This window comes from Hemitrygon akajei, chromosome 3 (assembly GCF_048418815.1).
Source record: "Hemitrygon akajei chromosome 3, sHemAka1.3, whole genome shotgun sequence".
Lineage (NCBI taxonomy): Eukaryota > Metazoa > Chordata > Chondrichthyes > Myliobatiformes > Dasyatidae > Hemitrygon > Hemitrygon akajei.
Window position 1 is genome coordinate 96,235,321 of NC_133126.1, and position 67,279 is coordinate 96,302,599.

Consider the following 67,279-nt stretch of genomic DNA (forward strand, 5'->3'; position numbering starts at 1 on the left):
AGCATTCACAGGTACATCCCCCATTGATAGTATTCACAGGTACACCCCCCTCCATTGATAGTATTCACAGGTACACCCCCCCTCCATTGATAGTATCAACAGGTACACCCCCCTCCATTGATAGTATTCACAGGTACACACCCCCTCCATTGATAGTATCAACAGGTACACCCCCCATTGATAGTATTCACAGGTACAACCCCCCCTCCATTGATAGTATCAACAGGTACACCCCCCCATTGATAGTATTCACAGGTACAAACCCCCTCCATTGATAGAATCCACAGTTACACCCCCCATTGATAGTATTCACAAGTTCTCCCCCCCTCCATTGATAGTATTCCACAGGTACACCCCCCCCTCCACTGATAGAATCCACAGGTACACCCCCCCTCCATTGATAGTATTCACAGGTACACCCCCCATTGATAGTATTCACAGGTACACCCCCCCCCTCCATTGATAGTATTCACAGGTACACCCCCCCATTGATAGTATTCACAGGTACACCCCCCTCCATTGATAGTATTCACAGGTACACCCCCCATTGATAGTATTCACAAGTACACCCCCCTCCACTGATAGAATCCACAGGTACAACCCCCTCCATTGATAGTATTCACAGGTACACCCCCTCCATTGATAGTATTCACAGGTACACCCCCCTCCATTGATAGTATTCACAAGTACACCCCCCTCCACTGATAGAATCCACAGGTACAACCCCCCTCCATTGATAGTATTCACAGGTACACCCCCCATTGATAGTATTCACAAGTACACCCCCCTCCACTGATAGAATCCACAGGTACAACCCCCTCTATTGATAGTATTCACAGGTACACCCCCCATTGATAGTATTCACAAGTACAACCCCCCTCCACTGATAGAATCCACAGGTACAACCCCCCTCCATTGATAGTATTCACAGGTACACCCCCCTCCATTGATAGTATTCACAGGTACACCCCCCATTGATAGTATTCACAGGTACACCCCCCTCCATTGATAGTATTCACAGGTACAACCCCCCATTGATAGTATTCACAAGTACACACCCCCCTCCACTGATAGAATCCACAGGTACAAACCCCCTCCATTGATAGTATTCACAGGTACAACCCCCCCTCCATTGATAGTATTCACAGGTACACCCCCCTCCATTGATAGTATTCACAAGTACACCCCCCTCCACTGATAGAATCCACAGGTACAACCCCCCTCCATTGATAGTATTCACAGGTACACCCCCCATTGATAGTATTCACAAGTACACCCCCCTCCACTGATAGAATCCACAGGTACAACCCCCCTCCATTGATTGTATTCACAGGTACACCCCCCATTGATAGTATTCACAGGTACACCCCCCCCCCTCCATTGATTGTATTCACAGGTACACCCCCCTCCATTGATAGTATTCACAGGTACACCCCCCTCCATTGATAGTATTCACAGGTAGATCCCCCATTGATAGTATTCACACTACACACCCCCCTCCACTGATAGAATCCACAGGTACAACCCCCCTCCATTGATTGTATTCAACAGGTACATCCCCCCATTGATAGTATTCACAGGTACACCCCCCCCTCCATTGATTGTATTCACAGGTACACCCCCCTCCATTGATAGTATTCACAGGTACACCCCCCCCTCCATTGATAGTATTCACAGGTAGATCCCCCATTGATAGTATTCACAGGTACACCCCCCCCTCCATTGATAGTATTCACAGGTACACCCCCCCATTGATAGTATTCACAGGTACACCCCCCTCCACTGATAGTATTCACAGGTACAACCCCCCCTCCATTGATAGTATTCACAGGTACACCCCCCATTGATAGTATTCACAGGTACACCCCCCCCCCCCTCCATTGATTGTATTCACAGGTACACCCCCCTCTATTGATAGTATTCACAGGTACACCCCCACCCATTGATAGTATTCACAGGTACACCCCCCCATTGATAGTATTCACAGGTACACACCCCCTCCATTGATAGTATCAACAGGTACAACCCCCCTCCACTGATTGTATTCACAGGTACACCCCCCCCATTGATAGTATTCACAGGTACACACCCCCCTCCATTGATAGTATCAACAGGTACACCCCCCTCCACTGATAGAATCCACAGGTACACCCCCCCCCCTCCATTGATAGTATTCACAAGTACACCCCCCATTGATAGTATTCACAGGTTCTCCCCCCCCCCCTCCATTGATAGTATCCACAGGTACACCCCCCATTGATAGTATTCACAGGTACACCACCCCTCCATTGATAGTATTCACAGGTACACCCCCCTCTATTGATAGTATTCACAGGTACACCCCCCCTCCACTGATAGAATCCACAGGTACACCCCCCCCTCCATTGATTGTATTCACAGGTACACCCCCCTCTATTGATAGTATCAACAGGTACACCCCCCTCCACTGATAGAATCCACAGGTACACACCCCCCCCCCCTCCATTGATAGTATTCACAGGTACACCCCCATTGATAGTATTCACAGGTACACCCCCCCCTCCATTGATAGTATCCACAGGTACACCCCCCATTGATAGTATTCACAGCTTCTCCCCCCCCTCCATTGATAGTATCCACAGGTACACCCCCCCTCCATTAATAGTATTCACAGGTACACCCCCCCTCCATTGATTGTATTCACAGGTACAACCCCCCCTCCACTGATAGAATCCACAGGTACACACCCCCCTCCACTGATAGAATCAACAGGTACACCCCCCATTGATAGTATTCACAGGTTATCCCCCCCTCCATTGATAGTATTCACAGGTTATACCCCCCTCCATTGATAGTATTCACAGGTACACCCCCCCTCCACTGATAGAATCCACAGGTACACCCCCCCTCCATTAATAGTATTCACAGGTACACCCCCCATTGATAGTATTCACAGGTACACCCCCCTCCACTGATAGAATCAACAGGTACACCCCCCATTCATAGTATTCACAGGTTATCCCCCCCCTCCATTGATAGTATTCACAGGTTATCCCCCCCTCCATTGATAGTATTCACAGGTTATCCCCCCCTCCATTGATAGTATCAACAGGTACACCCCCCATTGATAGTATCCACAGGTACACCCCCCCCCCCTCCATTGATAGTATTCACAGGTGCACCCCCCCCCTCCATTGATAGTATTCACAAGTACACCCCCCATTGATAGTATTCACAGGTTCTCCCCCCCCCATTGATAGTATCCACAGGTACACCCCCCATTGATAGTATTCACAGGTACACCCCCCTCCATTGATAGTATTCACAGGTACACCCCCCCCTCCATTGATAGTGTTCACAGGTACACCCCCCCTCCATTGATAGAATCCACAGGTACACCCCCCCATCCATTGATAGTATTCACAGGTTCACCCCCCCTCCATTGATAGTATTCACAGGTACACCCTCCATTGATAGTATTCACAGGTACACCCCCCCCATTAATAGTATCAACAGGTACACCCCCCATTGATAGTATTCACAGGTACACCCACCACCGTTGATAGAATCCACAGAAAGGCCCCCCATTGATATAATCCACATGCCCCCATTGATAGAATCCAGAGATACCCCCCCATTGATAGTGTCCACAGGTAAACCCCCCCCCCCCACCATTGATAGAATCCACAAGTATACCCCCCATTGATAGTATTCACAGGTTCTCCCCCCCCCCTCCATTGATAGCATTCACAGGTACATCCCCCATTGATAGTATTCACAGGTACACCCCCCTCCATTGATAGTATTCACAGGTACACCCCCCCTCCATTGATAGTATCAACAGGTACACCCCCCTCCATTGATAGTATTCACAGGTACACACCCCCTCCATTGATAGTATCAACAGGTACACCCCCCATTGATAGTATTCACAGGTACAACCCCCCCTCCATTGATAGTATCAACAGGTACACCCCCCATTGATAGTATTCACAGGTACAAACCCCCTCCATTGATAGAATCCACAGTTACACCCCCCATTGATAGTATTCACAAGTTCTCCCCCCCTCCATTGATAGTATCCACAGGTACACCCCCCCCCTCCACTGATAGAATCCACAGGTACACCCCCCCCTCCATTGATAGTATTCACAGGTACACCCCCATTGATAGTATTCACAGGTACACCCCCCCCCCTCCATTGATAGTATTCACAGGTACACCCCCCATTGATAGTATTCACAGGTACACCCCCCTCCATTGATAGTATTCACAGGTACACCCCCCATTGATAGTATTCACAAGTACACCCCCCTCCACTGATAGAATCCACAGGTACAACCCCCTCCATTGATAGTATTCACAGGTACAACCCCCCTCCATTGATAGTATTCACAGGTACACCCCCCTCCATTGATAGTATTCACAAGTACACCCCCCTCCACTGATAGAATCCACAGGTACAACCCCCTCCATTGATAGTATTCACAGGTACACCCCCCATTGATAGTATTCACAAGTACACCCCCTCCACTGATAGAATCCACAGGTACAACCCCCCTCTATTGATAGTATTCACAGGTACACCCCCCATTGATAGTATTCACAAGTACACCCCCCTCCACTGATAGAATCCACAGGTACAACCCCCCTCCATTGATAGTATTCACAGGTACACCCCCCTCCATTGATAGTATTCACAGGTACACCCCCCATTGATAGTATTCACAAGTACACCCCCCTCCACTGATAGAATCCACAGGTACAACCCCCTCCATTGATTGTATTCACAGGTACACCCCCCATTGATAGTATTCACAGGTACACCCCCCCCCTCCATTGATTGTATTCACAGGTACACCCCCCTCCATTGATAGTATTCACAGGTACACCCCCCTCCATTGATAGTATTCACAGGTAGATCCCCCATTGATAGTATTCACAGTACACCCCCCTCCACTGATAGAATCCACAGGTACAACCCCCCTCCATTGATTGTATTCACAGGTACACCCCCCATTGATAGTATTCACAGGTACACCCCCCCCCTCCATTGATTGTATTCACAGGTACACCCCCCTCCATTGATAGTATTCACAGGTACACCCCCCCCCTCCATTGATAGTATTCACAGGTAGATCCCCCATTGATAGTATTCACAGGTACACCCCCCCCTCCATTGATAGTATTCACAGGTACACCCCCCCATTGATAGTATTCACAGGTACACCCCCCCCTCCATTGATAGTATTCACAGGTACACCCCCCATTGATAGTATTCACAGGTACACCCCCCCTCCACTGATAGTATTCACAGGTACACCCTCCCCTCCATTGATAGTATTCACAGGTACACCCCCCATTGATAGTATTCACAGGTACACCCCCCCCCCCTCCATTGATTGTATTCACAGGTACACCCCCCTCTATTGATAGTATTCACAGGTACACCCCCACCCATTGATAGTATTCACAGGTACACCCCCCCATTGATAGTATTCACAGGTACACACCCCCTCCATTGATAGTATCAACAGGTACACCCCCCTCCACTGATTGTATTCACAGGTACACCCACCCATTGATAGTATTCACAGGTACACCCCCCCATTGATAGTATTCACAGGTACACCCCCCCCTCCATTGATAGTATTCACAGGTAGATCCCCCATGATAGTATTCACAGGTACACCCCCCCCTCCATTGATAGTATTCACAGGTACACCCCCCCATTGATAGTATTCACAGGTACACCCCCCTCCACTGATAGTATTCACAGGTACACCCCCCCTCCATTGATAGTATTCACAGGTACACCCCCCATTGATAGTATTCACAGGTACACCCCCCCCCCCTCCATTGATTGTATTCACAGGTACACCCCCCTCTATTGATAGTATTCACAGGTACACCCCCACCCATTGATAGTATTCACAGGTACACCCCCCCATTGATAGTATTCACAGGTACACACCCCCTCCATTGATAGTATCAACAGGTACAACCCCCCTCCACTGATTGTATTCACAGGTACACCCCCCCATTGATAGTATTCACAGGTACACACCCCCCTCCATTGATAGTATCAACAGGTACACCCCCCCTCCACTGATAGAATCCACAGGTACACCCCCCCCCTCCATTGATAGTATTCACAAGTACACCCCCCATTGATAGTATTCACAGGTTCTCCCCCCCCCCCTCCATTGATAGTATCCACAGGTACACCCCCCATTGATAGTATTCACAGGTACACCACCCCTCCATTGATAGTATTCACAGGTACACCCCCCTCTATTGATAGTATTCACAGGTACACCCCCCCTCCACTGATAGAATCCACAGGTACACCCCCCCCCTCCATTGATTGTATTCACAGGTACACCCCCCTCTATTGATAGTATCAACAGGTACACCCCCCTCCACTGATAGAATCCACAGGTACACCCCCCCCCCTCCATTGATAGTATTCACAGGTACACCCCCATTGATAGTATTCACAGGTACACCCCCCCCCTCCATTGATAGTATCCACAGGTACACCCCCCCATTGATAGTATTCACAGCTTCTCCCCCCCCTCCATTGATAGTATCCACAGGTACACCCCCCCTCCATTAATAGTATTCACAGGTACACCCCCCCTCCATTGATTGTATTCACAGGTACACCCCCCCTCCACTGATAGAATCCACAGGTACACCCCCCTCCACTGATAGAATCAACAGGTACACCCCCCATTGATAGTATTCACAGGTTATCCCCCCCTCCATTGATAGTATTCACAGGTTATACCCCCCTCCATTGATAGTATTCACAGGTACACCCCCCCTCCACTGATAGAATCCACAGGTACAACACCCCCCTCCATTAATAGTATTCACAGGTACACCCCCCATTGATAGTATTCACAGGTACACCCCCCTCCACTGATAGAATCAACAGGTACACCCCCCATTCATAGTATTCACAGGTTATCCCCCCCCTCCATTGATAGTATTCACAGGTTATCCCCCCCTCCATTGATAGTATTCACAGGTTATCCCCCCCTCCATTGATAGTATCAACAGGTACACCCCCCATTGATAGTATCCACAGGTACACCCCCCCCCCTCCATTGATAGTATTCACAGGTACACCCCCCCCCTCCATTGATAGTATTCACAAGTACACCCCCCATTGATAGTATTCACAGGTTCTCCCCCCCCCATTGATAGTATCCACAGGTACACCCCCCATTGATAGTATTCACAGGTACACCCCCCTCCATTGATAGTATTCACAGGTACACCCCCCCCTCCATTGATAGTGTTCACAGGTACACCCCCCCCTCCATTGATAGAATCCACAGGTACACCCCCCCCATCCATTGATAGTATTCACAGGTTCACCCCCCCTCCATTGATAGTATTCACAGGTACACCCTCCATTGATAGTATTCACAGGTACACCCCCCCCATTAATAGTATCAACAGGTACACCCCCCCATTGATAGTATTCACAGGTACACCCACCACCGTTGATAGAATCCACAGAAAGGCCCCCCATTGATATAATCCACATGCCCCCATTGATAGAATCCAGAGATACCCCCCCATTGATAGTGTCCACAGGTAAACCCCCCCCCCACCATTGATAGAATCCACAAGTATACCCCCCATTGATAGTATTCACAGGTTCTCCCCCCCCCCTCCATTGATAGCATTCACAGGTACATCCCCCATTGATAGTATTCACAGGTACACCCCCCTCCATTGATAGTATTCACAGGTACACCCCCCCTCCATTGATAGTATCAACAGGTACACCCCCCTCCATTGATAGTATTCACAGGTACACACCCCCTCCATTGATAGTATCAACAGGTACACCCCCCATTGATAGTATTCACAGGTACAACCCCCCCTCCATTGATAGTATCAACAGGTACACCCCCCATTGATAGTATTCACAGGTACAAACCCCCTCCATTGATAGAATCCACAGTTACACCCCCCATTGATAGTATTCACAAGTTCTCCCCCCCTCCATTGATAGTATCCACAGGTACACCCCCCCCCCCTCCACTGATAGAATCCACAGGTACACCCCCCCCTCCATTGATAGTATTCACAGGTACACCCCCATTGATAGTATTCACAGGTACACCCCCCCCCCCCTCCATTGATAGTATTCACAGGTACACCCCCCATTGATAGTATTCACAGGTACACCCCCCTCCATTGATAGTATTCACAGGTACACCCCCCATTGATAGTATTCACAAGTACACCCCCCTCCACTGATAGAATCCACAGGTACAACCCCCTCCATTGATAGTATTCACAGGTACACCCCCCTCCATTGATAGTATTCACAGGTACACCCCCCTCCATTGATAGTATTCACAAGTACACCCCCCTCCACTGATAGAATCCACAGGTACAACCCCCCTCCATTGATAGTATTCACAGGTACACCCCCCATTGATAGTATTCACAAGTACACCCCCCTCCACTGATAGAATCCACAGGTACAACCCCCCTCTATTGATAGTATTCACAGGTACACCCCCCATTGATAGTATTCACAAGTACACCCCCCCTCCACTGATAGAATCCACAGGTACACCCCCCTCCATTGATAGTATTCACAGGTACACCCCCCCTCCATTGATAGTATTCACAGGTACACCCCCCATTGATAGTATTCACAAGTACACCCCCCTCCACTGATAGAATCCACAGGTACAACCCCCCTCCATTGATTGTATTCACAGGTACACCCCCCATTGATAGTATTCACAGGTACACCCCCCCCCCTCCATTGATTGTATTCACAGGTACACCCCCCTCCATTGATAGTATTCACAGGTACACCCCCCTCCATTGATAGTATTCACAGGTAGATCCCCCATTGATAGTATTCACAGTACACCCCCCTCCACTGATAGAATCCACAGGTACAACCCCCCTCCATTGATTGTATTCACAGGTACACCCCCCATTGATAGTATTCACAGGTACACCCCCCCCTCCATTGATTGTATTCACAGGTACACCCCCCTCCATTGATAGTATTCACAGGTACACCCCCCCCCTCCATTGATAGTATTCACAGGTAGATCCCCCATTGATAGTATTCACAGGTACACCCCCCCCTCCATTGATAGTATTCACAGGTACACCCCCCCATTGATAGTATTCACAGGTACACCCCCCCCTCCATTGATAGTATTCACAGGTACACCCCCCATTGATAGTATTCACAGGTACACCCCCCTCCACTGATAGTATTCACAGGTACACCCCCCCTCCATTGATAGTATTCACAGGTACAACCCCCCATTGATAGTATTCACAGGTACACCCCCCCCCCCCCCTCCATTGATTGTATTCACAGGTACACCCCCCTCTATTGATAGTATTCACAGGTACACCCCCACCCATTGATAGTATTCACAGGTACACCCCCCCATTGATAGTATTCACAGGTACACACCCCCTCCATTGATAGTATCAACAGGTACACCCCCCTCCACTGATTGTATTCACAGGTACACCCACCCATTGATAGTATTCACAGGTACACCCCCCCATTGATAGTATTCACAGGTACACACCCCCCTCCATTGATAGTATCAACAGGTACACCCCCCCTCCACTGATAGAATCCACAGGTACACCCCCCCCCCTCCATTGATAGTATTCACAAGTACACCCCCCATTGATAGTATTCACAGGTTCTCCCCCCCCCCTCCATTGATAGTATCCACAGGTACACCCCCCATTGATAGTATTCACAGGTACACCACCCCTCCATTGATAGTATTCACAGGTACACCCCCCCTCTATTGATAGTATTCACAGGTACACCCCCCCTCCACTGATAGAATCCACAGGTACACCCCCCCCTCCATTGATTGTATTCACAGGTACAACCCCCCTCTATTGATAGTATCAACAGGTACACACCCCCCTCCACTGATAGAATCCACAGGTACACCCCCCCCCCTCCATTGATAGTATTCACAGGTACACCCCCATTGATAGTATTCACAGGTACACCCCCCCCCTCCATTGATAGTATCCACAGGTACACCCCCCATTGATAGTATTCACAGCTTCTCCCCCCCCTCCATTGATAGTATCCACAGGTACACCCCCCCTCCATTAATAGTATTCACAGGTACAGCCCCCCCTCCATTGATTGTATTCACAGGTACACCCCCCTCCACTGATAGAATCAACAGGTACACCCCCCATTGATAGTATTCACAGGTTATCCCCCCCTCCATTGATAGTATTCACAGGTTATACCCCCCTCCATTGATAGTATTCACAGGTACACCCCCCCTCCACTGATAGAATCCACAGGTACACCCCCCCTCCATTAATAGTATTCACAGGTACACCCCCCATTGATAGTATTCACAGGTACACCCCCCTCCACTGATAGAATCAACAGGTACACCCCCCCATTCATAGTATTCACAGGTTATCCCCCCCTCCATTGATAGTATTCACAGGTTATCCCCCCCTCCATTGATAGTATCAACAGGTACACCCCCCATTGATAGTATCCACAGGTACACCCCCCCCCCCTCCATTGATAGTATTCACAGGTACACCCCCCTCCATTGATAGTATTCACAGGTACACACCCCATTGATAGTATTCACAGGTACACCCCCCCTCCATTGATAGTATTCACAGGTACACCCCCCATTGATAGTATTCACAGGTTATCCCCCCCTCCATTGATAGTATTCACAGGTACACCCCCCATTGATAGTATTCACAGGTTATCCCCCCCTCCATTGATAGTATCAACAGGTACACCCCCCATTGATAGTATTCACAGGTACAAACCCCCTCCATTGATAGTATTCACAGGTACATCCCCCATTGATAGTATTCACAGGTACACCCCCCCCCCCTCCATTGATAGTATTCACAGGTACATCCCCCATTGATAGTATTCACAGGTACACCCCCCATTGATAGAATCCACAGGGACACCCCCATCCACTGATAGAATCCACAGGTACACCCCCCATTGATAGTATTCACAGGTACACCCCCCCCTCCATTGATAGAATCCACAGGGACACCCCATCCACTGATAGAATCCACAGATACACCCCCCATTGATAGTATTCACAGGTACTCCCCCCATCCATTGATTGTATTCACAGGTACACCCCCCACCGTTGATAGAATCCACAGAAAGGCCCCCCATTGATATAATGCACATGCCCCCATTGATAGAATCCAGAGATACCCCCCCATTGATAGTGTCCACAGGTAAACCCCCCCCACCATTGATAGAATCCACAAGTATACCCCCCATTGATAGTATTCACAGGTACTCCCCCCATCCATTGATTGTATTCACAGGTACACCCCCCACCGTTGATAGAATCCACAGAAAGGCCCCCCATTTATATAATGCACATGCCCCCATTGATAGAATCCAGAGATACCCCCCATTGATAGTATTCACAGGTGCAACTCCCCATTGACAGAATCCACAGGTAAACCCCCCCCCCACCATTGATAGAATCCACAAGTATACCCCCCATTGATAGTATTCACAGGTACACCCCCCCCTCCATTGATTGTATTCACAGATACACCCCTCAACCATTGATAGAATCCAAAGGTACACCCCCCTCAATTGATATTATTCACAAGTACACACTCCCCCATTGATAGAATCCACAGGAGGTGCTGCCTCACAAAAGAAAAAGGCCTAGCCCTTTGGCCCATCCCTTCAATGCCAACTATTATTCCGTCCAGTCCCATTAGCGTGCACCCAGACCATAGCCTTCCATACCCCTCTCATCCACGAACCTACCCAAATTTTTCTTAAATGTGGAAGCAGAATCTGCAACCACCACTTCCACTGGCAGCTCCTTCCACACACATCACCCTCTGACACACACATCACCCTCCGACACACACATCACCCTCCAACACACATCACCCTCCGACACACACCACCCTCCGACACACACATCACCCTCCGACACACACATCACCCTCCAACACACATCACCCTCCGACACACACCACCCTCCGACACACACATCACCCTCCGACACACACATCACCCTCCAACACACACCACCCTCCGACACACACATCACCCTCCGACACACACCACCCACTGACACACACATCACCCTCCGACACACACATCACCCTCCGACACACACCACCCTCCGACACACATCACCCTCTGACACACACACCACCCTCCGACACACACATCACCCTCCGACACACATCACCCTCCGACACACATCACCCTCTGACACACACACCACCCTCCGACACACACATCACCCTCCGACACACACATCACCCTCCGACACACATCACCCTCTGACACACACATCACCCTCTGACACACATCACCCTCCGACACACACATCACCCTCCGACACACACCACCCACTGACACACACATCACCCTCCGACACACACATCACCCTCCGACACACATCACCCTCTGACACACACATCACCCTCTGACACACATCACCCTCCGACACACACATCACCCTCCGACACACACCACCCACTGACACACACATCACCCTCCGACACACACATCACCCTCCGACACACATCACCCTCCGACACACACATCACCCTCCGACACACACCACCCACTGACACACACATCACCCTCCGACACACACATCACCCTCCGACACACATCACCCTCTGACACACACATCACCCTCCGACACACATCACCCTCTGACACACACATCACCCTCCGACACACACCACCCACTGACACACACATCACCCTCCGACACACACCACCCACTGACACACACATCACCCTCCGACACACACCACCCACTGACACACACATCACCCTCCGACACACACATCACCCTCCGACACACACATCACCCTCCGACACACACCACCCTCCGACACACATCACCCTCCGACACACATCACCCTCTGACACACACATCACCCTCCGACACACACCACCCACTGACACACACATCACCCTCCGACACACATCACCCTCCGACACACATCACCCTCTGACACACACATCACCCTCCGACACACACACCACCTTTGACACACATCACCCTCCGACACACACATCACCCTCCGACACACATCACCCTCCGACACACACACCACCTTTGACACACATCACCCTTAAATATTTCACCTTTCACCCTTAACCTATGACTTCTAGTTGCAGTCTCACCCAACCATATATGGAAAATATCTGTTTGCATTTACCCTCTAATCACTCTTCATAATTGTGTACACCTCTATCAAATCTTCCCTCATTCTCCTTCACTCTAGGGAATAAAGTCCTAACCTATTCAACCTTTCCCTCTACCTCAGGTCAAGTCCCAGCGAGCTTCTTGCAGGTTCAAGATCAGCTACTTCCCTGCAACTATTTGGTTCTTGACTCAAGGGGCAAAACCCTAATGACTAGAATATAGCAACAACATAACCACTTTGCACTAAAATCCTGCTCTAAACTAGTGCCTTTTTGTTTTTGTTTTATTTTCATGATTGCACTTTATCCCATTGTGGAGCACTTTGAACCACATCGTGTATAAACTGTATAAATGAGTTACTATTATTAAAATTGACTTAGTTCTGCTTGTCTGTTTATAAAAATTGTGTATAATTATATTTTTCTTGTGAATGCTTCTGATACGGCGCGAGGGGCCTGTTATGTTAGGGATTTTTGTTGACTTGCACATTTACCTTGGACTCCCCGCACTGACCGGGGTGAGCCCGGTCACCTCCATACACCACACTGGCCACTGGCTTGTATCAGGGAGAGCGGCAGCGGCTTCTCCTGGAACTCAAGGAGGTGAAAAGGAGGCCAGCTCAAATTAATCTTTAAAAATGAACCCGTCCCTTCCCCAGCCAGAAAAGGAAGCGCCGGCGGCAACACGACGAGGATGGGATTCGAACCCACGCGTGCAGAGCACAATGGATTAGCAGTCCATCGCCTTAACCACTCGGCCACCTCGTCACCGGATGCAAGGCTGCCGAGCGCGCGCCCCATAAGGATTCGCGCCTCATTGGTCGCGCGGCTGACGATGGCGTCGCCCGCCGCTCGAGCCGCTGAGAGAGCAGGATCGTGTGTCATGACATCTGTTGTTTCGCCGCAGTAGAGTGATAATAAAACGCTGTGAACTACGGAAAGGAAACCCGTCACCCTCAGTGTGAAAATTTCCCCTCACACTTTAAACTGTTGAATTCTAGTTTTAGGCTCCCCAACCTTGTAAAAGACGATGACCATCATCTATCTTATCTATGACTCTTAGATTATATATAACTCTGTAATACCACCCCTCATCCAACCATAGGCCACGAAAGCATCTACAGTCATTTTCACTTTCTGCTACAGACAATAATAAATACTTCATTGATCCCGATGGGGAATTCTTTCGTTACAGCAGTAACATTTAAAAAGACACTTAGCAGTGTGCAGACTTAACCAATAATAAAATATAAAATAATAATAATAATCGTAGTGGCCACTTTTTATGGGGTTGTAACTCATGAAAGAAAAACACAGGACCCGGAACACTTGTCTACTTCATTCTTTTCCTTGTTTTTAGCCAGGCTCTCACATATAAACTGGTGATATACGTACTTCTTATACAATTCATTATAGAATGCATCTCAACTCAAATATGTAACGTATTGCTATCTAGTTATCATGTGTGTGTGTGTGTGTATACAGTATACTATATAATACAAGTCCTATATAGACATCCACAGCATAGCAAATTTTGAATTATTCCATCTCATTCAGGCCTAAAGATTTATTTTCTGTGGAGGATTTCTTACTCTGGTTGAATAATGTCTTTCCTGACTAGCGGGTATCACTCTGCTTGGCAGGTGAGATTTATGGCTGTGAAACAATCTCAGGTTCTGGGGTCTCATCCATGGTGGTTATAGCATTGACTCTGGGACTGTAGGAAGTGGTTCTGACAGCTCTGGACATCTTTCTTCTCTAACAATTGACTCTGCTGTCCTCAACTGATCAATGTGTCACCTCCCGATATCAGACACATTCTCCACTGTATAGGAGAGTGGTCCAGTTCCGTCCTTAATCTTTCCAAGTACCTACTTTTGATCACCTCTGTAATCCCTTGCCAGGACTGCTTGTCCAGGAGTGAAACATCGAACCTCCTTGTTTGAGGGCCCATCGATTTGTCTCAGTTGTTTGTCCTGTATCCTCCTCCTGAGACTGGGTTTGAGGAGATCCAAGCATGAGTGCAAGGGACAACCCAGGAACAACACAGCAGGTGAGTTGGTGGTTGTGGAGTGTGCTGCATTGTGATATCCATAGAGGAAATTGGTGAGCTTCTGATTCAGTGTAATGTAACTCTGCTGACATTGGTCACAGTGCGTTCATTAGACTCTTGACAAACCTTTCCAACAAGACATTTGTACCTGGGTGGTACAGTGCAGATGTAAAATGTCTTATTCCATTCATTTTCAGGAATGACTGAAACTGCTCCACAACAAACTGTGGTCCATTGTCACTGACCAGGTGTTCTGGAACACCAGTCTATTGAGATGAGGCTTCTCAATACATCGACAGTTTGGAGGCCAATGGGAACCACTTTGTAGCTGCTTCCACTACTATCAGGAAATTTATGCCTTCAATGGTCCAAAAACATCCTCTGTCAGGGCAATGCAGGCCAATCCCCGGTCACCAGACAAAGCTTCAAATCAACACTTTCACTGTGACCACACCTAGATGACCGGCATGTACTTTCTCCAACATTTCAGCTCTCAGCTTGAACAGTACAACAATTCTCAGTCCCCACATAAGGCAACCCCTACCAAGGGCAGGTTCATCCCAGTGCTGGTAAAAATGGGGGTCAGGAATTTCTGCTGCACATTCCAGATATCTTTGTTTGCTATGTAAAGCTGAGACATTGTGGGGGTCCTGCCTGGTTTCCCTTTCCCTGACATAGTAGGGAGACTTCTGATTGCTTTAGAGAATATATGTCCAGAGGAGCATCCTCTTTTGTATATTTTTCAGGTATTTCCTTTTCCAAGTGCAAACATGATAATCCATCAGCATTTCTATGCTTAGTTGTCCTTTTGAATTTGATCTTGTAATTACTGTATGTCCGCCAAGAAACAGAGCCCATCTCTTCACTTGTGCTGCTGCTGTTAGTGGAACACACTGCTGTGGATTGAAAATGGACACTAGTGGTTGATGATCAGTAATGAGGGTAAACTCTCTCCCAAACAACTACTGGATGAAACATTTTACACCTTAAACCAGACATGGTCTCTCTGTCAATTGTGCATAATTTCCCTCCGTAGCGATAAGGGAACATGATGCAAAGGCAACAGGGCATTCACTTCCACCAGTCATAACATGACATCGCCACACCTATACCATAAGGCATCACAGGCAAGCTTCACTGGGTGGCATGGACCATGAGTACCATGTCTGGTGTCACTATTTCCTTTGCTTCTTAGAAAGCCACCTCACACTGTTTTGTCCATTGCCATTTCTTCCTGATATGTAGTAAGAGTTCAAGGAGTGGAGCACAGTAGCCAAGTTTGGCAGGAACCTGCTATAGTAATTGACAAATCCTAAAAAGGACTGCAACTGTGACATACCTTTTGGCTTTGGGGCATCCACCACTGCTTGACTTTTCTCAGCACACTTGTGTAAAGCTTGTGTGTCAATGAGTGATGCAGTAACTGATGCTTCATTTAAACAATTCACACTTGCTGCAACGTGCTCTGAGCCCATAATCTTCTAATCTTTTTAACGCTGTCTTGAGATTTTGGAGATGTTCCTTGTCAACCTCACTGGTAACAATGATGTCATCCAGGTACCACTGAGTGCATGGGCACCGGGTCCATAACTTTCTGACAGACTGCAGGTGCAGATGCTACTCCAGAAATAAGCCTATTACAGCGATAAAGCTCTTTGTGAGTGTTTATGGTGTGAAACCCTTTGGGCTCTTCTTCCATCACCATCTGTAGATTGGCTTCAACTAAATCCACTTTGCTAAAGTGTTTCCCTCCAGACAGGTTTTCAAAGTTATCCTCGTTCCTGGGCAGATGATATTAATCTACTTTCAGTACTGAGTTGATGGTGACCTTAAAATTACCCCAGATCCTCACAGACCCTCCCTCTTGGCTACTGGGACTGTTGGTATTGCTCATGGGCTCCACTCAACCTTGGAAAGATTTCCTTCAGCCTCCATATGATCTGGCTCACTTTCTACTTTATCAGACGGTCTAAGGAATTGTAAAACTAGGGTGTGACATTTTCATTTAACACTATTTTACCCTTGATATGTTTGAGTTTACCAATTGTTGAGCACTGCTGTGGCATTATCCAGTATCTTACTTAATTCACTTTCAGTTTACTCTGTTGTAGGGGATGTGGCATGCAAATGGTGGATGGATCTCCAATCAAGTTATAGTTGTCTCAGCCAATCACAGCCCCAATTATGGCACTCCTGTGTTTACCACATACAAACCCAAACTGGCTTGTTAGCAGTTCTATTTCACTCTTTTTGAAACTGCAATTTGACTTTTTATCTTTTTCACTTCCCTATGTAGATGATGTATTTTTGTCTGTCTGACATGCTCTTTATATGTGTCCTATTTTGTTGCATTTTCTGCAAGTTTTGCCTTTAAACCTGCATTGACCTGGTTCATGTAAGCCCCTGTGTCAATAGCAATATAATTTGTTCAGCCAGGCGGGTTTCTGTTTAGATGTTGCAATTTTGTTCACACTCATTTTCATTCCTGACTATAACTCAAATGCATTTCTGTCTGCTGATTACATTGATACAGTGATTTCAACTGCTTCTTTAAATGTGTGTTGTGCTTCTGTTAAGAGCCACTTTTGAATGCACTTTAAGATTTCACAAACTAACTCATCTCTCAGTGCTTCATTAAAACCATCACTAAACTGACAACGCTCGGACAATTGCTTCAATTCAGCCACATAAAGTGAAATAGACTCCCCTTCCTTTTGATTCCACCTATAAAACCTGAAGTGTTCTGCAATCAACAATTGTTTTTGTTCTGAATGTTCCTGCATTACCTTCACGAGATTAGCAAAACTCATTTTGACTAGCTTTGTTGGAGTGGTTAAACTCCTAAACATACTGTATGCTTTTCCATCTATTGCACTCAGGAACACTGGCACTCATTTTTCATTGGTTATTTCATTTGCTTCAAAATACTGCTCAATTTGTTCTGTATATATCATCCAGTTATCTATTGTGCAATCCACAGCATCCATCTTTCCCAAAGAGCAAGCTATTTCTGCTTTATTATCACTATTATGTTTGTTAATTTTGTCTGTTTTCTGCCCTTTTTAAAAAAACTTTAATGTCTCTCAACTCTTCTCCACCACACCAACCCTGCCATCCCCCCACCTTCCAAAGTTAAACATGCTGCACTTCAACAGGTTGGTCATCTTGGGTTCATTTTAAAACTTCCTTGTCACCACCATTATGTTTTGTAACTCCAGAAACTAAAAGAAAGAAAAACACAGGACTCTAGTCTATTTAGTTTTGTTTTCCTTTTTTTTTAAAGTGAGGTGTAAGTACTTCTTACATATAACCCATAATGAATTATATAAACAAAAACTGCATAATCAAACAATATGCACAATATTACTCAAAGATTACTGAAATATTAAATGCACTTTTGGGTAGATGGAGCTCGTCAGCCTGGGAAGGCAGTCCATCTAAGAGAGGGACAACTCTGATTTCAAACCTCCGCTGCCTTGCGGCCACAACCACTCATGGGAAAGGCTTCAGGAGTAAACCCTGAGGACAAATCCGGAGCTGGAGTCCCTAAGGCAGTCCGACGTTGCCTTCAACCTCGTTCTGGCAACTCCTGCGACGTCACTGGCACCAAGCTGTATCAGCCCTTGCCCTTCCACTGGTGGCGTGGAGAGTGGAGACTTGCTGCATGGGCAACAGCCAGTCTTCCATACAACCTTGCCTGGGCCCGTGCCCTGGAGAGGACTTTCCAGGCGCAGATCCATGGTCTCGCGAGACTAACGGATGCCATACATTAAATGCACTATAGGGTGTAAGGGGTTAAAATCTGAGCACCATAAGCTGATCCAACAATTATTGCCCATGAGGTAATGATAAGCTGCTTTCTCGAAGTGCAGTCTTTCTGCTGAAGGTGACCACACAACATAATTCCAAGATTTACACCTGGTAATGATGAAGCAAGGGTGATATATTTAAAGAGAGAAAGAACAAAACAATTAGGCTGGCATCAGCAGTAGACAAAATGCTGGAATCTAAAAGATTAACAGAATTAGACAGAGTTAAAGTGGACTTATGGAAGTAAAATAGCACTTATTTAATCAAGTGGAAAAAAGAAGGAACCAGTCACTGTGGTGCATTTGAATTTACAGAAGGCTTTTGATGAGGACCCTTGGTTTGCAAATGAGGTTAGAGCACATGGAACTGTAATAATACAGACAGTGAGTGAAAGTTATATTTTGGACAAAAAGCAAACATCCAGGAATAAACATCACGGTCTTTCTCTGTTGAATCTGGCTTTGGGGAACCAATTGCCACATTACCAGGTTCCTGGATGTCACAAATCTAGGTGGGATTGTGAATAGGGAGAATGGCATAAAAAAAAGGCCACCAGACTATAAATTATGGGAGCAAAATTAAGCCATGTGGCCCATTGAGTCTCCACCATCATTCGATCATGGCTGATTTATTAAACCTCTCAACCCCATACTCCTGCCTTCTCCCCTAACCTTTGATGCCCTTACTAATCATGAACCTGTCAACCTCGGCTTTAAATATACCCAATAACTTGGCATCCACAGCCATCTGTGGCAATGAATTCCAAAGATTCACCACTCTCTGGCTAGAGAAATTCTTACTCATCTCTGTTCTAAAGGGAAGCCCATCTATTCTAGTCCAAGATTTCCCCACTTTTGGAAACATCCACTCTACATCCCCCCCTCAACTCCAGCAAGTATGAGTGCAGAGCCATCAAACACTCATGTGTTAACCCTTTCATTCCCAGGATCATTCTGAAATTGGGAAGGGTCCTCCTCTGGACCCTTTCCAGTTTCAGCACAACCTTTCTTAGATAAGGGGCCCAAGATTTCTCATCATACTCCAAGTGTGACCCCACTAATACCTTATAAAGCCTCAGCATTATATCTTTGCTTTTATATTCTAGTCCTCTTGAAATGATTGTTATAATTGATTTGCTTTCCTTGTCGCTGACTCAACATGTAAGTTGACCTTTAGGGAATCCTGCATGAGGATTCCCAAGTCCCTGTGCAGCTCCGATTTCAGAATGTTCTCCCTATTTAGAAAATAGTCTACACCATTATTTCTTCTACTAAAGTACATAACCATACATTGCCCTACACCACATTCTATTTACCACTTCTTTGCCCATTCTCCTAATCTGTCTAAGTCCTTCTGCAGACTCCCTGCTTCCTTAACACCACCTGCGCCTCATCTATATTTGTATAGTCCACAAACTTGGCCACAAAGCCATCAATTTTGTCATCCAAATCATTGACATATGACGTGAAAAGAAGCAGTCCCAACACCAAACTCTGTGGGACATCAATAGTCATGGGCAGCCAACCAGCTTCACAGGATTGTACTCAAACCAAATTCAGATGAATTATAATATGAAAGTTGAAAGTCAAGTTTCAAGTCAGATGCAATGAAAACTGTACTTGCAGTAGTATCAAAACCATAGCATCATACTAGTAACATTCACATGAAAACCAAATTAATCATGTTATATGCGTTTTACAAAAAACACAATTAAATATTTCATTTTAATGCCAGGTGGATAATGTGGTCACAGTGTTACTAAACTCCACACACAAAATGCTGGTGGAACACAGCAGGTCAGGCAGCATCTATAAGGAGAAGCACTGTCGACGTTTCAGGCCGAGACCCTTCATCAGGACGAAAGGTCTCGGCCCGAAACGTCGACAGTGCTTCTCCTTATAGATGCTGCCTGGCCTGCTGTGTTCCACCAGCATTTTGTGTGTGTTGTTGTTTGAATTTCCAGCATCTGCAGATTTCCTCGTGGTTACTAAACTGCAGTCATTTTGTTCGAGAACAAAATAGTTGAAGGGAAGTTGTTGTTCTTGAACCTGGTGCTGTGGATTTCACGTTCCTGTACCTCCTGCCCAATGGTAGCCACCAAAAGAAATAATCCACTGTGGTGTACAAGCAAAAAAGCAGAGTAATTTTTAAATTGTTAGAGTTTAGGTAAAGTTCAAATGGTTTGTAGGTGTCACTGAAAACCAAAATGCAAGTGCAGCAAATATTGATTTTTAGAACAAGAGGATTTGAGTAGTATTAATGTCTGATTGTGATTATATAGGGCTTTGTTAAGAACATGCCTGAAAAATTTGCACAATTTTGGTCTCCTTACCTTAAAAAGTTATAGGTGCCACTGAAGGAGTATAAGAACTCACTCGGCATGTCTATATTCTCTAGAGTTTAGAAGAATGAGAGTCCTACAAACGACAATATTCTTGTAGGGCTCAACAGGCTAGATACAGAGAGGCTGTCTCATTCAGCTGAGGAGTCCAGGATCAGAATCAAATCTCCGAGGAAGAGAGGGAGGAACTTAGGACTAAGATGAGAAGAAATTTCTCCATACAGAAGCTGATGAATCTTTGAAATTCTCCATCTCAACAGCTCAGTTACAGGACCAAAGGGTGTAGAAGTAAAGCAGGAATGCAGTTTTAAGGGGGCAGTTCAGCATTCTCTTGATAAATGAAGCAGCAGGCTTGAAAAAAATCAAACTTGACTCTCGTTCTTAACGCAGGTCAGCAACTTGAGATGAACCTGAAGTTGGCAGTGTTCCCTTTCGCCTGCTGTTCGTGTCCATCTGCTCGTGCAAGTACAGTAAGTGCAGTGTATTTGCAGATAGTGCACGTTGATGCCAATGATGGAAAAGTGGTCGATGAAGCTCTGACCTATCTGTTAAGCCCCTTATGCATCGTACTTCTGAGATATCCTCTTTTTTTCACAACTCCAGCTTTCCCTCCACAAGAGATGACGTTGCTCTTAATTGTATGTTCTTTTACCTACACTTCTGTCACTGAAAGTAAAGGTTGGGGGTGTTATTGAGAAAAGTGTGGTAAAGTAATCCACTTGACACTTCATTTTTTTCCCCCAGATTACCAACAGAAAGCATCTTTTCTGGATGTGACAAAGCTTGATGGCAACTGCACCGCACAAGACCACTTGAAGTTTCAGAGTTGTGAATGCAGCCCCAGTCCATCACAAAACCCAGCCTCCCCTCCATTCACTATCACTCAATAGTTCCCACTACCTCAAGATAACAACCAGCATAGTCAAGGACCCCTCTCATCCAGCTCAATCTCTCTTCTCCATCTATCAAGCAGAAGGTACATTAGTTTGAAATCATGTACCACCAGATTCAAGAGCTTCTAACCACTGCTTTAAAACGCTCAAATGGATTTCTTATATAATAAAGATAGAACATAAAACAATACAACAGATTACAGGCCCTTCGGCCCACAATGTTGTACTGACCCTTAAACCCTCCACCTTAAATTCCTCCATATACCTGTCTAGTAGTCTCTTAAATATCATTAGTGTATCTGCCTCCACCATTGACTCAGGCAGTGCATTCCACACACCAACCACTCTCTGAGTAAAAAATCTTCCTCTAATATCTCCCTTGAACTTTCCTCCCCTTACCTTAAAGCCATGTCCTCTTGTACTGAGCAGTGGTGCCCTGGGGAAGAAGCGCTGGCTGTCCACTCTGTCTATTCCTCTTAATACCTTGTATACCTCTATCATGTCTCCTCTCATCCTCCTTCTCTCCAAAGAGTAAAATCCTAGCTCCCTTAATCTCTGATCATAATCCATACTCTCTAAACCAGGCAGCATCCTGGTAATTCTCCTCTGTACTCTTTCCAATGCTTCCACATCCTTCTGCGACCAGAACTGGACACAGTACTCCAAGTGTGGCCTAACCAGAGTTTTATAGAGCTGCATCATTACCCTGCAACTCTTAACTCTATTCCTCGACTTATGAAAGCTAACACTCCATAAGCTTTCTTAACTACCCTATCTACCTGTGAGGCAACTTTCAGGGATCTGTGGACATGTACCCCCAGATCCCTCTGCTCCTCCGAACTACCAAGTATCCTGCCACTTACTTTGTACACTGCCTTGGAGTTTGTCCTTCCAAAGTGTACCACCTCACACTTCTCTGGGTTGAACTCCATCTGCCACTTCTCAGCCCACTTCTGCATCCTATCAATGTCTCTCTGCAATCTTTGACAATCCTCAACACTATCCACAACACCACCAACCTTTGTGTCATCTGCAAACTTGCCAACCCACCCTTCTACCCCCACATCCAGGTCGTTAATAAAAATCATGAAAAGTAGAGGTCCCAGAACCGATCCTTGTGGGACACCATTAGTCACAACCCTCCAATCCAAATGTACTCCCTCCACCACGACCCTCTGCTTTCTGCAGGCAAGCCAATTCTGAATCCACCTGGCCAAACTTCCCTGGATCCCATGCCTTCTGACTTTCTGAATAAGCCTACCATGTGGTACCTTGTTAAATGCCTTACTAAAATCCATGTAGATCACATCCACTGCACTATCCTCATCTATATGCCTGGTCACTTCCTCAAAGAACTCTATCATGCTTGTTAGACATGATCTGCCCTTCACAAAGCCATGCTGACTGTCCCTGATCAGACCATGATTCTCTAAATGCCCATCGATTCTATCTCTAAGAATCTTTTCCAACAGCTTTCCCACCACAGACGCAAGGCTCACTGGTCTATAATTACCCAGACTATCCCTACTACCTTTTTTGAACAAGGGGACAACATTCGCCTCCCTCCAATTCTCCGGTACCATTCCCATGGACAATGAGGACATAAAGATCCTAGCCAGAGGCTCAGCAATCTCTTCCCTTGTCTCATGGAGCAGCCTGGAGAATATTCCGTCAGGCCCCGGGGACTTATCTGTCCTAGTGTATTTTAACAACTCCAACACCTCTTCTCCCTTAATATCAACATGCTCCAGAACATCAACCTCACTCATATTTTCCTCACCGTCAAGTTCCCTCTCAGTGGTGAATACCGAAGAGAAGTATTCATTGAGGACCTTGCTCACTTCCACAGCCTCCAGGCACATCTTCCCACCTTTATCTCTAATCAGTCCTATCTTCACTCCTGTCAACCTTTTGTTCTTCACATAATTTAAGGAATACCTTGGGGTTTTCCTTTACCCTACTCGCCAAGGCCTTCTCATGCCCCTTTCTTGCTCTTGCTCTCCTTAGTCCCTTCTTAAGCTCCTTTCTTGCTACCCTACATTCCTCAATAGACCCATCTGATCCTTGCTTCCTAAACCTCATGTATGCTGCCTTCTTCCATCTGACTAGATTCTCCACCTCACTTGTCACCCATGGTTCCTTCACCCTACCATTCTTTATCTTCCTCACCGGGACAAATTTATCCTTAACATCCTGCAAGAGATCCCTAAACATCGACGACATGTCCATAGTACATTTACCTGCAAAAACATCATCCCAATTCACACCCGCAAGTTCTAGCCTTATATCCTCATAACTTGCCCTTCCCCAATTAAAAATTTTCCTGTCCTCTCTGATTCTATCCTTTTCCATGATCATGCTAAAGGCCAGGGACCGATGGTCACTGTCCCCAAGATGCTCACTCACTGAGAGATCTGTGACCTGACCTGGTTCATTACCTAATACTAGATCTAGTATGGCATTTCCCCTGTCAGCCTGTCAACATACTGTGACAGGAATCTGTCCTGGATGCACTTAACAAACTCTGCCCCGTCTAAACCATTGGAACTAATCAGGTGCCAATCAATATCAGGGAAGTTAAAGTCACCCATGATAACAACCCTGTTACTTTTGCACCTTTCCAAAATATGCCTCCCAATCTGCTCCTCAGTATCTCTGCTGCTACCAGGGAACCTATAGAATACTCCCAATAGAGTAACTGCTCCCTTCCTGTTCCTGACTTCTATCCATACTGACTCAAAAGAGGATCCTGCTACATTACCCACCCTTTCTGTAGCTGTAATAGTATCCCTGAACAGTAATGCCACCTCTCCTCCCCTTCACACCACCCCCCCCCCCCATCCCTTTTAAAGCACTGAAATCCAGCAATATTGAGAATCCATTCCTACCCTGGTGCCAGCCAAATCTCTGTAATGGCCACTACACCATAATTCCATGTATGTATCCAAGCTGTCAGTTCATCACCTTTGTTCCTGATGCTTCTTGCATTGAAGTACACACACTTTAGCCCTTCTACCTTACTACCTTTACACCCTTTATTCTGTTTCTCTTTCCTCAATGCCTCTTTATATGTCAGATCTGGCTTTACTCCATGCACTATACATACAGTTAACGCATGACCTTTATCCTCCTCCACCTCACTATCTGCTTTAACACTCTGGTTCCCCTCCCCCTGCAAATCTAGTTCAACCCCCCCCTCCCCACCAGAGCAGCACTAGCAAACCTTCCCACAAGGATGTTAGTCCCCCTCCAGTTCAGGTGCAACCCGTCCCATCGGAACAGGTCCCACCTTCCCTGGAACAAGGCCCAATTGTCCAGAAACATGAAGCCCTCCCTCCTGCACCAACTCCTTAGCCTCGTATTTAGCTGCATTATCTTCCTATTTCTGGCCTCACTAGCACGTGGCACAGGTAGCAATCCTGAGATTGCAACCCTGGAGGTCCTGTCCTTCAACTTTGCACTTGACTCCCTAAATTCTCTTCACAGGACCTCCTCCTTCTTCCTATCCACGTCATTGGTCTCTACATAGACCAGGACATCTGGCTGCTCACCTTCCGTCCTGAGAATACTGAGAACTTGATCCGAGATATCGCAGACCCTGGCACCAGGGAGGCAACAGACCATCCGGGATTCTCAATCTCTTCTACAGAACCTCCTATCTGTCCCCCTAATTATTGAATCCCCTATCACTACTGCTCTCTTTTCCCTCCTTCCCTTCTGAGCTGAGGGTCCAATCTCGGTGTCAGAGATGCAACCACTGCAACTTATCCCTGGTAGGTCGTCCCCACCAACAGTATCCAAAACGGTATACTTATTATTGATGGAATGGCCACAGGGGTGTTCTGCTCAGTCTGTCTATTCCTCTTCCCTCTCCTGACAGTCATCCAGCTACCTGCCTCCTGACTTTTAGGGGTGAACATCTTCCTGTAACTCCTGTCTATTTCTGCCTCTACCACACGAATGATCCGAAGTTCATCCAAGTCCAGCTCCAGTTCCCTAACTCGGTTTGTCAGGAGCTGCAGCTGGATGCACCTTTTACAGGTGCAGTCATCAGGAACAATTGTGCTCGCCCTGACTTCCCACATACTGCAAATGAAGCACTTGACTGTCCTAACTGCTGCCTCCATTACTTACTCCTAAGTTAATTTGTTATTAAAGGAGCTTATCCGGCCTTACCTCACTGGGAGCAAGCCCGTCCTCAGCCTCTGCTCGCCGAAGCCTCTCGAGCCAAAGCCTTCCTACTCTGTCTCCCACTACTCCGTCGCCCGCTCCGTTAGTCTGCTCGCTTTTTAAACTCTCCCGCTGCCTCACTTTCATGCGCTTGTCCTGTTCAAACTGCCGAAGAAAACTCCTGATCTCTCAACCTACTCACCATCACTTTCTCTGTAACACTATTTTCTGCACTTTTAATCCTTTTGCATTACCTTGCTGTTCTTATGTAGGGAAAGATGTGTCTGGATTTCATGCAGACAAAAGCTATCCACTGTATATGGTACATGTAAATCAATAAACCAATTTCCACTGGATTTTTGCTATCTTCAGTGAGGTCACCACCAGAATCATCTTCCTTTCCCCTGCCTTTGAGGTATTCGGAAAGGAAAATTCCCTCTGCAATTCTGCAAGTGAGAGGGACCTTGAACTTTATCAGGACAGTGTAAAATAGGCAGAAATACTGGAATATGCTTCCGTAAAGAGGATGTGCTACAAGCTTCTGGAAAGCAATAGGATAAGTCCCTGGAGCTGGATGTGGTACACCTCGGATTACCATGGTAAGTGGAGGGGGGGGGTAGATAAGTCCCTGGAGCTGGATGTGATACACCTCGGGTTACCATAGTAAATGGGGGGGGGGGGGGGGTAGATAAGTCCCTGGAGCTGGATGTGATACACCTCGGGTTACCATAGTAAATGGGGGGGGGGGGGGGTAGAGAGATTGCTATGTTTTTTGTGATGTTCTATGCTTCCTCACTGGCCACAGTAGTACCAGGATATTGAAGGGCGGCAAATGTTATTCCTTACTCAATAAAGAGAGTAAGAATAACCTTGGGAATTATAGACCAGTAAGTGTTGCTTTAGTGTGGGCAAATTATTGGAGAAGATTCTTAGAGACAGGTTTATGAGTATTTGGAGCATTTTTCTCATTTAGCAATACAGCACAGAGCAGGCCTTTAAGCTATGCTGCCCCAGCAACCCTGATTAATCCTAATCACAATTTACAATGACCAATTAACCTACCCAGTATATCTTTGGACTGTGCAAGGAACCCAGAGGACCTGGGGAAAATCCACACATTTCAGTCTCCTTGCAGAACACTGTCGAAATTGAACTCTAAACTCCTGAATGCCCCGAGCTGTAATCGTTACGCTACCATGGCAACAATTATCCTACCATGTTAATCTAATGGAGTAGTCAGCATGGCATTGTGAGGGGCAGGTCATGCCTCACAAGCCTGATTGAATTCTTTGAGGATGTGACAAAGCACATTGATGAAGGTAGAGCAGTGGATGTAGTGTGTATGGATTTTAGTAAGGCATTTGCCAAAGTTCCCCATAATAGACTCATTCAGAAATTCTGCTGGCATGGAGTCTCGTGAAACACGGCTATGTGGATTCAGAATTGGCTTACTCATTGAAAACAGATGAAGAATATTCTGCCTGGAAGTCAGTGACCAGTGGTGTTCCTCAGGGAAGTGTTCTGGGACCTCTGCTCTTTGTGATTTTTATATATTGGATGAGAAAGTGAAAGGGTGGGTTAGTAAATTAGCAGATGATACAAAGCTTAGTGGCATATAGAATGTTGTAGGTAGTGTAAATAATGTAAATAATTCTCCATTATGCATCATTCTGAATGTTAAAACGTTTTGTAATAGCAAGCAAATTTCTTACCTTATCGAGACAGAATTAAAATGTGGCAAACTTCCGGCTATTACTCCACGCAGATGCCCCCATTCAAAACATCGTTAATAAATGGATTATCAATAGACTTTGATGTTAGTAATCTAATTACTCAGTTCCAATACTTTAGCAGTTTATTTCAAATTTCCAAATGTAAATGAAAATATTTCAATTTGGGTTGGACTGTATTCTTCAGTTTGACTGTGTCAGTTATTTTGTAACTAAATTATCCTGCCAAAAATATAGATTTCTTCTCAAAATAAATACAGAACACAGTTATTTAATAACAGAAATTGCTGTAAATAGTGGAAATAATAAATGCTGAAAATAGTCAGGCCAGGTAACATCTATACAGAGCAAGGAACAATTAACCTTGCTCACAAGTCATTGATCTGAAACATCTGCAGAGTAAGGAATAGATACACTGAGACTTCTGTGTTCTCCATTTATTTTCTGATCTTACGTGGTGATTGATAAGACATTTACCATTAGGAAATGACAGAAACTCGATAGCAGCAGTCAGGTAATAGAGTATAAACAATTGTACGGACTACTTGGGACCAACTGCTCTTCTGCTTTGACCTTCGTCTGTGCATAAATTACTTTTCAGTGAACCTTTCCCCTTAGTAACCAGTTCCATTGTAATTTTGATGTTCCACAGACATGAAACTACATCTAACATCTAGTGTCCATGGGTATCCTTGCTCCTGTAGGTCTGCTGGGCAAACTTCCCCTCCACTACCATGATCAATGAACATTACTAATTATTTTACTTGTACATGATTTACGTCTTTGCACAGTACTGCTCTAGCAAAACAACAAAATTCACATCATTTAAGATAGTGATAGTAAACCTGATTCTGAAAAATTCTGCACAACTTAGTCAAAGGCTGGGGCACCCCTTGGCACAATGGACATGAAGGAAAATTCAAATATTGGACCTGTCAAGTTTTAACCTTCATGAAACTCCTCACACTGAAGAAAAATTGGAGGCGACACTTGAAGAACATACAGATCAGTTGCTGTTACCCAAGGACAAACCAACAATTCTGTTTCCCAGTTAAACTAAGCCTTCAGATTTTTGTCATGGAATAAATATTCATCAAGAAGTGGCTGAGCTCTGTTAAATTCATGTTTAATATCAGATAATCAATATAATTAATATCAGAAAAAGACTCGTGACCTGGGCTCATGAGTAAAGTAGTAAAAGAATAAGAGACATTTAGTTTATTACAAATTCTGTTATGGAACCAAACAGGGCATACAGTTATTCCAAAAAACATTAAATATACCAAGGACAAAACAGAAAAAATACAAGAGCATAGAATTGTTCAAATCATTCATTGCACAGCTTGTTTACTGTAATATATTGTAATTCAAGCTAGTACATTTTTAAAGCAGTTTGCTTGCTAAATTGAACAGTGTTAAACAAAGCAAAAACCTTCGCAATTGGAACATAATCTGAGTTATTAGAATTTTGTTTAGGCACCAGTTCAGGCACAATCTAATCCAAATGCAACAAGATTTGGATTATATCATAACGTGGGGGGTGGGGGAAGGTGCTCACACGATTAAAAGGTAGTATTGCTTTCTTCACTAGTTGGGTTTTGATTCACAAGGCCAGAATTCCTTCGAGAAGGTGAAATTTCCTTTCTAATACCATCAAGAGCTCCAGTCAAGTGTGATTTAATTTACAGTGGTACTACCTCTCACAGTCCAAACTGGAACAGAACCCTAAACCCAATAGTTCATCTCTGGTTTATACTCATGTTTGAACGCAAAAGTGTTAGACCTAAGCCCACACTCCTCTTCAACCAACTCATCCAGCGTCGTCATTGCAGCCATCAGACGATAGTATGTCTCAACGATCTGCGTTTTCAACTAAAAGTTAGAGAGAAATAAGTCAGAATGGAGTGCAATTCACAGAAAGAAACCAGCACAGTCTTTTTGTCACAGGCTGGTGTAGGCAAGGGCTAAATAGTAATCCAATTCATAGGCAATCCTAGCTCCACCCGCCAGTTTTTCTTCCTTCAGATTTAGGATAGAGGTCATTGAAATGAACATTACCTCTCCTATGTACGGGGTTAAGCTCTGTGGTTCAAGTTTCAGGGCTGAGGCTTCAATGAAAGAATCGCTCTGTAACATGTAGCTGGAAGTTAACACAGTTACAGTGAATTTGCAGACTTGTTTCTAAGAATAAACATACTTCAATTGACTTCCAAGATATGAAAAATCACTCCAACCATCATTCTTTTTGCAACATGAGGGTTGTTAGATGGGTAGTCAAAACAAGCAAAGAAAATTCTTACAAAGAGCAAATGATTCAGTTTGTATGCTCTGTCATGATGATGGTTGGAAAAGGAACATTATAACTCTTTTCATTTAATTGCTATAAGATTTCTACAAATGGCCAAGAATGCAGTTAGGCTTTTACTTCTGCACTGAATTTAATGTTAACCCAAAGAATGACGCTCCAGGTAGTGTAGTTCCCTCAATATTGTACTGAAAGATTAGATAGTGTTCAAGCCTCATTTTATTGTTGGAACACACTAACTACGATAAAAGCAATGTTAATATCAATTCTCAATCCTTAAAGTTGGTCACAAACATTTTTAAAAAAAGCTTGAGGCACAAGTCTGATTTACACCAGCTGTAACAGTACCACATCAACAGAAAAAAAAGTGGTACCACATCTTCATCCCCACCACCAACAAAGAATTAAAAATTCAACTAAAAATGAAGAATCAATCACATGGGAAGAGAAAATTCAAAGACAAATACTTAGAAGCACTGTATACAAATGAAAGCTCCTTGACATGGTAAATAGTTCCCCCACCACACCTCTTGCATGCATCAATAAGTATTTCAACTGATAGGTAATTACGAACAATAAGTGGTAGAAAAAAGACTGCATAGGCATAAGGAAAGACAAAATATGAGGTATCAAGATCTGAAGGAAATTACTAGATGCAATTTAGACTCTCCAACCCTTGATAAGAAACTAACTACCCTATTTAATCCCCTCAACTTTATAAATGTCTATAAGGTCACCCTTCAGCCTCCAGCACTCCAATAAGAATAATTCCAACCTAAACAATCTTTCCTTGTAAGCCCCCAATTCCTGATGATTTTCTTCTGCACTCTCTCCACACCCTTTCTGATCATTTGGTGATCACAACTGCAGTCAATATTCAAGTGTGGCCTAACCATTGCCTTTTATACAGTAGCAACAGAATGTTCCATTTATACTCATGTTACGTACCCCTGGGTATCTTGTGACTGTCACATGACCATGATGTAATTGAGGCTCTGCTGGTCTTGTGATGGTGGAGTGATGTAATTTTCCCACCAGTGAGAGGTCATGTGGTAGCCTCTTTCAACAGGGTATAAAAGGAGAACCCCTCCCTGTGACATAGGTCAGTTCGTGGCTTAAGTCGACAGTGACTCCGTTCTGCTGCATATTTGATTTTATGACGCAGTTTCATTTAAAAGTGTTGTTTTAATTTCTACTGTAAGAATCGTTGTGCCAGCAGTTCTGAACATTGCTGCCAGTAAAGTCCAGTTGGAGTGAAGAATTTATTGAAGTACGGAAACCCGACGGATCGAGAAAAGTTGGTGTTGCTGGCGGTAAAACAGGTTCGACCTTATTTGATCCTCATTCGGAAGGAATTAGTAACCTGAATCCAAGATAGTCCAGAAAGAGCAGAAAGGACTGGAGCAAGGTGTCACCAAGGAAAGGTCAGTGTCTTTGAGCTGTTTTATTTCCTTCATCGTAAATCCTTCGAGCAAGGCATACTTTGGCTGGGATCAGCAGTAACTTCACGTAACAGAATTTATTACTTCAAGGAAAGTCTCTCCTAACTGACTGTGTAAATCATTTGGACTTTTGCATCTACTACTTTAAAGAACTGAGTTTGCATTTCTCGTTTTAAGATCCGTTTAAGCTGCCGTATAGCAGCCGACTTCCGGTTAAGTTAGTCGTTTGTTTACTTTTGGGGTTTTTTTTAAAAACGGTGTTTAATAAATGTTTTATTTGTTATAAAAAAACCAGTCTCGATTCTATATTCATTGTTGCTGAATCGTAACACTCAATACTGCTACCTATGAAGTCAAGCAAGCTAAACACCTTCATTACCCTATGCACCAAGTATCAACCTCGATACTTGTCTTTTTGCAGACAGTCACTTAGAAACACAATGGGAACTATTTGAATAAAAAACACACACAAGACCACCAAACACCCAATATGTGAAAAAAGAACAAATGCAAACAATAAAAAGCAAACAAATAACAAACAAATGAAGTGAGGCCACAGCTGTGGAACCAGTCCAGCGCAGTGTCAACAGTTGTAGGTCACAGCTGCAGAGTCAGTTCAGCGCTGAAGCACCTCATTCAAGTCACACAAATAGCAAAAAATAAGCAGTAAAAACAAAAGTACATGGGACATGAACTGCAATGTCCCCAAAAGTGAGTCCATAAGCTGTGGACCATAGACATTTGCATTTGACAGGATGAAGAGGTCAATACTCCCCAATGCCATTAGGCTTTACAATTCTACCGCCAGGATTTAAGAACTTTTTAAAAGCTATTATTAATGCTTTTTGAGATAGTGATTTAGATGCATATCATATTTTTTTTACTGAGTTAAGTATTGTATGTAATTAGTTTTGCTACAACAAGTGTATGGGACATTGGAAAAAAAGTTGAATTTCCCCATGGGGATGAATAAAGTATCTATCTATCTATCTATCTATCAAATAAAATAACAATGAAAGGTTCAGCACCAATCCCTGTGGTACACCACTGGGTACAGACAACCCTCCAGCACCACTCTATTTCCTATATCAAAGCCAATTTTGGATCTGTTGAATGCAGAAATAGAGAAGGAATGTTTGTGATTGAATGTAGACAAAGGTTATCCTCACAGATGGTATGGACAAGAAAGTACATCAGCATCTCTACTTCCTTGCAAGGCCAACGAAACATGGCATGTCCCCATTCAGCCTCACCAATTTTTGTAGATGCATCAAAGAAAGCATCATATCCAGAGGCATCATACTTTGGAATGGCAACTGCTCTGCCCAAGTTCACAAGAAACTGCAGGGAATTATAGACGTTGTGAAAACCCGCCTTGTCTCTATGAGCTTCACTTTTCGCTGCCTTGGTAAAGCAGACAACTTAATCAACGATCCTGTCCAGCCCAGACATTCTCTCTTCTCCCTCCTTCCATCAGACAAATCATACAAAAGCTTGAAAACTCATATCACCAGGCTCAAGGCAGCTGTTCTGAGACAGAACAGTACAATAGGATGAGTCTACCTGTTCATGGCCCCTACACCTTATTGTCTACCTACACTGCACTTTCTTTGGAACTGTAACAGCTTTATTCTACATTCTGTTATACTACCTTACTGCTGTGTCGCAATGACCTACAAGGATGGCGTACAAAACAAAATTTTTCACTGCATCTTGGCACATGTGACAATAACAAACCAATTAAATATTAGGTAACATAATTGTTTTCCATGCCAGCAGTTACAGATAGAAAAAGGACAAAATAACATGTGGGGATTGTGTGATGCAGAACTTAGTATTTGCTAGAAATCAGAGACAAAAGCGGAATGTGTACTGTTCAAACGTATGCATGGACATCAGGCAATCCTGCTGTTTTCTACTCACCAGTGCAACATTTTCTTGTCCAAACAGTACAGTCCACGCAGGTGAACGTACAGATCTGTTGTAGAGACAGGTACAAAACCCACATTGACTCTACAGAAGCTGCAGTACAGGGACCTGTAAAGACTACAAGCAAAAAAAAACACATAGGAATGTAAAGAAACCCCTTTAGCAATACATTGCTGATTAATAGACATGCAGTAGTTAAGTCCCATTTTCTATGTTTCTATGATTGAAGGCATTCTGAAAGTTAATGTGTAATAGCCTTACCATTCTGTCAGAGGCCCTTCATACCCTACAAAAGTAGTAGGATCCAGATGCACATTCTCTGTCACCGCTGAAAGCAAGACAGCAGAAATTATCTTTGGTTATTTTAATACCTCTTAATTAAAAAGTACCACAGTATTTAAGAAATAATCCCCTGTAAAGAAGCAGAATGTTATTATTTGGGATAAACAAAGACCAACTGTCCAGCCAAAGCTTAAGCTAATAGAGACAATGGATTAGAGACCAACGTATGGAGGAGTTACTAGAAAGGGTGGTTATGTTTAAAGTAAAATTTTATCTAGAAAGGTTGAGGTAAACCTGGTTGTGAGGGAAGTGATACTGGACATTACAGGTGGCATTTTGTGATACTCCAATTCTCTCTAGACACAGAAAGATGTCTAAGATTGGGAAATAGAAAATCTTCAACAAAAGGAAGTCATGGCAGCAAATACAGGCCAGTCAATTTACTCAGTTGTGGTAATCCTTTAGAATCGGCAAGGAAACTTAAATAATTTGGGAAGTTTGAATTAATCAAAAGAGGGTCAACATGGGTTAGTTAAAAGAAACTCCCATTTGATTTGCCTGACTGAACCTTTTGATTCTGTAACAAAAATGGATGAAGAATGAAATGCTGCTAATTTAGATTTTTATAAGGCATTAAAAAGGGCTAATAGCAAGAAATAAAACAGGAAACTGGCTTAAAGGTAGTGTTACATGGTGTTTATGTGTTTAAGTATTTAAGATAATTATGTTTTCCTGGGAAATAAGCAGACACCACTGTATTTTCTTAAAGAAATATAGTAATGACATAAACGTGTGTGAAGGGAAGCATTTCCAAATTTGAAGGTTGATATCGAGCTTATAAGCATTATAAAATGATCTTGCAGATGAAAATGCAGAAAAAAGCAGAGAGATAATTTAATGCAAAAGAAATTGGAGAACCAATGCATAGCTCTAAACTACATGGCAAAACAGAGGAATCTGGATAGCCAGAAAACCTTGAAAGCGGCAGCACATAAGAGACATAGGATTCAAAATGAAGACAGACTACAAAGGTATGGAATATAATGTAGGTTCTGTATAAATGCTGCTCATCTCCAAACATTCAATGATGATTGCTATATACCAAAGTAGGTACACTGGGTTTATTCTTTGAGAACAAAGAAAGTTGAGGAGCTATCAAAGACATACCAGATCACTTCAGGTTTATATAGGTATTTGCATTAGCAGATTACTCAAGGACCAGTTGTTCCATTTGGCTAACTTCCAGTTGGCTTCATAGCAGTACAACTCATAAAATACAAGAAATTAAAAATTGGCTCATTCTGCTCCCTGTACTTGCACAGCCATTTATCAAGTTGTATATATATATATATGAATAAAATCAGGCTTGAATAGCCAGCCTTTTATTTTGAGACACTGACCTTTAGTTCCAGACTCCTAACTAGGGGACGCATCATCCTTCGCCTAACATATCTACCCCTGTAAAAACTTCACATGTTTCAATGAAATCACCTCATTTATCTAAAACTAAAGAGTATTGTCCATATCTACTTAATCTCTCCTCATGCAACAAACCAAAACTTTACAGACCCACAAACATTCAATGACGATAAAGAGCACCTACACACAGAGAATATACATAGGGAAGGACCATGAAGAAGCAAATAGACATCAAAGTGGAACAAATATACTTCTCAAAGGATTTCTGCATCAGTGCTCGTGCACCACCCCAGATCCTTAATTCTCCCAGAAAGAAGTTGGTTACTACCCAATTTAAGTATCATGAAATCGCGGAAATACGTGGAAATTGAAGTGAAGCATCAATATTTGATAGCCAGAATCACTCAGGCCCAACAGCCATTCAACATCCAAGGCAAGATTACAAAAAAGCTTGAAATCACCCACATCTTACTTAAACACATCAGCACGTTGAGAGTTGCGTTCGAACCACAGCACTGCAGAGAATCTCCTAACACAGTGTGGCATTTCTTGCATTGGAATATCACACAGTCTTTCAACTCCAGGAAACCCATCTCTTCATCCATCTAGAAAAGATTTACAAGAAGATACGAAAAATGGTCAACAGGCATTTTAACTGAGATGTACAAATTAAACAATTTTATTAAGTATATTGAACATAAACAGTTGCTTATTGCTTAGCAAAGATGCAAGAAAGTAACTGCCACTTTGTATATTACACATTGCAACATGATATACAGGAAGTTTCAAGGACATACTATATGCAGTAAGCTTCTATAAAAATTGTTACAAATTTATCAACACCTCTTTCTATTCTTAATAAGATGACCATGAGACATAGGAGCAGAATTAGGCCATTTAGCTCATTGAGTCTGCTCTGCCATTTAATCATGGCTGATCCCTTTTTCCCCTCCTCAGCCCCACTCCCCATAAACTTTGAAGCCATGTCCAATCAAGAACCTAACAAGCTCTGTCTTAAATATACCCAGTGACCTGGCCTCCACAACAGCTTGTGGTAATAAATTCCACAACTTCACCACTCTCTGGCTAAAGAAATTTCTCTGCATTTCTGTTTTAAATGGACACTCCTCTATCTTGAGGCTGTGCCCTCTTGTCCTGAACTCCCTTACCATGGAAAACATCTTTTTCACATTGACTTTGTCTAGGCTTTCAACATTAGAAGCACATCTTTTCTTACCTGAGGAACCCAAAACTGTTCAAATGGTAACATTGAATATGCCTTCCTCACCAACCACTGACTCCATCTGCAAATTAACCCCTAGGGTGTTCTGTACAAGGACTTAGATTTTTGGATTTTCTCCCCATTTAGAAAATAGTCTGCACATTTATTTCTTCTACCAAAGTGCATGACCATGCATTTTCCAACATTGTATTTGATTTGCCTCTCTTGCCCTATAATGGAATTTGGGATCATCAGTAGTTCCCAAAGTGGGCAATATCGCCCCCTGGGGGCAGTGGGAGTTTCTACAAGGGCAATAATGATAAAGAGGGCAATGTTCCCTCTAAGGTACATGAGCACACACATCTTTTGCTACTCATAGACAAAGGAATTTAAATTGCACATTAAAGGTTGTCACCCTCTACCTCATTGGCATGTCAAGTATATTTCATGATCGTACATGATCAGATTTGCTTTTCTGGTTTCTGATGCAGACAGTGTTGACAATGTGAAGTTTTGTGATTATTCATCTACAGATTTTAGAACTGGCTCATTTATACTATTTTTATAATTATGCAGTGTGCACATGTCGTCACTAGTTAAAAAACTGCACAGCGCAAGATTTTTGGGCACTCTGGTCTTTACAAATTAGAGGGAACTTTGCCAGTGGGTAGACACTCAGTAGCAAGGGGAGCTACTAAAGGATTACAGGCTTAATTCAAGAAATGAATTCCTTATTACAAGCATTTGATTCTCAATGCCTCTTAACTGATTGCAATAACCACGTAATCTCCACGTAATTTCTTTTGAAAACCCACTATTCTCTTAGACTTAGCTCAAAGCACATTATAGTTGTTGCAAAGCAATGTGGCATTTCTGCTTCTGGACTGAAGAAATCATGTTAGTTCTGGATCCAGCTTCTGCATTTTTGCCACTTGCTATGGTAGTACAGTGTTAGCTAGTATGATTCCTATACTCAAATCACACGCAATTCATGTGAATTACGGGATGGAGCTCAATGGGGCAAAGTTCAGAATTTGCTCTTTCAAATGGTTTTGACCACATTTCTCTAGCCCACGGCCCAATCAAGATATCACTGTCCCACTTTATTGTACCTTCATCAGAGAATCTGGTTTTGCCTGAGATCTGATGGCATCATAACTTTCTCCTTTATTGATCACAGCACTTGAGGTTGGATTTAAATAATAGTCTATTGACTGTGTCATTAATCATAGCAAAAATGGCTGAAGCAGACCAAAAAAAAGTATAGATATTATAGTGTGGAATATCTGAAATATGAATTTACACCAGCACCAAGCAAGCAACAGCAGCCAATGTGTCTGTTGTGTGAAAAGTTTTTCTCAAATGAGGAAATGAGACCATCCAGACTCCTTGAACATTTGAAGGGAATACTCTCTGATAAAGCAAGCAAGACTCTGGCTCATTTTCAGTCACATTGTGAAAACTTACAGAACCAAAAACACTTCAAAACACATTTACCAGCACCTCACAACCAAACAGTGATGATTTGCGTGATTCATACAATATTTAATTGCAAAATCTGCCAGCAGTAAGAGAGGTTCTGAGTATGGTTTTGCACAAATCAAATAATGAAAAGGATTCCACTCAGCAACAATTTTTTGAAACCGTCCAAAACGTCTGAGCATGTGGAAGAAGCATTGTGCAACATACTTAGGACAATAGAATTTGCTCTGCAGTTGCAAGAGTCAACTTTGCCAGGCAATGAATCTTTGCTTCTTGGTTATGTTCACTTCATAAAAGATGAAAGCATGGTTCAAGAGTTGTTATTTGCAAGATGATTAGACACAGATACAAAGGGGAAGTCAATATTTCAGGTTGCTCAGCAACTTTTCCAAAGAGGAGGACATTCCACTCACCAACATTCTTGCTTGGGCACCTGACAGGTCGCCACCATGGGGTTATTACTTCCTTGAAAAAAGCTGTACCTGACATATTTACCATTCACTGTGTTGTTCACAGACAACCTCTTGTTACAAAAACCCTAAGTGATCAGTTGCACAAATTGGTAAATACAGTGGTAAATAAAATTAAGTCCAATGCTCTGAATTATCAACTATTTTGACAGCTTTGTATTGAGAATAATGAACAGGTTGAATGCTTCCTGTTGCACAAAGTCGGATGGCTCTCAAAAAGAAACTGCTTGAGATGCTTTGATGTGCTTTTTCAAACTGTGATAAAATTCTTTGAAGACTTAAAAGATTCTTTCAAAAATCAACTCAAGAATATTAGGCAGAATTGTTCACCTAGTTTAATGAAATCAATCTTCAATTGCAAGGAAATGATGTGAATCTTATCAAAGTCAAATCAGCTGCCTCCACACTTCTGTCCAAATTAACCCCCTTTAAATGCAACAATAGCCGTCAGGACCCTTTCCAATTTCCGAGCCTCTCTGCATTGGTAGAGGAAGAAAGAAAATACCAGATGATGATCTTCAAATTCCAGATTGGGTAGTAAATCCATTCCTGAAAACTTGTAATGAGGAATTAACAGGGAAGATGGAGGAAAAACTGATCTCACTACAAAAAGACTGAGCTGAAGCCAAGGTTCAAAAAAAAAATCAAGACTTTTGGTTGAAAAAAATAAATCTCTAAACACTAACCTGCACTGTGGAAAAAGGTCAAGATGTTCTTTATTGCCTTTCCAATATCATATTTAGTAGAGCACAGTTTCAGTACAATTGCCCAACTTCTTTCAAAGCTTCGAAAAAGACTGCAAATTGCTGAATGTGGGGATCTGAAATTCGTTCCGAGTGACATTCAGCCTGATGCTGATAACCTGATATCACTGTATCAAGCCCATTCATGTCACTGAAAGGTGAAAAAGCACTGAAGTAGTGAATAGTTGGACTACTAAACTGTTGATGAAAATAGATTTTACTGTAATTAAAGAAATAACCATTTATAACTTTAAACAGATGTGAATAATTTTTGCTTTGAGTCTACAGTTCCTGTTTTCTTTCACTAAGCATCATAAATGTAAATTGTTTATAGTATTTTAGTAATGACCAGGAAGAAGGTGGGGGGGGAAGGAGAGATGTGGTCCAAAAGCCAAGGGGGCAGTAACCCAAAAAGGTTAGGGGACCACCGATCTCGATAGAGGCAAACCTGTACTACACGAGGGCAGGGAGAGTTGCATTTCATGAAAACTGGTCAAATCACAATTTTCTGTAACATGAAGCAACACATGAAAAGCTGAAAGAACTCAACAGGTCAGGCCACATCATTGCAAGGAAATGAAGAGTCAACGTTTCTAGCTGGAACCCTTCACCAGAACTGGAAAGAGGACAAAGGGTGTGGAAGGGGGAGAAGCATGAGTTTCTGGGTGAGAAGTAAATCCAGGTGAGTGGTGGAGATAGGTAGATGGGAAGTGAATTGGGAAATAATGAGAATGTAAAAGGTGATAGGTGGAAGAGGCAGATGCTGAACAAGATCGAATCATAGGGGAGGAGACCTACCTACCTGTCTCCAATCACCTGTCTATCATGTTCCCCACCAACCTCTCCCTCTTATTCTGACCTCTGCCCTCTTTCTTTCCAGTCCTGATGGAGGGTCTCAGCTCAAAACATCTACTGTTCATTTCCCTGCATAGATGCAACCTGACTTGCCAAGTTCCTCCAGCATATTGTGTTACTCTAGATTTCCAGCATTTGCAATTCTCCCTGTCTTTCTATAACATGAAATAGCATTATTTATGCATATATCAAGGAATCAAAATTGATTAACCAAATAGTTTTTCCAGTGGAACAACCATGCAGGACAAGTGCTAGTGCAATTGATGCTCCCTGTTTAGTGAATACGAGGAATAGAACATTCAACCTTTGAATACTCTTACTCTTATTCACGAGACTATTAGTGTTATGCATCTTAACTCCACCTATTGCTGTGGTTCTAAAATGCTTTAGTAATTTATGAATTGAACTGACTTTATTTCTTACATCCTTCATATACATGAGTAAAAATCTTTATGTTATGTCTCCGTCTAAATGTACAATTTATAGTAATTTGTAATCAATAGTACATACAACAGGACAGTCAACATAACATAGAAATACAATTGTATCAGCATAAATTAATCAGTCTAATTGCTGGTTGGTCTTGGCTTTTATGCTGCGGTACTGTTTCCCAGATGGTAGCAGCTGGAAGAGTTTGTGGTTGGGGTGACTCGGGACCCCAATGATCCTTTTTACACACCTGTCTTTGTAAATGTCCTGAATAGTGGGAAGTTCACATCTACAGATGTGCCGGGCTTTCTGCACCATTGAGGCAAGTACAGTTCCCATAGCAGGCAGTGATGCAGCCAGTATGGATGCTCTCAGTTGTGCCCCTGTAGAACACCTGTTCTACCTATTCTACAGTTGTTGAACCACCTTCAACAGCTTTTCAGAGGAATGCCAAGTTTTTATTAAAATATGCATGAAGATGCACTTGCCAACAGGAGAATATTTCCAATAAACAAAAAAAAACTGAATAGTTATCTAAATGCCTAGAGATGAGGCTCCACGCAAACCAGCTTTTAACAGGCATCCAGAGTTCAAGGACATGACAGAATTTAAAAGAGAACAAACAACAGCTTTTTGTTGAACCTGTAAGCGTGTCATAAGTTGACTTTTTCTGATTATCTTGAAGTAACTGCAGTATTGAGTGGAAATGGTCTCAGCTATTTCAATCCATGAATGCAAGTCAGTGTGTTCAGCCTGTCAATTCCATGATGGTCCTCTGAAGAGCAACCCAGACGGCCCCATCTCACTGTATGGTTATTTCTCTCAATTCCCTTTAGACATCATTGACCATTTCCATCTACGCAGCCTCATAGACAGCAATATCATTATTACTCATGGAGAAACATTTTCCTTCATCTCACCCAGCCGCCTTGAACAAATGTCTCCTAGTTTTTGTACCATCGATTTGGCACAGCTGATACAACCAATACAACCACTGCCTTTAAGCCCCAGTGACCCAAGTTCGATCTTGACATCGGATGTGGAGTTTGTTTTTTCTCCCTGTGACAATGTAGGTTTCCACCCACACCTCATAGAGGTGAATTGAATTGAATTGACTTTATTACTTACATCCTTCATATACATGAAGTAAAAATCTTTACATCTCCATCTAAATGTGCATTATAGTAATTTATAATAAATATTATGTATAACAGGATAGTCAATATAACATAGAAATACAGTTGTGGCAGCACGAATTAATCACTCTGATGGCCTGGTGGAAGAAGCTGTCCCAGAGACTGTTGGTCCTGGCTTTTATGCTGCAGTATCGTATCCCGGATGGTAGCAGCTGGAACAGTTTGTGGTTGGGGTAACTTGGGACCCCAATGATCCTTCGCACCCTTTTTATACACCTGTCTTTGGAAATGTCCCGAATAGTGGGAAGGTCACATCTACAGATGCACTGGGCTGTTCACACCACTCTCTGCAGAGTCCTGCGATTAAGGGAGGTACAGTTCCCATTCCTGGCAGTGATGCAGCCAGTCAGGATACTCTCAATTGTGCCCCTATAGAAAGGTTGGTAGTTTAATTGGCCACTGTAAATTACTCCTAATATGCTGGCAAGGAATAGAATCTGGGGAAGAATTAAAAGGGCAATGCTGGTAGAATTTTTTTTTATTTTTTTTTTTAAATGGGATGCACGACGCTCCCATCCCTGCCGGAGATTGATAGAGCCCACCACTCACTAGCAGCTAAACCAGCCCCAGGACAGAGAACGCGCCCAGTTATTCTTCGACTTCACCACTACCAGGTTAAAGATCTCCTGGTTAGGGAGGCCCGGCGGTGAGGGAAGTTAGAATACCACAGCCAGCAGATTCGGGTTGTGGAGGACAATTCTCCCGAAGTTTTGAGCCTGCGAGCCAAATATAGAGAAGTAATGATGGAGCTATAAAACCGAGGATTCAGGCCTTCCCTTCTATACCCTGCACGACTCCGCATTACACTTCCCAGCGGTGACAAGAAGTGGCTACGCTCGGTAGATGAAGCATGGAAATACATCGATAGCCTCCCCACTATACTGGATTCTTCATATTTTTTCCCATACCCTCTGCCAGGTAATGTTTGCAGTGCTTGGACGGTGAGGTCTGGTCTGACTTGGTTGTGTTAGGTACTGACTGCCATGATAGGTGGAGTAATACTCATTCAGTCTGCTCTCTCTCGTGAGAGTATTTCCTTTTACCTCTTGTCTTGTGGGTTGGGGGTATGGGGGGAAGATACTCCAATGCTGGTTTTGTTTTAAGAACCCTTAGAAGTCCATGTTATACAGGATTTACTTCTGCCCTGTTTCTCTTTGTATTACACTTTTGCCTTAGAGCTGATACCCAAAAAGGTGACACCACTTATGCCTATCAACCTGTATCCTTTTTAAAGGAGAATGGTTAGTCCATTAAATTTTGTGAGCTGGAATGTCAAGGGGCTGAATCATACTGTTAAAAGAAGGAAGGTGTTCTTGCATCTCAAACAGTTTAACACAGCAATTACATTTCTACAAGAAACACACATTCGCAGTTCTGACAATTCCCGTCTTATGTCACAATGGGCGGGGCAGTACTTTCACTCCACGTCTCAGGCTAAAGCCAGGGAGTTCTCAATTCTCATAAATCAAAACATTCCCTTTGAGTTCCACAACAAAATATAAGATACAAATGGCCGTTTTGTCATTGTCTTGTAGAAATTATATAACACACTGGTAGCTTTGGCTAACATATATGCTCCTAACTTGGGTGATATGGACTTCTTTGAACATTTTGTTTTCTGCGCTGCCTGATTTGAGTTCATACTCTCTCATACTAAGCAGAGACTTCAACTGTTGGTTAGATCCAGTGCTGGATCGATCGTCTCCTATTCCCACAGTACTAAGCAAATCTGCCTCATCAATTCAGTCCTCCCTCTCCAACTATGGCATATTTGATGTATGGCACTTTCTCCACCCAAATAAGAGAGAATATTCTTTCTTCTCACATGTTCATCACACCTTTTCTAGAATTGATTATTTTCTAATTGATAATCAGCTGATTCCATAGGTCCATTCCTGTGTTTATCAGAGCATAGTGATATCAGACCATGCTCCGGTTGTCCTGTCTATAATTCTTCCTGGCCTTCCTCAAATAAATAAACATTGGCATCTTAATTCGACCTTACTGTCAGATAATGACTTCATAAAATTTATGGAGAACCAGATAATCTTTTTCCTTAATATCAATATGTCACCTGAAACTTCAAGCCTGGTTGTTTGGGATGCTTTGAAAGCATACCTCAGGGGTCAAATAATTTCCTACACTGCAAATATGAAAAGAAAGAACCATAAAGAACGACTTGACCTGGCCAATCAAATTAAAGAAATAGACCAACAACATGCTCAAATTAAAAATCCGGAGCTGTACAAAAAAATGAGTGGAACTCCAAACTAAATTTGACCTTATTTCCACTCACCCAATTGAACGCCAAATCTTGAAGAGCAAGAGCCGGTTCAATATTCATGGTGACAAATCTGGTAAATTTTTAGCCAACCAATAAAGGTGCTTCAAAGCCAAACAACACATCACAAAAATTTGAAAGGAAAACAGAAGCATCACCTCAAATCACTCTGAAATCAACACGACACATTCAGGAACTTTTATTCCCAACTTTACACCTCTGAATCCCCAAATGATAACATCTTGGTAGAGAATTTTTAAAATAGCTTAAATATCCCTATGCTCTCTCCTGATCTCAAAATGAGACTGAATGAGCCAATATCATTAGAGGAAATATCCTTGAGTCATCTCGTCACTGCAGACTGGTAAATCTCCAGGACCCGATAAGTTCCCTGTAGAATTCTTTAAATCATTTTCGTCACTGCTCTCACCTCAACTAACCTTGGTTTTATCTGATTCGTTTAAACAAAGTAAACTGCCAGCATCATTTAATGAGGCATGCATTATTCTTCTGGTGAAGAGAGGCAAAGATCCAACAGAGTGCTCGTCATACAGGCCAATCTCTCTGTTAAATGTCGATGTCAAAATCTTAGCTAAAGTTCTGGCCCATCGATTGGAGAACATCCTACCCTCTATTATTTCTGAAGACCAAACCGGTTTTGTCAAAAACCGCCTCCCCTTTTTTTTTAAAAAAACATATGCCGTCTTTTAAATATCTTATACTCACCTTCAGTTGGGATTCCTGAATGTGTTATCTCCTTAGACGCAGAGAAAGCGTTCCACCATGTGGAATGGAATTACCTCTTTGCTGTGTTAGAAAAATTTGATTTTGGACAAAGTTTCATCACGTCGATTAAACTGTTATACTTGTGTCCCACTGCCTCTGTTTTGACCAACTCTCAGCAATCCCAACCTTTCAATCTCAAATGTAGAACCCGCCAAAGGTGCCCCTTAAGCCCGTTACTTTTGATCTGGCCATAGAGCCACTGGCTATTCCATTCCATAGTTGTGACGGGGATTTGGAGGGAAGGAATTGAGCACAAAGTCTCCCTTTATGCTGATGATCTTTTATTTTTTATATCAAACCTGATCACCTCCTTACCCCCCCCCCATGTTCTCACTCCTTAACAAATTTAGCCTGTTTTCAGGATATAAACTTAATTTACACAAGAGCGAGCTTTTTCCAATAAATAGAAAAGCACAAGCGTCAGAATTCCATAACCTCCCTTTTAGGGTAGTAAATAACCAATTTACTTACCTTGGCGTCACAGTAACAAGGAATTATAAGCGTCTTTTTGGAGAAAATTTCACTAATTTGTTAAATTATACGAAACAGAGCCGAATACAATGGTCACCACTGTCTATGTCCCTGATGGGCTGAATTAATGTTGTCAAAATGAACATCCTTCCTAAATTCTTATACCTTTTTGAATCCATACCAATTTTCATTCCTAAAGTCTTCTTTGACTCACTAGACTCAGTCATATCGTCCTACCTATGGAAGGGCAAGCATCCCCGACTGAATAAAGTCCATCTTCAAAAATCTAAAAGTGTTGAGGGTATGGCTCTGTCCAATTTCCACTTTTATTACCAGGCAGCTAACATACACTTTCTCATCTTTTGGTCTCATTTCCACAACCAATCTGACTGCCCAATATGGTTGGCAATGGAGCTGAATTCTATTAAGAATTTCTGTATTTCCGCACTTCTTGGATCCGCACTCCCTTTTCTTTCGCCTAAACCAATTGCTAATCCTGTTACCAGGCACACCCTGAGAGTATGGGTTCAGTTCAGAAAGTATAGTGGTCTCTATGGCTTCTCCCTTTCAAGTCCTATTCTACATAATCACCTCTTCCAGCCTTCTATACATGATCTAACATTTCAAGACTGCTATAAAAAGGACATCAGGCGCTTTAAAGATCTTTTTATAGACAACTGCTTTGCATCATCTAAACAACTGTCTGCAAAGTTTAATTTACCCAACACTCATTTCTTCAGATATTTGCAAATTAGACATTTTATCATCCCTTTGTTATCAAACTTCCCTGAGGTACCTAGCACAAACATCGTTGATGTTTCTCTGCATGAATCCATTGTGCAAAGGTCTAATATCTACTATTTGTGACAAGCTAGCGGTTCTGAGGCGAGCCCCCCTTGATAAAAGTAAAACTGCCTGGGAGCAAGATTTAAATTTTCACTGCCAAACAATGTATGGGATTCAGTTCTCAAGTTAGTTAGCTCAACCCCTTTATGTGCCCGCCACTGCCTGTTACAGTTCAAGGACGTATGTCTAAAACTAAATTATCTCACATCTACCCAGATGTCAATCCCTGCTGCGACAAATGCAAAAGAGGTGGGGCTTCCCTTATTCACATGTACTGAACATGCCCTAGCTTGGAAAAATACTGGGGAGATGTTTTCCAAACTCTATCCCAAATACTTAATTACAATCTGGAACCTAACCCTTTGATTGCTCTTTTCGGCACCTTCGGAGAGGGGGACACGCACCTAAGTCCAACTAAACGTTGCACACTGTCTTTTGCTTCTCTGTTGGCCAGGCGCACAGTCTTGCTCAGGTGGAGGGATGATGTCCCGCCCACCCACGCTCAGTAGCTTAGGGACATCATGTCCAGATAAACACCTTGAGAAGGTCCACTATCCAACCCTCAATTCGAACATAAAGTTCCAAAAGGTATGGGGAACCTTTCTTGAATATTTTCAGAATTCCCAGCCAAACTACAGGTTCATCCCTTCTTCCTTTCCTCTGCACATAACTCCCTGACTTTCAGCATTCACCAGTAAAATTCTACGAACTCAGACGTGTAAACATACAACAGTTTGTGTGTTAGGAAAAGACACTTTCTCTATACAAATGCAGCTCTGTGGGGATAAAGATTCTGTTTAACCCTTTTTGCTAATGCAATGATGGCTTGGAGATGAGAATTGAGAGGGGTAGGGAGGCAACCAAAGCATGATCGTACTATGGGTGCATCTCTTTCATAGATGTGAATTGTACATTTGTTAGGTACTGCACAAACCTCCTTTGTACTATGCTTTCTTGATTTAAAAAACTAATAAAAATATTGCTGAGAAAAAACAATGGGATGCACGGTTATATAAATGGGAAATTGGTGACTAGTATAGGCTTGGTGGGCTAAAGGGTCTGTTCTTGTGGTATAAGTCGCTACAACTCCATGAACAACATGAATTGAAACTTCTCCCCCACCTACTTTTCAAAACATATCATTACCTTGTCAACTGCTATAAAATGTCATTTCAACCTCCAGAAGAGGGTGGAGTAGATGGAGCATATTCTGCCAGAAAATTTGTAACTACTGGTGTTCCACAGGGATCTGTTCTGGTACCCCTGCTCTTCGTGATTTTTATAAGCAACTTAGATGAGGAAGTGGAAGAGTGAGCTCGCAGTTTGCAATTGACATGAACATTGGTGGTGGCGTGGACAGCGTAGAAGGTTGGTGTAGGTTACAACGGGACAGAGACAGAATGCAGAGCTGGGCTGAGAAGTGGCAAATGGAGTTCAATCCAGGAAAGTGTGAAGTGATACATTTTAGAAGGTCAAGCTTAAATGCAGAGGACAAGGTTAATGACAAGAATCTTAGCAGTGTGGAGGAATAGAGGGATCTTGGAGTCCACATCCGTGGATCCCTCAAGTGGTCACTCAAGTTGATAGGGTGGTTAAGAAGGTGTGTCAGCCTTCATTACTCATGAGATTGAGTTCAAGAGCCATGAGTTAACGTTGCAGCTCTATAAAACTTCAGTTAGACCATGCTTACAGTATTGTATGCAGTTCTAGTCCCCTCATTTAAGGAAGGATGTGGAAGTTTTAGATAGGGTGCAGGGAAGTTCACCAGGTAGTGCCTAAATTAGAAAACATGTCTTCAGAGGAAACATTGAGTGAGCTTGGACCTTTCTCTTCAGACCAAAAGAAGATGAGAGGTGTACAAGATGCATTGATGGAGTGGACAGCCAGTGCCCTTTTTCCAAGGTACTAATGGTTAATATGAAAGAATACAGTATAAGTTTAAGATGATTGGAGAATAGTATGGAGGTGAGGGTGGGGGATGGGAGAAGAAGAGTCAGAGGTAGCTTTTTTTTATATATACGTACAGTGTTAAGATCAAGGAACACACTGCCTGAGCTGGTGGTAGAGGTAGATACATTATGGACGTTTAAAAGACTCTTACATGAATGGAAAGTGGATGAATATGTAGGAAGCAAGTATTAAAGTGATCTTGGAGTAGGTTAATAGGTCAGCACAACATTGGAAACTGTACAGTGCTATACCATTCTATGTTCTTCAAACAGGCAGCACAATAGTGAAGCTGTTAGCACATCACTTTACAGCGCCAGCGATCACTGAAGGGATTCGATTCCTGTCGCTATTTGTAAGTAGCTTGTTATTTTCCCTGTGACTATGTGAGCTTCCTCCCGGTGCTCCGGTTTCAAGTCAAGTTTATTGTCATTACGACCATAAACAGCTGGTACAGTACACAGTAAAAATGAAACAACGTTCCTCCAGGACCCTGGTGCTACATGAAACAACACAACACTAGACTACGTGAAACAGCTCAAGGCTACACTAGACTACGTAAAACAACATAAAAGCCGCACTAGACTACAGACCTGCAGAGGACTACATAAAGTGTACAAAACAGTGCAGGGCAGTACAATAATTAATAAACAAGACAATAGGCACAGTAGAGGACAAATTACAATATAATAATAAATGATGTAGATATCAGTCTAGACTCTGAGCATTGAGGAGTCTGATGGCTTGGGGGAAGAAACTGTTACACAGTCTGGTCATGAGAGCCCGAATGCTTCGGAGCCTTTTGCCAGATGGCAGGAGGGAGAAGAGTTTGTGTGAGGGGTGCGTGGGGTCCTTCACAATGTTGTTAGCTTTGCGGGTGCAGTGTGTGGTGTAAATGTCTGTAATGGCAGGAAGAGAGACCCCAATGATCTTCTCAGCTGACCTCACTATCCGCTGCAGGGTTTTGCGATCCAAGATGGTGCAATTCCCGAACCAGGCAGTGATGCAGCTGCTCAGGATGCTCTCGATACATCCTCTGTAGAATGTGGTGAGGATGGGGGGGGTGGGAGATGGACTTTTCTCAGCCTTCGCAGAAAGTAGAGACGCTGCTGGGCTTTCTTGGCTATGGAGCTGGTGTTGAAGGACCAGGTGAGATTCTCCGCCAGGTGAACACCAAGAAATTTGACGCTATTAACGATCTCAAAGGAGGAGCCGTCAATGTTCAGCGGAGAGTGGTCGCTCTGTGCCCTCCTGAAGTCAACAACCATCTCTTTTGTTTTGATCACATTCAGAGACAGGTTGTTGGCTCTGCACCAGTCTGTTAGCTGCTGCACCTCCTCTCTGTAAGCTGACTTGTCATTCTTGCAGATGAGACCCACCATGGTCATGTCATCGGCGAACTTGATGATATGGTTCGAGCTGTGTGTTGCAGCACAGTCGGGGTCAGCAGAGTGAACAGCAGTGGACTGAGCACGCAGCCCTGGGGAGCCCCCATGCTCAGTGTGATGGTGTTGATGCTGCCTCCGATCCAGACTAACAGGTCTCCCAGTCAGGAAGTCTAGGATCCAGTTGCAGAGGGAGGTGTTCAGGCCCAGCAGTTTCAGCTTTCCAGTCAGGTGCTGAGGAATGATTGTGTCAAATGCTGAACTGAATTCTATGAACAGCATTCAAACGTATGTGTCACATACATTCCTCCCACATTCCAAAGATGTATAGGGTTAGTGAGTTGCAGGTGCCAGAAGCTTGGAGCACTTGCGGACTACCCAGCACAATCCTCACTGATTTGACATGACTTGACACATGCAACACATTTCAATGTATCTTTTAATGTACATATGGCATATAAAACTAATCTTCTTTCACTCCAAAGAGAACAACCCAAATATAACTCCAGGCTAGGTTCCCTCATTCCATTCTGGCAAATCAGAACAATTCTTCCCTTATCACCAGCCCTCGACTGCAAAGCACAGATCTTCCAATGAACTTCGAGGTGAAAAAACACAGCTTGGCGTATCTGAGAGCTGCCGACCTAAGGGAATGCTGTCAGACCGGCACGTTCCTCAGGGTACAGGACTATGTTGATGATATCCTCTGTAGTCACTACAAAGGCTCTGCAGGGAAGGAGCACACTGGGTACTGAGGGGCTGGATCCTGAGTGACATCCTCTCAAAGACCTGATGCTGTCTAGAGAGGGATTGATGATGTATATATTTAAAATATATAATAATATAAGCGTATGTATTGGAGACAAGGCTACACATGCTGTAATCTGACCCATTAAACAAACTACTGGAGGAACTCAGCAAGTCAAACAACACATGAAGAGGCAAAGGGGTGTTTTAAGCAGAAACCCTGCATCGGGAGTATGATGTGGTTTGACGGTATAATAAAAATAATAATGAGACATAAATGTATTTTCCTGTGTAGTTTATGAACATTCAAAAAATGCATTTTAAAAGATTCAGCCTCCCCTCATTCCTCAAGCCCTCCAGTCACGGTGACGTGAATCTTTTCTGTACCTTTTCCAATTTAATAACATCCTTCTTATAGTTGGGCGACCAGAGCTGAGTGCCGGCTCAACAGCGACTTGTACAACTGCAACACGAGCATCAGTGACACACAGATCCAACCCTCAGCATCGGGTCACAGACGGTACCTATCCGAGCAGAGCCGCCTCCGGGCTCGCCTTGACCCCACGAGTAGGCCGAGTGCCTACCCCAAACCTCCCGCCCCGACGATGCAAACAGAAAGGCAGAGCACCAGGTTGCTATTCCCTCAGGATATAACTCCTTACCCCGCTCGCCTCGCCGACAACAGCCATTAGCGCGCTCCCGCCGCCACTCATTCAAAACGAACGGTACGGTCCACGTGACCCGTCTCCTCCCGGCGACCCCCTCCGCGCATGCGCGCCCGCCCCGGCCCGCGAATGGCGCCCGGAGCGGAGCGGAGCGGTGAGTCGGTGTCCAAGTGGCGGTCAAGCGGGCGTCGCTTTGTCAGACTCATTCGCTAAATTTGGTGCACGGTGTCAGTGCTCACTTTATAATGTGACAGGTGATTCTACAACCGTCCAAACCTCTCTTGTCATTGCTTTCAAATCAGCGATCTCTCCTATCAGCCTGGCTTCCGCCCGCCTCCTTCCCATCCCTCAGAGTGCGCACTCGAAACGGCGATGCTACCAGTCCATCTACAGTCTCCTTGCAAAAACAAAATTTTCATTTCCAGGCGTCATCAGACAGAATCTCTTCTATTTAAAACGTCACTTAATTTTGAGTATTATTTACTTACATTTATTTTGAGTATTTTCAGTCTTTGTTGCAGATTACCAGCATTTGCGGCTTTTTCTTTGATTTTCAGGTAGAGAATAATGACCTTGTGAATTTCATTTATCAGTATCTAAATAGCAGTGTGTTTCATTAAGCAGCTTGTTTAAAATCCAAGATCTATTTGCCACAGTCTACTCCAATGAAGCTAACAAAATCAACAGAAAGGGTGCTTACTCCTAACACGTACTTTGATTCTTTAGATTCAATTTTAACCTCTTATATTTGGAATACTAAACAAGCTCGTTTAAGTAAAGTTTACTTACAAAGAAATAAAGAGATGGGTGGACTAGCCCTACCCAATTTTAGGTTTTACTATTGGGCTGCCAATATAAGGAATTTTACTTTCTGGTCCTATTATATTTATCGTAAAGATTGCCCATCATTAGAAGTTAATTCTGTAAAAAAAATCCTCTATTGTCTCTCTTCTTGGATCATACTCTTCTTTTTCAGCAAATAAAACAACAGATAACATAATTGTTAAGCAAACTTTAAGGATCTGGTCTCAATTTAGAAAATTTTTTGGTTTAGCGAATTTTTCATTATCATCTCCCATTCTCCTTAATTATTTTTTTATCCCTTTCATGACTGATAAAGTCTTTAAAGATTGGGATGAATTAGGTATTAAATGTTTTTGGGACCTGTTTATCTCAGGATCTCTTGCTTCATTTGACCAATTGTCAAATAAATTTGCACTCCCAAAATCACACTTTTACAGATACCTTCAAATTAGAGATTTTCTACATTTCCAATTAGCTACTTTTCCTGTAGGTCCTGATAAAAATTTACTGGATGATCTTTTAAATTTAAAACCTTTTGTTAATGGTTCTATTACCGGTGTCTATAACTTGTTGATTGATTCTAGACAAGACTTTTTAGATAAAATAAAAAAAGCTTGGGAGGATGACCTAAATTGTCAGATTTCTGATGATAGATGGAATAAAACTCTTATACGGGTTAATAAATCATCTTTCTGTGCTCGTCATTCTCTTCTACAATTTAAAGTGGTTCATAGAGCTTACATTTCTAAACAGAAGCTCTCCAGTTTTTACCCGAATGTTTCTCCACTTTGTAATAAATGCAACTCTGCTGATGCCTCTTTAATTTATATGTTTTGGTTTTGCCCTACAATTGAAAAGTTTTGGCGGGAAGTATTTCATACCTTCTCTCAACTTTTTAGGGTCCAATTTGACCCAAATCCCCTTACTGCCTTGTTTGGTATTATTGTAAATGAAGATATAACTTTAAATACTCCTAACCTACAGGTTTTAGTTTTTACCTCTCTTTTAGCAAGAAGAGCAATCTTGCTTAAATGGAAGGAGTCTACCCCTGCTACACATCTTCAATGGTTACGTGATATTATGTCGTATTTAAATTTAGAAAAGATCCGCTGCTCAGTCTTAAATTCGAAACAATCTTTTTATGATATTTGGGGACCTTTCCTAAATTACTTTTCCAATTTATAACGTTTAACAGTGCACAGACTTTTATGTATATTTTTATCTTCTCTTCTTAAGTGAATATGGGGTTTTTTTCTAATTATCCATTATCATCCATCAGCTTTTTTCTTTGGTAGTTGGTAGGGGGTTGACTTTTTTTATATATAAAAAAATTTCTTTTATGATGTATGACCTATCTTTAAATTTTTGATTACAGAGTGGTATACCTTTATGTGTTATGCTATAACATTTTAATCAATTTTATTACAATATATGAATGTACACAAGTTATGTTGAGATGTATCTATGTGTTGCACTCTGTAAATCTTTTTTTTTCTTCTGAATAAAAATATTGTAAAAAGAAAGAAAGAAAGGGTGCTATCTAATGTTTTAATGGCAATGATATAGGTAAAAAACGGGATGAGGTCCTACAAGGTGAATTTAGGGAGTTAGGAGATAAACTAAAAAGTAGGACCACAAAGATAATAATCTCTGGATTACTACGTGCTAGTCAGAGTAGAAATCGGAGGATATTTCAGATGAATACGTGGCTTGAAAAATGGTGCAAGGGGGAGGGATTCAAATTTCTGGGGCATTGGAACCAGTTCTGGGGGAGGTGGGACTGGTATAAACAGGACGGTCTGCACCTGGGCTGGACTGGAACCAATGTCCTAGGGGGTGCATTTGCTACTGCTGTTCAGGAGGATTTAAACTAATGTGGCAGGGGGATGGGAACAAGTGCAGAGAGACAGAGGGGTGTAAAATGAGGGTAGAAGCAAAAAGTAGGTGAAAAGTAAAAGTGGCAGGCAGGCAAATCCAGGGCAAAAAGCAAAAAGGGCCACTTTTCAACATAATTGTATAAGGGCTAAGAGTGTTGTAAAAACAAGCCTGAAGGCTTTGTGTGTCAGTGCGAGGAGCATTCGTAACAAGGTGGATGAATTGAATGTGCAGATATTAATGAATATGATATAGTTGGGATCACAGAGACATGGCTCCAGGGTGAACAAGGATGGGAGCTCAACATCCAGGGATATTCAATATTCAGGAGGGATAGACAGGAAAGAAAAGGAGGTGGGGTAGCATTGCTGGTTAGAGAGATTAACGCAATAGAAAGGAAGGACATTAGCCTGGAGGATGTGAATTGATATGGGTAGAGCTGCATAACACTAAGGGGCAGAGAACGCTGGTGGGAGTTGTGTACAGGCCACCTAACAGTAGTAATGAGGTTGAGGATGGCATTAAACAGGAAATTAGAAATGCATGCAATAAAGGAACAGTAGTTATAATGGGTGACTTCAATCTACATATAGATTGGGTGAACCAAATTGGTAAGGGTGCTGAGGAAGAGGATTTCTTGGAATGTATGCGGGATGGTTTTCTGAACCAACTAGAGAGCAGGCCATTCTAGATTGGGTATTGAGCAATGAGGAAAGGTTAGTTAGCAATCTTGTCGTGCAAGGCCCCTTGGGTAAGAGTGACCATAATATGGTGGAATTCTTCATTAAGATGGAGAGTGGAATATTTAATTCAGAAACAAAGGTTCTGAACTTAAAGAAGGGTAACTTTGAAGGTATGAGATGTGAATTAGCTAAGATAGACTGGCAAATGATACTTAAAGGGTTGACGGTGGATATGCAATGGCAAGCTTTTAAAGATCGCATGGATGAACTACAACAATTGTTCATCCCAGTTTGGCAAAAGAATAAACCAGGGAAGGTAGTGCACCCGTGGCTGACAAGGGAAATTAGGGATAGTATCAGGTCCAAAGAAGAAACATATAAATTAGCCAGAAAAAGGGGCACACCTGAGGACTGGGAGAAATTCAGAGTCTAGCAGAGGAGGACAAAGGGCTTAAGTAGGAAAGGGAAAAAAGATTATGAGAGAAAGCTGGCAGGGAACATAAAAACTGACTGTAAAAGCTTTTATAGATATGTGAAAAGAAAAAGATTGGTCAAGACAAATGTAGGTCCCTTACAGTCAGAAACAGGTGAATTGATCATAGGGAACAAGGACATGGCAGACCAATTGAATAACTACTTTGGTTCTGTCTTCACTAAGGAGGACATAAATAATCTTCCGGAAATAGTAGGGGACTGAGGGTCTAGTGAGATGGAGGAACTGAGGGAAATAAATGTTAGTAGGGAAGTGGTGTTAGGTAAATTGAAGGGATTAAAGGCAGATAAATCCCCAGGGTCAGATGGTCTGCATCCCAGAGTGCTTAAGGAAGTAGCCCAAGAAATAGTGGATGCATTAGTAATAATTTTTCAAAACTCCTTAGATTCTGGATTAGTTCCTGAGGATTGGAGGGTGGCTAATGTAACCCCACTTTTTAAAAAAGGAGGGAGAGAGAAACCGGGGAATTATAGACCGGTTAGTCTGACATCGGCGGTGGGGAGAATGCTAGAGTTGGTTATCAAAGATGTGATAACAGCACATTTGGAAAGAGGTGAAATCATCGGACAAAGTCAGCATGGATTTGTGAAAGGAAAATCATGTCTGACGAATCTTATAGAATTTTTTGAAGATGTAACTAGTAGAGTGGATAGGGGAGAGCCAATGGATGTAGTATATTTAGATTTTCAAAAGGCTTTTGACAAGGTCCCACACAGGAGATTAGTGTGCAAACTTAAAGCGCACGGTATTGGGGGTATGGTATTGATGTGGATAGAGAATTGGTTGGCAGACAGGAAGCAAAGAGTGGGAATAAACGGGACCTTTTCAGATTGGCAGGCGGTGACTAGTGGGGTACTGCAAGGCTCAGTGCTGGGACCCCAGTTGTTTACAATATATATTAATGATTTAGACGAGGGAATTAAATGCAGCATCTCCAAGTTTGCGAATGACATGAAGCTGGGCGGTGGTGTTAGCTGTGAGGAGGATGCTAAGAGGATGCAGGGTGACTTGGATAGGTTAGGTGAGTGGGCAAATTCATGGCAGATGCAATTTAATGTGGATAAATGTGAGGTTATCCACTTTGGTTGCAAGAACAGGAAAACATTATTATCTGAATGGTGACTGATTAGGAAAAGGGGAGGTGCAACGAGACCTGGGTGTCATTGTATACCAGTCATTGAAGGTGGGCATGCAGGTACAGCAGGCGGTGAAAAAGGCAAATGGTATGTTGGCATTCATAGCAAAAGGATTTGAGTACAGAAGCAGGGAGGTTCTACTGCAGTTGTACAAGGCCTTGATGAGACCGCACCTAGAGTATTGTGTGCAGTTTTGGTCCCCTAATCTGAGGAAAGACATTCTTGCCATAGAGGGAGTACAGAGAAGGTTCACCAGATTGATTCCTGGGATGGCAGGACTTTCATATGAAGAAAGACTGGATCGACTAGGCTTATACTCACTGGAATTTAGAAGATTGAGGGGGATCTTATTGAAACGTATAAAATTCTAAAGGGATTGGACAGACTAGATGCAGGAAGATTGTTTCCGATGTTGGGGAAGTCCGGAACGAGGGGTCACAGTTTAAGGATAAAGGGGAAGCCTTTTAGGACCGAGATGAGGAAAATCTTCTTCACACAGAGAGTGGTGAATCTGTGGAATTCTCTGCCACGGGAAACAGTTGAGGCCGGTTCATTGGCTATATTTAAGAGGGAGTTAGATATGGCCCTTGTGGCTAAATGAATCAGGGGGTTTGGAGAGAAAGCAGGTACAGGGTTCTGAGTTGGATGATCAGCCATGATCATACTGAATGGCAGTGCAGGCTCGAAGGGCTGAATGGACTACTCCTGCACCTATTTTCTATGTTTCTATGTTTTATGTAACTCTGTGTAGTCACCTTGTCCTTTAGCAGAATGCACAAATCAGCAATAGGATTGTTCTTTTCTCAAGTTGTCCAAATTGCCAGTAAGGTTTTACATGGCTTTTTAAATAATAGACCCAGGCAATGACACATCATTTGCCAAATAGACTACTTTTCTTTTAATATAGGTGAGACAAAATCGATCTTATCAGACATCGTTTCAGCACTTATCAATTCCAATAAGGTTTTCAATGTTAAAGCTGTCAGCTAAGAGCTTGTGATGCATCCCCGTGGTAACTCTATCATACCAAGACATATGGAGCTAAAGGACAGCATAAATACTGTACAAAGATTCAACTGATCTACACTGATTCTACAGAAAAATACAGGTTTTTCCCAAGATACAAACCCAAACAGCTTGCTTGTCAGAAATTCAGCCACCCAGCAATATATTTACATGAAAACAGAGGCCCACCCAGGGTTTTCAACTCAACCTTTCAGATGTTGTGGTAAACCAAGTTCACACATGGGAGAAGATGCCTATAATCCAACAACAACTGGCAAATCCACACCACCGATCTCCCAGAAGCTCATTTGTACGTTCATAACCTTAGGAGCACCCGTATGGAGATATATGAGCACAGATGCTTGAAACTGAGTTCTTACTTGCTACTCATTTTTCTTCAAAACATTTAAAAGCTCCTAAGTTCATCTTTCAGATTATTTTCTTAATTTATCCTTAGCTTTATCAGGTTGTTTAGTAATTGGGAATTCATAATTCTCATTGCTGCTGGTCATTTGACCAGGTACCAAATCAAGCAGCGATGACTTTAGTTATTCCTGATCCAAAAGCAGATATTAACATGCATAATGCTCTGAAATTCTGGAATTGTTTTCTAATCTGTATGGATTTCATTACATTTACATACATTAACAGAAGCAAGAGTATCCCATTCATTATATCATGCTCACTCTACAATTTACTAAGATCATGACTAATCTTTTACCTGAGCACTGATTTCCAAGTAGACCACCTCAAATACTCTGGCAAGTGTGGATTGGGACAGGCTGTTTTCTGGCAAAGATGTATCTGGTAAGTGGGAGGCCTTCAAAGGTGAAGTTTTGAGAGTATAAAGCCTGTTTGTGCATGTAAGAATAAGAGGTAAAGATAACAGGTTTCGGGAATACTGGTCTTTAAGAGATATTGAGCTCTTGGTTAAGAAATAAAAGGAAATGCATAGTAAGCATAGGCAGGTAGGAACAAACAAGGTGCTTATGAAGTACAAGAGATGTGAGGTAACTGTTAGGAAAGAAATCAGGAGGGCTAAAAGAAGGCTGTTCTATCAGACAAGCTGGCAAAAGAATTGCAAGAGACTAAATTGGTCCTCTAGAAGATCAGAATAGTGATCTCTGTGTAGAGCCAAAAGAGATGGGGGAGATCTTAAATTTTTTTTTGCATCAGTATTCACTCAGGAGATGGACAGAATATATAGAAGTGCATCGACTTCGTGGACACTCTACAGATTACTGAGGAGGAGATGTTTGCTGTCTTGAGACAAATTGGGTGGATAAATCCCCAGGGCCTGACAAGGTGTTTCCTCAGACCCTGTGGGAAGCAAGTGCAGAAACTGCCAGGGCCCTAGCAAAAATATTTAAATCATCCTTAGTGACAGTTGAGGAACCGGAGGACTGGAGGATAGCTAGTGTTGTTCCGCTGTTTAAGAAAGGCTCTAAAAATAAACCAGGAAATGATAGGTCAGTGAGCCTGACATCAGCAGTTGGAAGGAAGGTTATTGGACATTATTCTAAGGGATCAGATCTATGAGCATTTGAATAAACATGGACTGATTAGAGATAGTCAGCATAGCGTTGTGTGTGGTAGGTCGTGTCTAATCAATCTTAGAGTTTTTTGAGGAAGTCACCAGGAAGGTTGATGAAGATAAGGCAGTGGATGTTGTCTGCCAAGGGACTGCCTGGAGTTTGATCAAGAAGGTTCAATCACTGGGCATTCAAAATGAGGTAGTAAATTGGATTAGGCATTGGCTTTGCAGGAGAATTTAGATTGTGGTAGTAGATGGTTGCTTCTATGACTGGAGGCCTGTGACTAGTGGAGTGCTGCAGGGATTGGTTCTGGGTCCATTGTTATTTGTCATCTTTATCAATGATCTGGATGATAATGCGGTTAACTGGATCAGCAAATTTGCGGATGACACCAAGGGTGGGGGTGTAGAGGACTATCGTGGCTTGTGTGGGATCTGGACCAGTTGGAAAAATGGGCTGAAAAATGGCAGGTGGAATTTAATGCAGACAAGTGCGAAGTGTCCCACTTCGGTAGGACCAACCAGGATAGGTATTACACAGTGAACAATAGTGCTTATATAAAAGCTACAATAAGGTTAGGTCATTATTTCCTGGAACGTAGAAAATTAAGGGGACATTTGATAGAGAGATATAGATAGGGTAAATGCAAGCAGGCTTTTTCCACTGAGGTTAGGTGGGACTACAACCAGAGATCATGGGTTAAAAGTGAAAGGTAAAAACTTTAAGAGGAACATGAGGGAAAACTTCTTCATTCAGAGGGTCGTGGGAGTGAGAGTGTGAGCTGCGTGCAAATGGTACATGCGAGCTTGATTTCAACGTTTAAGAGACGTTTGGACCGGTACATGGATGGGAGGGGGTGGAGGGCTATGGTCTTGGTGCAGGTCAATGGGAGTGGGCAGTTTAAATGGTTTGACACAGACTAGATGGGCAAAGTGCCTGTTTCTGTGACCCTATTATCAACCTTCTTCAATCCCTGCTCAAAAATTCAAGCAATTGGCTCTTCTGGGAGCTGACATGGGCCCATAGAAACAAATGGCCTCATTTGATGTTGTTATTATTAGTGGTATTAGAAATAACCTTGAACTTTCTTTATAAATTCATGCTGACTGTATTTGATTATTCTGAGCTGCTCTAAACAAAGATGGCTCTGGCTCTATACTTGCTGGAATTTAAAAGGATGAGGGGTCATCTCATTGAAACCTTTTGAATGTTGAAAGGACTAGTGACAGTAGATGTGGAAAGGATGTTTCCCATGGTGGGGGGAGTCTAGAACAAGAGGGCACAGCCTCAGGATAGACAGGCATCCGTTTAAAATCGAGATGCAGAGAAATTTCTTTAGCCAGAAGGTGGTGAATTTGTGGAATTTGTTGTTGGGTGTATTGAAGGCAGAGTTTGTTAGGTTCTTGTTTGAACACAGCATCAAAGGTTACAGAGATGGGGCTAAGCAGGGTAAAAAGGATCAGCCATGATTGAATGGTGGAGCAGACTCAATGGGCCAAATGGCCTAATTCGGCTCAAAAAAAGCTCATTGTTCCTCAAAAGTTAAAGCTACTAGCCCATAAATGACTGCGTGTTAGCATCCTCTGTACTGTACCAGTCCCATGACCAGAGACCAGTAATAGTTGAAGTATTACAATTTCATCTCTTGTTTTTTCTACAGATTTGGATAGTTTTTTTCTTTTATTGATCCACTTCAAAACAACAAATCCATTAATATTTCCTCTCCACAAATATTTACCCTGTCCAATATCTTAAATGCATTCTTTGCAACTGTATTTACTGGGGAGATGGATAGAAAGTCTATAGAAGTGAGGTATCAACTTCGTGGACCCAATACAGATTACAGAAGAGGAGGTGTTTGCTATCCTGTGGCAAATCAGAGTGTATAACTCCCCAGGGCCTGACAAGGTATTCCCTCGGACTGTACGGGAGGCAAGTGCAGAAACTGCTGGAGCACGAGCAGAGATATTTAAATCATTCTTAGCGACAGGAGAGATACCACAGGATTAGAGGATAGCGAGTGCTGTTCCGTTTTTTAAATAAGGCTCTAAACAGAAACTAGGAGATTATAGGTCAGTGAGTCTGACATCAGTTGTGGGGAAGTTATTGGAAGGTACTCTAAGGGACCAGATATATGAGTATTTGGGTAGACAGGGATTGATTAAGGATAGTCAGCATGGTTTTGTGTGTTGTAGGTCATGGCTAACCAATCTTATAGTTTTTCGAGGAGGTTACCAGGAAAATGAATGAAGGCAAGGCAGTGGATGTTGTCTACATGGACTTTAGTAAGGCATTTGACATCTATATCAATGATAAGGATGATAATGTGGTTAACTCGATCAACAAATCTGCAGATGATTGGAGGTATAGTGGACAGTGAGGAAGCCTATCATGGCTTGCAGAGGGATCTGTGTCAGCTGGAAAAATGGACTGAAAAATGGCAGATGAAATTTAATGCAGACAAGTGCAAAGTTTTGCACTTTGGTAGGGCCAACTAGGGTAGGTCTTACACAGGAGATGGGATATTATGTTGAGGTTGTGTAGGACGTTGTTGAGGCCTAATTTAGAGTATTGTGTGCAGTTTTGGTCACCCACCTACAGGAAAGATGTAAACAGGGTTGAAAGAGAGCAGAGAAAATTTGCAAGGGTGTTGCCGGGTCTGTAGAACCTGAGATATAAAGAAACATTGAATAGGTTAGGGCTGTACTGAGATTGAAAGGAGATTTGATAAGAGATATACAAAATGATGAGGGATATAGATAGCATAAATGCAAACAGGCTTTTTCCACAGAGATTGGGTGGGACTACAACCAGAGGTCGTGGCTTAAGGCTGAAAGGTGAGAAGTTTAAGGGGAACATAAGAGGAAACTTCTTCACTCAAAAGGTCGTGTAAGTGTGGAATGAGTTGCCAGTTTATATTTTTTATTAGTTTCTTTAGTTTGCTGTGATTCTGGTGTTTGTCCTCGCTTTTCTGACGCTACATTTCATTCTGGCAAGTTGTTTTTACAATTCTGTAAATTTTCTTTACATTCCTCCACCAGGTGGAGCTCTAACATTACATCTTTAGGTTTAATTAGTCATTTTACATCTGTGGTACTCTTCTCATTACCTTATCTGTTATCATTTGACTGTATTATTAGAAAACTTTTAATTTTATATCAAAGATATTTTTTTCTCATTAAAGTTAAATTTCTCTTTTATAGCATATTGGATTATAAGCCTGGGTTTCATCAGATTTACTGTTGGAAGCTCTTCAAACTTTAGTTCATATTCAAAGTATTCGTTTATAGGTCTCTTCTTATGGGTCCCTGCACATAAAGGTGCTGAAGGGAATGAGCGGGTTAATTATTTTGCTAAAAAAAAGCTGTTAAAAATTCAACAATGGACATAGAGTATAGGCCTTCCATTTAGCAAATCAGAATCTAAGGGGTTGGTAGGATTGAGAATTAAGAGGCTATTGGTGATAATTGTGGGACAATGAGCACAGGGAAGACACCTTTAAAAATACATAAAACTAGTAGGTTGGCGAGAAAAAGCAGTAAAACAAGAAGGGAAGGAATTTTATTGACTCAGTTTAGAATTGGGCATACTGTGCTAATTATTCCTTGTATCTTGTGGAAAGCATCAGTCTGGGGTGTGTAGGTGTTGTCATCATTATGAAGCTGTTGAACACATTCTATTACAGTGTGAAGCATATAACAATGAAAGAAATCAAACGCAGGCTTCATTACTGTCTTTTTAATGAGTCAACCTATAGTCAGGGAAGCGATGACCCCCTCCTGTTACCAACTGTTTGTGGTAACTTATTTTTCATTCTTTCTACTTCTCTCCTAATATTTATACCTGTGCACTTGTAATGCTACTGTGATGATGTAATTTCCTTTCGGATCAATAAAGTATCTATCTTTTAAAATTTTTGTTAGGTTATGGGGCGACTTTAATTCACAGTATTGTCTTTCATTATTTTCAATCTATAGGGCTTTTGGAGTAACTTAGCTTTCATTTGAAAGAGTAGTGAGAGTTCCCCCATTTGCTCCACTCCAGTTGGTGGTGGTAATGCACCTTTAAGTTGGACTGCCAGCCGCCATTAAAAGTCAACTGTATCTCTTCCATTTCACGCACATCTGCCCTCACTCCACTCTCCCACCACCCCACCAGGCTCTGTGCCCAGCACATAATTCTCCGTATCTTCCGCCATCTCCAATGGGATCCCACCACTAAGTACATCTTTCCCTTCCTCCCCACTTTCTGCTTTCCACAGGGATGGCTTCCTACGCAACTCCCTTGTCCAATTCATCCCTCCCTCCTGGCATTTATCCTTGCAAGTGGAAAAGTGCTACACCTGTCCCTACACCTCCTCCCTCACTACTATTCAAGGCCCCAAGCAGTCCTTCCAGGAGAGATGACACTTCATCTGTGGGTCTTTTGGGGTCATCTATTGTATCCGGTGCTCCCAGTGTGGCCTCTTGTATATCAGTGAGACCAACGTGGATTGGGAGACCGCTTCGCCAAGTACCTATGCTCCATCCGCCAGGAAAAGTGGGATCTCCCAGTGGCCACCCATTTCAATTCCACTTTCCATTCCAATATGTCTATCCATGGCCTTCTCTATTGTCGTGATGAGGCGCCACACCTTATATTCCATTTGGGTAGCCTCCAACCTGATGGCATGAACATTGATTTCTCAAACTTCCAGTAATGAACCCCCTACCTATTCCCATTTCCCTCTCACCTTATCTCCTTGCTGCCCATCGCCTCCCTCTGGTTCTCCTCCCATTTTTTACTTCTTCCATGGCCTTCTGTCCTCTCCAGTTAGATTCCCCTTTCTCCAGCCTTGTGTTTATTTCACCAATCTACTTCCCAACTCTTTACTTCACCCCTCCCTCCCCTGATTTCACCTACTACCTTGTGTTTCTCCCTGCCTTTTCTCCACCCTTTTACTCTGACTCCTCATCTTTTTTTCTTCAGTCCTGCTGAAGAGTCTTGGCCCAAAACATCGACCTTACTCTTTTCCATAGATGCTTCTTGACCTGCTGAGTTCCTCCAGCATTTTGTATGTGTTGCTTGGATTTCCAGTGTTTGCAGACTTTCTCGTTTGGAATTGGTGCCTTAGTGGAGTCATTGTGTTGGTGACTTGCAGTGTCATTCAGTCGTTCTTCCAATGCTTTGTTGGTATTCCTATCTCTACCTTCTTGTTTCAGTCTCCACATGGGGAATCTGCTGCCCTCCACTCCTGGGTCAAGTCGTGAGCTTGATGTCCGCTTGCTGTTCCTCCACATTGGGGTCCAATCTTTGTTGGTAGGGCGTGCCTGTAAAAGGAGCTCATTACCCTCAGCATGGGAGAGAGATCAGGTCTGCCTGGAGTTCACTCAGGACAATAATAAGTACAGAGCTATTATTGTGTTTTCTTACAGATATCTTTTTGTAAATATTGGCTTTTTTCACTATTTTCACAATTTTTGTAAGTTTGTTTTTTGATGCACCTCATAAACACCTTTGCACTCTAGTGCTAAGTGTCTCCAGCCATTTTCTCTTTGGAAAAAATGTAATTTACTGTTGCCACAAAACAACAAATAGTTAATAATGAACAGTGATAATAAATCCGATTCTGATGGGGGTGCACTGCTGTCGTTGATGGTGCGACATTATAGCATGTTAAGTCTATAGTTATTGTAATGGTAAATGTGTGTAATAAGCATTTTAAAATAATGCTTCCTGCAAATGGATTATAGAAACATAGAAAACCTACAGCACAATACGGGCCCTTTGGCCCACAAAGTTGTGCCGAACATGTCCCTTCCTTAGAAATTGCTAGGCTTACCCATAGCCCTCTATTTTTCTAAACTCCATGTACCTATCCAAAAGTCTCTTAAAAGACCATATCGTATCCGTCCCCACCACCATTGCCGGCAGCCCATTCCCATACTCATCACTCGCTGTGTAAAAAACTTACCCCTGACATCTCCTCTGTACCTGCTCCCCAGCACCTTAAACCTGCGTCCTCTTGTGGCAACCATTTCAGCCCTGGGAAAAAGCCTCTGACTATCCGCACCATCAACGCCTCTTGTCATCTTGTACACCTCTGTCAGGTCACCTCTCATCCTCCGTTGCTCCAAGGAGAAAAGGCCGAGTTCACTCAACCTGTTTATACATTTCATTTAGGATACTGATACGCATTTGACCTACTTAACCCAGTCAGAAACAGACTGCTTGCTTTATTCAGGCAGAACTGCAAAGAGAATAGTGCAGCACATTACAGCTTCATGTTGTGTCGACCTTTTAACCCACTCTAAGATCAATCTAATCCTTCCCTCTCTCATAGCCTTATTCTTGTTTCATCCACGTTTCTATCTGTCCCTCAAACATCCCTAATGCATCAGCCTTTACCACCACCCCCAGCAGTCTGTCCCACTCATGTATTTTTAAAAAACGTGCAATTTGTAACTAAAATTTAATTCACCATTGAATTAAATGCCCCATCTCTTCCAGGAACACTAGAAGTTCTGCAGTCTCCAGTGGGATTGCCATCTATCTCTTTCACTTTGTAGAAACCTATCAATACTTTGTTTCCTGTCTTTGATGAGGTGAAACCTCGAATTCACTTCCAAATAGCTCCAGCCTCAGTCTACCTCCATGTAGAAGTGGCCTCGCCCTACCAGACATACAGTAAAGCTCTGCTAATCCATTATCTAACCATTCAGAAATTGTAATACTTCAGCTTTTGGTTCATCAGATGTTTGCCATGCTTCCCAGTGAATCTTCTGGAGTCCCAGTTCCAAACATCCCACCTCTCCCGGAAGTTCTGGGAGTCTCCCACATATCGATAGCGGCTCCCTGACACCCGCAAATTATATACAATATCCTGGAATTCAGTTTTTTTGAGAAAGAGATAGAGAGAAAGAGACAATCCTGATTGGTCTCTCTTTGTGCTAAGTAGACCTATCAGTTTTCTCTGTGGGCGGGCTTTACAGTCAACCTCTCTCTCTGTCTCTCTTTCATTGTCCATCAGCTCAGTTTAGTGTCCTGCTGCGCCATGGCAGAGTGTTCCAAAAAAAGAAAATATAAAATGTACTTCACCCCAGACTACACTAAAGTGTACCCTGCCTACTGGGGGTCAAAAATAATGAGTGTTGCTTGCTGCACTGTTTGCAACAGTGACTTTTCTATTGCTCATGGTGGGGTAAATGACTGTAAAAGACATGTTGAGGTGAGTTTAACAGGTGTCATTCATTCATTGGCATAGCTAACATTATTTAAACTAGCTGGCTAGCTGCTAAGGAGCTACTCTATTGATGTCCTACGTGATGAGGCCAAACTCCCTGTAGACTTGCTGAAAGTTGTAATAGAATAAAAACACGACTCCATGATAAGTCCATATTTTAATGTCACATTTTCTGCATAAGACAATATAATAAGGATACACCTTATGCTTTTATTTCTTTTAGGGATCACAACATATTAGGGAGGCTAAGCGCAGGGTAGGCTGCTCAAGTATTTCACAGTTCTTTTCAGCAGAAAACCGAAGAGAAGGTCACTAGAGCTGAGGTGTACTTTACATCTTTCATCGTTGAGCACAACCTGTCATTCCAGGCGTGTAAGCACTCAGGCAAGCTATTCAGGAAAATGTTTGCTGATTCAGAAATAGCAAAAAACTATGTCTGCTCATCAACCAAGACTACAGCTATTGTGAACATGGCACTGGAACCTGAATGTGCAGAGGATCTGTACAAGTTCATCTGGACAGAAAAAAGGCCATGCAATATTTTGATTGCAACGATATCATGTGTGAGAAGAAATGTGCCATTTTAGCCAGGTACTGTAATGAAACACAGGATAAGGTAACAGTTGGATTTGTAGACATGTCAATGATGCCAAAGCTGAAAACATATTCAACTGCATTGCATCATCCATGCATGACAAAGGCCTTGAATGGTCTAATTGGGTAGGATTTAGCAGTGACAACTGCAATGTGATGATTGGCAAAAACAACTCTGTCTTATCAAGAGTGGAAGCACAGGCCCCTCATATTTACAGCGTTGGCTGTCCAAGTCACCTGGTGAACATTTGTGCCAAAACTGCTGCTAGGAGTTCTCAGTGTCACTTGAAGAACTGCTCATTGACATCTACTACTACTCTGAGAAACGTTCCAAATGAAGAGAAGACCTAAAACAGTTTCAAGAGTTCTGCAATGTTGCCCAACAGAGAGTACAAAAGCATTGTCCTACATGCTGACTTTCTTTTGGAAAAGGTTTGGGCCATCTGCTCCACCAATGGCCAGCCTTTATTTCATATTTTGAGTCAAAGAGTGAGAATCAGAAGTCATCTCATGTTCAGAAGAGTCTGAAAAACCCCCCAAATGAAAATATACACGTTTTCTCCATAATGTCGCACAGTGTTCTGACAAATTCAATTTGATTTTTCAAATCAAGGCATCTATACTCTTCAAGTTGGATCAGAGTGTAGAAGAGCTCTTGCATGACAAAGCAAGCAGATTTATTGAGCCAAAGGTATTGAGAGAACATTCAGGAGATAGATGTGAGCAACCCTGAAACTCACCGCCCAGATGAAGAGCTTTTTACTGGGTACCTGGTGAGGAGGCAGTTGCTGAGTGAGGAAGCACA

At 42.9% G+C, this 67,279-nt stretch overlaps 2 protein-coding genes and 1 non-coding gene across 4 annotated transcripts in view; all 3 read right to left on the bottom strand.

Moving 5' to 3' along the window:
• The window catches only part of LOC140725233 (serine/threonine-protein kinase PAK 4-like), a 143,653-nt gene extending 131,713 nt beyond the window's left edge, over positions 1–11,940 (bottom strand). Inside the window, exon 1 of the mRNA XM_073040414.1 lies at positions 11,816–11,940. The gene's annotated coding sequence lies outside the window, so the exon portion shown is untranslated. The remainder of the gene's footprint in view (positions 1–11,815) is intronic.
• A 1,974-nt stretch (positions 11,941–13,914) lies between these two features.
• trnas-gcu (transfer RNA serine (anticodon GCU)) lies at positions 13,915–13,996 on the bottom strand. The gene has a single exon. It is a non-coding gene; the product is annotated as a tRNA-Ser (tRNA).
• A 15,341-nt stretch (positions 13,997–29,337) lies between these two features.
• oip5 (opa interacting protein 5) lies at positions 29,338–51,461 on the bottom strand. Of its 2 annotated transcripts, none has more exons than XM_073040396.1 (6): positions 51,125–51,461; positions 36,075–36,207; positions 34,163–34,229; positions 33,896–34,018; positions 30,284–30,365; positions 29,338–30,097 (listed from the first exon to the last, which is right to left on the bottom strand). In XM_073040396.1, the coding sequence occupies exons 1-6, from the start codon at positions 51,173–51,175 to the stop codon at positions 29,951–29,953; spliced, it is 603 nt and encodes a 200-aa protein (XP_072896497.1). In that variant the 5' UTR covers positions 51,176–51,461; the 3' UTR covers positions 29,338–29,950. The 2 variants fall into 2 exon arrangements, with proteins under 2 accessions (XP_072896497.1, XP_072896498.1); XM_073040397.1 differs by lacking the exon at positions 51,125–51,461 and adding an exon at positions 50,850–50,963.
• Between the last annotated feature and the right edge of the window lie 15,818 nt (positions 51,462–67,279).

Coding starts and splice junctions, on each gene's coding strand:
- oip5 (XM_073040396.1), bottom strand. CDS start 51,175: ATGAGTGGCGGCGGGAGCGCGCTAATGGCTGTTGTCGGCGAGGCGAGC. Junction 36,208..51,124: donor TTGTCGGCGAGGCGAGCGGG/GTAAGGAGTTAT, acceptor AATCTTTTCTAG/ATGGATGAAGAGATGGGTTT. Junction 34,019..34,162: donor GAAGGGCCTCTGACAGAATG/GTAAGGCTATTA, acceptor TTTTGCTTGTAG/TCTTTACAGGTCCCTGTACT.